This window comes from Zingiber officinale, chromosome 7B (assembly GCF_018446385.1).
Source record: "Zingiber officinale cultivar Zhangliang chromosome 7B, Zo_v1.1, whole genome shotgun sequence".
NCBI classification, from domain to species: domain Eukaryota; kingdom Viridiplantae; phylum Streptophyta; class Magnoliopsida; order Zingiberales; family Zingiberaceae; genus Zingiber; species Zingiber officinale.
In genome coordinates this window covers 35,561,771-35,633,859 of record NC_055999.1, presented here as the reverse complement: position 1 = coordinate 35,633,859, position 72,089 = coordinate 35,561,771, and the positions used below count along the sequence as shown (strand labels likewise).

The 72,089-nt window shown below is 38.4% G+C and overlaps 1 non-coding gene across 1 annotated transcript; it reads left to right on the top strand.

The window, feature by feature from the left end:
- The first annotated feature begins 53,829 nt into the window (after positions 1–53,829).
- LOC122007512 lies at positions 53,830–53,935 on the top strand. Its single transcript, XR_006119002.1, has one exon. It is a non-coding gene; the product is annotated as a small nucleolar RNA R71 (small nucleolar RNA).
- Positions 53,936–72,089: the final 18,154 nt, after the last annotated feature.

Here is a 72,089-nt window from a genome sequence, read left to right as displayed (position 1 = left end):
TTTTAAAAGCATAAATTGCATCGTATGCATGTTTTGTGAGGTAGATGGTTTCTTACTAAGCTCCCAAACTTATAGATACTTCTTTTCCTTATACTCCAGATAAAGGTAAAGGAAAGATGGACTAGTGGAGGCTGGAGTTCAATGCTACGAAGACGTGTGTGAAAAAGGAACTTGGAATAAAGATCTTAGGGATCTAGCGAGTTTTGTTTAAGCATTTAAACTTTTAGCATTTTTATCATTCCGCACTTTAGTATGTTTAATTGCCATGAACTAGTGAACTATGCACTATGCCATGCTTAGAATATTATTTATTTGATGTTAGGATGTGTCTCAGCCATTTAGAACTTATATATGTGAATTGGGCACGAAACAGTGCTGAAATCAGACTTCTGATACGAAATCAGAAACCCCAATCGATCGGCCGATCGATTGGAGGCTCCTCAATTGATCAGCTGATCGATTGGGCAGCTTGTTCCGCGAATAGTGAGCTCTTGGGTCGATCAGTCGATCGATCCGGTAGTGTTCTGTCGTGAATAGAAAGCCCTGGAATCGATCACTGGATCGATTGGCCAGCCTGGATCGATCAGCCGATCGATCCAAACGAGACCTCCGTGCACAGTAGCGTGCTGAATCGATCATTGGATCGATCGACAAATCTAGATCGATCAACTGATCGATCCAAATGAAGCTCCGTATACAGTAGCCACCTGAATCGATCAGTGGATCGATCAGGCCATTCCAATCGATCAGCTGATCGATTGGGAGGCCTGATATCAGCAAGCAACCCCTAGTTCAATTCCTTGACCATAGGGGATGTAATATATGACATGTATAGTTTAGATTACACTCCTTAGCATATGATTGATAATAAAATTCTGAATTTGGTAGCAGTTAGCAAAGATTTTAATTAGTACAGCTTTCCGCACCTAGACTTAGTGATGGTCATGGATATAGCTTAGCACAGCATAATGTGACGGTCCGGCCTCACAGCCTAGTTCAGTAGGAGGCGGGTCATTACAAGTTGACCAAACGGTGGATAAATAGTGAGTTAATTAGATTAGATAAGCTGGGGATCCTCGACAGATCAGTAAACTGAATGACAGGATCAGTCGATCGAACGAAAACTTTATCCAAAGTAGTAGCATTTAAACATGAAGCTAGGTAGATTCAGAAGGTTTAGTCGACTGAATGGCTAGATCGGTAGATTGATCAGCATTGAATCAAACACTAATCCCGAGATTAGTGGATCTGGATTATATCCAACTTAGCTATAAAAAGAGGCCTCGGCCAGTGCTTTGGGACATCAATAGAGAACAACTTTTGATCTTGCACGCTACTCTAGAATAATTCGACAATGCCCAAATGGTGCTATGATAATCGACGAATACCTACTAATTCTATTATTGTCAGTAACTTTATTTTAGTGCAATACCTTATACTTCATCTTTGTACTTGAATTTACAGATTGTTAGTGGATTGGCCAAATTAAACACTCAATGAGTGTGGGCCTTGGAGTAGGAGTAGCCACAGGCTCCGAACCAAGTAAAACCAACTTGTGTCATTGTTTTTGTTTATTTCTTTATTTCCGCTGCACGAACTCTTACGCTTATGTTTTCTGAAAAGTGTAAAAAAGCCATGAGTTCTATTCACCCCCTCTAGCACTTTCAATCCTACATAACATACTTTTTTTATCATGATATGAATAAGTACCATTTACTAATGGTACCTTAGTTTTTCTCTTGGAAGTGTTGATCCCGGTACGACTTGCAAGCGGTGGGTGAATTACCTTGAAATTACAAATATACCCTTTTATGATCTTTCAACTTGAGTTAGACAAAACACTTAATTAATAAATTGCATAAAATAAAAAATAAGGTTACCAGATTTACTTGGTTTGCAATCGGGGAGGTTTCTAATCCAAGATAAGTGAAGCGCACTATCGAAACTCCTTATTCGATCAAGATCGGACGCAAAGAAGCCCCGTACAATGATTAACTGCTAAGAAAATGAAAACAAAAATTAGAAGTTCATATAGAAGTGTTGTATCTGAATAGGAGAACAAGCTCTCTGATGTGCATAGATTATATACATTTACTTAGCATGTTTTGACACACATTCACATATTTTACACATGCTTTGTCTATGCACTTTCATACTTGTCTTACTTTCAACATAATTACTCTTCTTTGTTTGGAGATATGCTCCTGTGTATTTTCTATTTATAAAAGTCGAATTTAGAGAGGAAATGATGTTCATGATTGATCCAGTCAACAAGCAAAGGAAGAAAGCACTGGCCATGTTAGCCACACGACCATGATAAAGAAGCAAGGGGTAAAATGACTTTGGTCATGTGGTGAAGACAACTCGTGTAGCTTCACCAGAGGAGGAGCATGACATAGTTGTGTGGATCCACATGACCGTGTCACCCGAGCAGCATATCCAGAACACGATCGTGAACACTTCCAGAGAGAAAGCAAGTCCAGGCCGTGTGTGCCACATGGCCGTGCAAGATTTCTAGAGGCCAAGATTGGCTAGGCCGTGTGAGCCACACGATCGTGTAAGCCATCCAGAGACAAAGCAGGATACGGTTGTGTGAAGGCCACATGACCGAGTAACCCTGGCCGAGAGTAGAATGGGTGAGGCCGTATGAAGGCCACACGACCGTGGATGGGCCATGTGATGCTCGTGCCCTTCTCTATATAAGGGGGTTTCTTCCTCTTTGAAAAGGGAGGAGGCTCTCCCTTTGGGGGGATCCAATTTGGGGCTATTCTTCACCTTCTCCAGCCTTGATACGACGATCTAAGACCATCTCTATCTCTGAATCAACTCCAGAAGATAAGGATTGGTTCCGAAAATCACTCATTATCTCTAGTAAGCATTTCTATTCTCTCTTTTCATTTGGGATTGAATTGTTTGTAATCTCCTTGTCTTCAGATTTCTATCTTTGCATTATGGAGTAGATTCATTATTCTAGTATTAAGGGAGTATTTGTGGTGTGATTTGATGTAAGATCTCATGGATATGCTAATTCCCTATCTAGATGATTTTGGTATATTTTGTATTTATTTGATCTTGTGTAGATTCTTGTGTTTGGACCAAATTACCATGTTTGATTGAATGTTTGTGATACTTGTGGATCTTGAAGAGGGATACCCTAGATCGTATGACCGAGGGGCGCTAGTGACAGGCTGCCCCGCTAACAGACGTCTAGGGGGTCACCTTGAAAGGTGAAGCTAGTCTCTATAAGGAGGTGGGATAGTTTAGTGAGTTTAGTTCCTACACCTTTATGTGGATTGAGTGGTGATGTGTTTTTATGTTGTATGACCGAGGGACGCTGGTGACAGACTATCCCGCTAATGGACTTCATAGGGATCATAACTATTTAATTGTTTGAGGTGTAGATTAGAGTCCCTTGCCGGTTGCCTTCCGAAGGAGAAAACCGGCAATTTCCTACAAATGCATGTCAATTGAGGATATGAATTAGATAACCATGATACATCAATGAATATCACAATGAAATTGAATTTCTAGAACATTCACAAAGCCAAATACTTCATTTACTTTCCTATTTTTATTTTCTAGTTGCTTACTTAGTATATTCCCTACTTTGTCGATTGTTTAGCTAATTCTACGTGAGATGTCTCATGTGCTTATAACCAGTCCCTGTGGGATCAATAATCTTTTATTATTGATGATGAAACCGTGGACTTGTAGTTGAGTAACAAATTTTTGGCGCCGTTGCCGGGGACTGGGTCTATAACATTAGAGATAATCATTTGAATTAGACTAAACTTTTCTTTTCTATTACATAGTTGTAACTAGTCTTAGAAATTCTATTTTCGCAATCTTACCTTGCATTCCTTATTACTTTTTCTACAATTTTTTTTGTTACAATTCCAATTCTGTATTTTATATTTTTAGTATTTCAGTTTAGTTACTTGTGATCTTGTTCTTTATATGCGAAGATCTAACTTTGCAAGTGATTTATTACCTTTTGATCTGGAAATTAATAGAACCTTTCATAGAATAAAAACCTCGCAAAGACATCTAGAAGAATAAGAAGAATCAAATATAGCAAACAAACCACTGAAAGATTATGCATCACCGTATTTAAGAGCACTTCGTTCTAGCATCACAAGGCCATCTGTTGAAGCCAATAATTTTGAAATTAAGCCTGCGATAATCACTATGGTACAACAGAATCAATTTAGAGGTGGACCACACGAAAATCCTAATCAACATCTTAAAGTTTTCTATGAAATCTGTGGTACAATAAAAATGAATGGTGTTCTAGCAGAAGCAGTGCGACTATTATTATTTTGGTTTTCTTTGAGAGACATAGCTAAATAGTGGCTAAATTCTTTGTCTGCAAATAGTATATCCACTTGGGAATAATGTGAACAATAATTTCTAGACAAATTCTATCCTTCAAGGAAAATTGCTCATATGAGAAATTTGATAGCAAGCTTTAAATAGTCTGACTCTAAATCATTATTTGAAGCATGGAATAGATACAACAATATGCTCAGACAATGCTGACATCATGGACTGGAAAAATGGCTAATTCTATATACGTTTTATAATGACATCAACTATCATACAAATGCGTCTCTAGATTCTATAGCCGGAGGGGCACTTATGAACAAAAGCCTAGATGAAGCCGAGAACATTATTGAAAGTGTAGAACAAAACCATCATCAATGGACAATAGAAAGAAGTGTAGGCTATTCATATACAAACCTAGTTAAAGCATCAGGAAAATTTGATGTAGATGCAATTACTTTGATGTTTGCAAAACTGGATACTCTTACTAAAAAGATGGAAAATATGGGAACAAATTCTAGCACGGTCAATGCCATAGTGTGTGTTTGTGAAACATGTGGAAGCACAGATCATGCTCAAGATTCATGCCCATTGGGTGCCATCTTTGCATAAATTAATTAACTTGAACAGTGTGATGCTATCATGAGTTACAATGAGAGATAGAACAATCCATACTCCAACACATACAACCCTGGTTGGAAGAATCATCCAAACTTCTTTTATCGTAATAATCAAGAATAAGGACCATTCACGGGGGCTAGACCAAGCTACCAGCCTGGGCAACAAAACTTCCAACAACAACAACCTTCTCAAGGCTATCAATTTTCTAAATTGGAGAAAATGCTTGAAGAAGTCATTTCTAGTCAAAATGAATTGAAGCAAGAAATCAAGCTGTTAAATCAAAGAATGAATAATTCAGAGAAACACCAGAAAATGCAAGATAGCCAAATTTCCTAGATAGCTTCTTCATCTTCAAGGGCATCAGGACAATTTCTTAGAAAACCTGATGTCAATCCAATAGAACATTGTAACAGAATTGAGCTTAGGAGCGGACGAACCTTGGGAGATCCTCAAGTGACTACTCCAAAAGGGATAAAAATTCAAGAAGAGCTCTCTCCTCCAACACTTGAACTAGTTCAGATTCAAGATGATGAGAAGAATACCAAGAAGGTTGAAGAGACTCTTCCACTTTACCCTTAAAGCAAAGCAATCCCTTTCCTCAAAGATTAGTTATGTTGAAGAAGGATGAAGAATTTGACAGATTTCTTAACAAGGTTAAATATATTTGTGTTGAGCTCCCTCTAATTGATGCCATTTAACAAATGCCAAAGATTGCCAAATATCTGAAGGATATTATGTCCAACAAAAGAAGAAAAGGAGAGATTGAGACCATAGCTCTAACTGAAGAATGTAGCGCTTTATTTGAAAAGAACACTTTCCCGAAGCTCTAAGACCCAGGAAGCCTTTATATTCCTTGCACTATAGGATCTGAATTTATAGAAATTTTTTTTTATGATTTGGGGGCAAGTGTTAGCCTCATTCCATACTTCATTTGTAATAAGCTAGGTCTTAAAAACTTTAAATTTACTACTATGACACTGTAATTAGTGGATCATACTTGCAAGTACCCTATGAGTATTGCTGAAGATGTGCCAGTAGAAGTGGGTGGGAGCATTATTCCCACAGATTTTGTTGTGCTTGACATGGAAGAAGACCTGAAGATTCCAATAATTCTGGGAAGACCTTTTCTTGCAACAGCTAGAGCTATAATCAACGTGAAAAATCATAACTTTCATTGGTAATCGGTAAGGAAAGGTTGGAGTATAATCTATCTAATTCTTCTAACCATGTCTATTCTTTATTAGTGAGCATTTGTAGTGGGGCGGATGCTTACAAATTGAAGGATTGGAACTTCCATCCTCATGGGAGGCCGCCAGACGAAGTACATGATCTGAAAAGTGTTGGGAGATGGCCCCCAATAAAAAAATGAGAAGTACATCTATCCTCCAAGGGAAAGAATGAGGGAAGAAGAAGCACAGTCAACCCTAGGAGGGAAATCCATGTCTCCTTGGGTATAGCCGTGAAAACGGAGACGGGGTCGAGCTAATGACCTTAAACAAACACTTCTTGGGTGGCAACCCAAGGGTTCCTTTAGTTAGATTCAATTTTAACTTTCTTTTTCATTAGTTAATATTTTTAAATTGTTGTTTTTGTTTTCAGGTTGTACATTGCTTCCATGAGTTGGCCATAATTATTTCATGGGTATGGAGGCATTGGAGAAGTCAGAAAGGAGGAAATTCAACAATACTGTACCTAACAGGGCCCGGCCGTGTACCTTACACGGTCGTGTGACACTTATAGAGGAGGAGGAGCACTTGGCCGTGTGAGCTCACCCGAGAAGAAGAGGGTCAAGGCCGTGTGATTTCACATGAGCGTGTGAAAATACCTGTGAAAAAGAAGAAGGAGGCCGTGTGACACACACGACCGTGTGAGGCCAACAGAGAAGAAAATGAACTCGGCCGTGTGAACCTAGCCAAGAAGGAGACACCATTGCTTATGCCATTTGGCACGACCATGTGGTTCTGACCGAGAGGAGGACTACTTGGGTTGTGTAGATCTACATGGCTGTGTAGAGCATCTTGACCTGACCGTGTCTATAAGACACGGCAGTGCCAAGGCCGTGTCGGCCACACCCCCAAGTCGAATTTCTTCTCCAACCCTTTCTCATCTTCAACCTTTCTTCTTAACCTCTCAGATCTAAATCTCTTATTCATTTTTCTCCATAAACCACATCTAGATTTAGATCTAAACAACAATTCTTCTCTCTTACCTTCAAGATATACAACTTCCTTCCCTAAGATCTTACTTCTCAAGATCTATTTTCTCAAGATCTCACTTCTTCAATTAAACAACACTTTTCCTTCTTTGAACTTGATATCATGTCTAACCTTTTGAAGAAGCTTTGAAAAGGAAGTGGTGGATCAAGTGGAGAAAAGGAACCACCAAAGGAAAAGGGCAAGGAGAAAGTCACAAAGGGCAAAGGCAAATGGAGGAAACGCAACGAAGGTAACGACAATAAATTCAATATCATTTTTAGAATGATGATCATAAAGCTAGATTTGATATTCTTGTCGTAAGAAAGATTGTGTGTACACGATACATGGACCCAACTATTTTGAATGCTTTAGGAATTAGAGAAGATATGAATTGGATGATTAGTTCTCTAGATTAGGATGATATTATGTACACACATCTTCCTACATATCTTGGATTATACTTGAATTCTTGAGCTCATTAGATGTCCACTATTCGAATGAAGATGATTACATTGGCAAAATTACTTTTAGATTAATGAATCAAGAATTTCAATGGATATTTAGTGACTTTAACAATTGTTTTGGTTTGTCTACTGGTGGCTCTCACATGTTTGACCCTAGATTTAGTTGGGATAATTTTTAGAATTCAATTACTAGATTGAACCAACCTTATGAGTCCTCTTGAGCTAAAGCTTTCCATATGAAAAACCCCATCTTTAGGTACTTACACCGAGTTATGAGTTAAACTAGTTTTAGTAGAGGGGAAAGCGATGGAGTTGTTAGGAAAGTGGAACTTTATACTCTTTGGGCCATGTTACATAAGGTTGATTTTGATTCTGATTTCCATTTTTTGCAAAACCTAGTGAGAGCCGAGAAGGCATCCTCGGGATTGATTTTCTTTGGTGGTTTGATTACCCAAATAGCTATAAATCTGGGTTGTGATCTAGATGAGTTACAAATCATCCATGGCAATAACATGATCGATATCGATGTATGTCTTGCCATGAAGATGATTTGTTGAGATGAGAATGACTTTGCCTTTCCTAGGAAGGATGGTTTTCCATTACCCCTTCCTTGTCCCGAGCGGACCTCTGTTCGTAATTCCATTAATTGGGTAATCACTAATTCATATCCCGAGAATGTCCCTTCCTTTTTCAGAGACATCGAGCCCCACCTTGAGCCCTCATCATCTGGATACCCGCAGCCATCTTGACATTCAAAACCTGCTAGGCACTCTTTTGCATATGGTACAAATCACTTTAGATTTGATGTTTTTGATTTTAGTATCTCTCTAGACTCATTTCACAAGAAATAAGAGGCCTAACGAGTAATGTTAGATGGTCGCTTCACTTTGATAGATGACCAGTATAGAGAGGTGTGAGATCATTTTTAGTTCACGAGGAACTTTCAAGGTCAAGTGGCTGAGTTTGTCCAGGATTATGATACGGATCAATCTAGAATGAGAGATTTCATAGAGGGCATGAGCGTTATGTGTCAACAAGTTGGCGCCCTCTACGAATATCATAGGATCCTGAGTGAGACTCTTGGCTTTCCTAGTTTTCCTTCTTGCCGACATGTAGACCTCCATTTCCCCGCCCTCCTCCACCTCCACCACCATATTGATTTCATCGGGATGATGAAAAGTTTAAGTCTGGGGGGAGGGGGTGTTTGCTGTTGGATCATGAAGATCGATAGAGGGGGGGTGAATATCGAAAAACGTTCGAACAAAGTAAATGTAGTGGAAAAGTAAGAATAAGCCAAAGAGAACACAAGGATTTACTTGATTCAGAGTCTTTGGTGACTCCAACTCCAAGGCCCGCACATGAGGGTGCTTTTGATGGGCAATCACTATCAATTCGAAAATAGAATTACAAGATTAAAGTACAGGAATTGATAGAAAGAAAGTACCGACAAATATAAAACAATAGAAATGAATAGAGCTTTGTCAGAGTAGCGTTGCAATGTCGCAAGAGCACAGGAGAGCAGATCGTCAATTCTGAGTTGTGTGTTGAGCTCCACCTTTGACCCTCCTTTGATAGGATGCTCAGGGCGCCTGGATCCCTTCTGGGCGCCCTGGTGTGACGTAGCAGTCCCAACCAGCGAGCTCCACGTGTCTACGCCGCGTCTTGGATAAAACTTGCCTCCGGGCGCTCGGATCCCTTCCGGACGCCCGGACCTCCGGGCGCCCGGATCCCCACCGAGCGATCGGACCCCCTTTCTCTAGAAGTTCCTTTTCCTACAAGACAAGGTTAGTCCAAGGCAATGTATATCCTGCAAAACAAAGTGTTAGCACAGTTTAGAGTATGACTTAGATTCTGTCTTTCTGAGACCGGAATCTAGTCAAGATCTCGACTTAGAGTACCGAAATGGTTCTAAATCGGATCGGCGCCTAAGTTCCCTTCCCGAGAATGCATCCTCATAGTCACTCCCTTCCAGTAACTTACCTTTACTCACCTGCCAGACGTCCGGTCAGCCCTTCGACCCGTCTGGACTTCTCGCCAGCTATCCGGTCAACCCGTCGACCTAGCTGGACTTCGTGCCAAACGTCTGGTCAGCCCATCGACCCGCTTGGACTTCTCGCCAGCTATCCAGTCGTCTCGTTGACCTAGATGGGTTTCGTGCCAGACATCCGGTCAGCCCGTCGACCTGTCTGGACTTGGCCTGCACACTCGATCAGAGTATTTAGACAACAACAAACCTAACTTAACCTAATTTGTCATTCATTAAAACCTGAGTTAAACCATTAGTGCTAACCGCACCAACAATCTCCCCCTTTTTGATAGAATGACAACCTGGTTAAGTTAGTGAAAAAATATGCAAGTAAAAAAAGACAAGCATGTTTTTTTAAGGTTTAAGTTAGTTCTTAAATTTGACATTTTGTTGCTCTAACTTAACCACCTATCCCTGCCCCTTTGGCATTCATCAAATCAGGACATAAGTCAAGTAATCAAATAATACAGAATACAAACAAAGAAAAAGTTGTAAGAAATGATGTTAAGTTAACTTGGGGGAGTTTTAAATTTTAACACATAATAGTTTAACTTTTGTAACACATCTAAGTTTTAAAAATAACTAATTTAGCAACATAACTTAGTATATTTTGAACAATTTTTAAAGATAATTTTTGCAAAATTAAATGAATTTGCAAACTCAAAGAGAAAATTTTAAAAGTTAATTTTCAAGTATAAGTTTAGGGAAGTTAAGTTTAGATAGTCTAATTTTCAAACATAAGTGTTTAAGTTCCAAATTTCAAGAAATTAAATTTTCAAAATAAGTTTCAATTTGGAACACTTTACAAACATGAGTTTTTCAAAATCAAAGTTTCAAGATCAAGGTGTAAATTTTTCAAAACAAGTTTCAACTTTTAAAAGCTTTTCAAACCTAAGTTTTCAAAACCAAAATTTCAAAATCAAGGTTTAAATTTTCAAGATAAGTTTCAACGTTGAAATACTTTTCAAACATGAGTTTTCAAAATCAAAATTTCAAAACTAAGTTTGAAAAATTTACTTTTCAAAACTAATTAAAACTAAGTTTGCAAAAGATTCAATTTTCAACAACTTAGTTTATAAAATCCAATTTTAAAAGCTTAGCTTTATAAAAGCTCATTTTCAAAAATGGATATATTAGGTACTCAAAGAGAAAATAATTTTGGTGCTAAGTGTGAAAATAAGTTGATTTAATCCTCCCCCTAAACCTGGCATTTAAAATAGTTGTCTAACCAATTAGGTACTTACTAACTATCAGAAGATAGCAACTTTAACTTGGTTAGTCAAGTTAAGTGCATTGTAATCAGTTAGTGTTTGACTAAACTGAGTAACTTGACTTGATCAATATATGTTTGATATTTAACGCCCAGACTTATATCGATGCACTGACATAAGCATCTTAAGTCCAGGCAACTGGCCTATGCATCTCATCCCTTTCTATGTTTGTCAATCACAAGTAAGGTAAACCTAGGGTGTTGGTGAGATGCTCAAGTACTAGTCCTAGGGGAATATGATTTCTAAGAGATTTTTTATAATCTAAGGATGAAATTATTTTGAAATTCTAAAAGTAGGAAAGTTTTGAAAAATAAACAATTTTAACCTAGAATTTAAAACACTCATTTTGAAAGCAATTTTGAATTTTGAAAATCCTAGTCTATTAAACACATCCCTAATTTTCTACGTAGATTGCTGAATTCACTTTCAGGGAGTGGTTTTGTGAATATGTCAGCTAAATTAGACTTGGACTCAATATATTTGAGTTCAATGTCACCTTTAGTAACATGATCCCTGATAAAGTGATGCCTAATTTTAATGTGTTTAGTTCTGGAATGATGCACTGGATTTTTTGTTAGGTTAATTGAACTAATATTATCAATTAAGACTTTTACATTTGTAAGGTTCAAGTTAAAATATTTTAGTGTGTGCATCATCCATAAAAGTTGTGCTACGCACTCTCCTATAGCTATATATTCTGACTCAGTTGTGAATAGAGCAACACAGTGTTGCTTTCTACTAAACCAACTGACAAGTGATGGACCTAGTAATTGACATCCACGACTTGTGCTTGTGCGGTCCAATTTGCACCCGACATAATCAAAGTCAGAATACCCTATCAATTCAAAGTTATTGGTTCTGGGATACCAAATTCCTACATTTGTTGTTCCTTTAAAATATCTAAAGATTCTTTTAACTTGAGTCAAATGAGATTCTTTAGTACAGGTTTGGTATCTAGCACACATGCTAACTGTAAATAAAATATCTGGTCGACTTGCAGTTAAGTATAGCAGGCTACCTATGGTACTCCTATAGTATTTTAAATCAACTGGTTTTCCATTGGGGTCATCATCTAAGATTGTGTTCACTGCCATGAGTGTTTTTATTTCTTTAGTATTTTCCATTCCAAATCTCTTGAGTAATTCTTTAGTATATTTTTGTTGATAAATGTAATTTTCCTCATTCGTTTGTTTGATTTGTAGTTCTAAGAAATAGATTAATTTACCTACTAGACTCATTTCAAACTCGTGTTCCATTAGGCTTGTAAATTCATTTAAAAATTCTGAATTTGTTGACCCAAAAATTATGTCATCTACGTAGATTTGGGCTATGAAAATATCTTTTTGTATTGATTTAACAAATCAGATTGGGTCAATTTGACCTTGGTTGAACCCATTAGAAATTAGGTACGACGTAAGTCTTTCATACCATGCCCTAGGTGCTTGCTTAAGTCCATATAAGACCTTTTTTAATTTATAGACATGGTCAGGGTGTTCTAGATTTTCAAATCCAAGTGGTTGTCCTACGTAGACTTCTTCTTTTATTAGGCCATTTAGGAAGGCTGACTTAACGTCCATTTGGTAGAGTCTAAATCTTTTATGGGCTGCATAACTAAGTAGCATTCTAATGGACTCTAGTCTAGCCACTAGGGCATAACTTTTGTCGTAGTCAAGTCTCTCTCTTTGACTGAACCCTTTAGCCACTAATCTAGCTTTATTTCTTGTGATTTCCCTATTTTCACTTAATTTATTTCTAATACCCATTTTGTTTCTATTATCTTTTTATCTTTGGGTGGTGGCACTAAATCCCAAACTTCATTTCTTTCAAATTGAGCTAGCTCTTCTTGCATGGCTATGACCCAGTCTGGGTTAAGTAGGGATTCAGCTATGGTTTTGGGTTCAATTTTTGAAATTAAAGATATTTGGCTTAGATTTCTAAAGGATGACCTAGTTTGAACCCTTAGGTCTGGGTCACCAATTATTTTATCAGTTGGATGATTAGGGTTGACTCTTATAGTTCTAGGATGTTGATTCTCTTGAGATCGATCTTCTTCTTCATGACTTCGGGGTTGGTTGGTTCCTTCAGAATTATTTTCTTGAATAAATTCAATTGGTTGTAGTTGAGTTTGCTCTAGGTTTTGATTGGATTCTTCAAATTTCACATTGGTAGTCTCTTCAATTCTTAAGGTAACCTTATATAAACTCTGTAGCCCCTACTATTTAGGGAGTAGCCAACAAAGATTCCATTTTCTACTTTAGAAGTGAATTTTCCTAAATGTTCTCTTGTGTTTAGGATGAAAACTGGGCACCCAAATACTCTAAAATATTTTATATTGGGTTGTTTGTTATAGTAAATTTCAAAAGGGGTTTTATTGTAAGTTTTATTTAGTGTTGTTCTATTTTGCACATAGCAAGTTGTACTAACAGCTTCTGCCCAAAAATACTTAGGTAGATTATACTCATTTAGCATCATTTTGGAAGCTTCAAGTAGGGTTCTATTTTTTTCTTTCTACAATTCCATTTTGTTGGAGGGTTTTCAGACTCGAAAATTCGTGATGATATCCATTTTCAAGATAAAATTTACTAAAATTGTGGTTTTTAAATTCTCCCCCATTGTTGCTTCTAATTCTTTTAATTTTAATATCTTTTTCATCCTCAATTTGTTTACAAAAATTTGTAAATATTTCAAAGGTTTCGTCTTTATTTTTTAAGAATTTGACCCAAGTGAACCTAGAATAGTCATCTATTATTACTAGACAATATAAGTTTCCATTTATTGATTTGACTCTGTGGGAGTCAAATAGGTCTAAGTGTAAAAGTTCTAATATTGAATTGGTTTGTGATTGATTAGTTGGTTTGTGGGTAGACTTTATTTGTTTACCTTGTTGACAAGCATTACATATCGTTGAATCTATGTTAGGTAATTTTGGTAGTCCTCTAACTGATCCATTTAGTCTGCTTATGTTTCTGAAATTCGTGTGTGACATTCTTCTATGCCATAACCAAGTTTCTTCTTTTTTTGTTAATTAACACTTAATTGAAAAGTGGTTAGGTTGATTGCATAGATGTTGTCTTTTCTAAACCCTTTTAGGCTTATGTTAGGGTTGTCTAGGTGTTTGATTAGCCATTTTGTAGATAAAAACTTAACCTTATATCTAGTATCACACAAATGACTAATGCTTAGGAGATTATACTTGAACTTTTCAACAAGTAAAATATTTGTGATAATAAAGTCAAATTTTAGTTCGATATTACCTATGCCAATTACCTTGAGTTTGCCGTTGTTTCCAAAGGCAACTATTTTAAGGCTTTTGTAGATAAGTTGAGTGAATTTGGTGTGATCTCCAGTTATATATTTGGAGCAACCACTGTCCAAGATCCACTTTGTTTCCTACAATGGGTAGAAACTTTGGGGTTAGTCTAAATTTTGGACTTATAGTTATTCTTTAGATTTGATAAGAGCAAGTTGAATAAGATTAAAAAAATTTAAGTTTATTTTTAAAATAAATTTTTAAGTTAAAAAAATTTTAAGTTTATTTTTTAAAATAAATTTTTAAGTTAAAAAAATTTTAAACTTAATTTTTAAAATAATTTTTAAGTTAAAGAAAGTTTTAAGTTTAATTTTTAAAATAATTTTTAAGTTAAAAAAATTTAACTTTATTTTTTAAAACTTTTTAAGTTAAAAAAATAAATTTTTAAGTTAAAAAGTTTAAGTTTATTTTTAAAATAATTTTTAAGTTAAAAAAAATAAGTTTATTTTTAAAATAAAATTTTAAGTTAAAAAAAAATTAAGTTTATTTTTAAAATAATTTTTAAGTTAAAAAAATTTAAGTTTATTTTTAAAATAATTTTTAAGTTAAAAAAATGTAAGTTTATTTTTAAAATAAATTTTTAAGTTAAACAAATTTTTAAAATAATTTTTAAGATAATTTTTTAAGTTAAAATAAATTTTAAGTTTAATTTTTAAAATAATTTTTTAAGTTAAAATTTTAAGTTTAATTCTTAAAATAATTTTTAAGTTAAAAAAATTAAATTTATTTTTAAAATAAATTTTTAAGTTAAATTTTTTTTTAAGTTTAGTTACTTTAAAATAATTTTTAAGTTAAAAAAATGTAAGTTTATTTTTAAAATAAATTTTTAAGTGAAAAAAATTTTAAAAATAATTTTTAAGATAATTTTTTAAGTTAAACAAAATTTTAAGTTTAATTTTTAAAATAATTTTTTATGTTAAAAAAATTTTGTTTAATTTTTAAAATAATTTTTTAAGTTAAAAATATTTTAAGTTTAGTTTTTTTAAAAAAAATAAATTTTTAAGTTTAAAAAAATTTAAGTTTAATTTTTTTTAAAATAAAATTTTTAAGTTAAAAAAAATTTTAAGTTTAATTTTAAAAATAATTTTTAAGTTTAAATAATTTTTAAGTTAAATTAATTTTAAAGTTAAATTAATTTTAAAGTAAAATTTTTAAGTTAAAAAGAATTTTAATTTTAATTTTAAAATGTTAATTTAATTAATTTAATTTAATTAATTTAATTTAATTTAATTTAATTTAAATTTAATTTAATTTATTTACTTTACTTTAATTTAATTAATTTCATTTAGGTCATTAGTCATCTCACCCGATCTATATTTTCAATCAGGAAATCCTATAATTTTGTAAGATGAATTAGGTTCAATTTTAGGGTTTGTTTTTAACTTGTGTTAGATTCAAGTTTAGCTTTGGGTTCAACAAATAGGCGTTCTCTGAATAAACTTCTGGGCTATGGTGAGTCACTTGGACATCATTAAAGTAACCATACCTTCGGGATTTTTCAAATAGTCCTATCCACTAGACTTAGTACAAAACTTTGGTCTAACTGGTTAGGATCCGTAAAGGGTAGCTTCGGTCAGTTCCACTTAGCCAAATGCACCAAGTCAAAGTCATATCTTCCTAGACATGCATAGACTAAGCTTCCCTAACGTACTATCATCCAAAATTTCACCAGTACCATTTTTCAAGTTAAACTTAAACCCTTTTTAACTAGTCCTAGTTACCCTGTCGGGTAGGTTGGTTAGGGTTATCCTGTCGGGTAGGTTGGTTAGGGTTACCCTGTCGGGTAAGTTAGTTTTGGAGGTGCCAGCTATTCTGGAACCTCCCCCTGAATTATTGGCCATTAATTTAATTTTTAGTTCTAGGTTTATGTCTATTTCTTTTATAGTTATAATTTACTTGGTGATAGTCCAAGTTTTGGTGGGTTTTAAAATATTTATATTTTGAATTTTTTGGTTTAGGTTTTTATTCTGATTTTTTATTTGGTTTATTTGACTTTAGATAATATATTTTATCTTTAGGTATGTAATATTGGTTAAGTCCTACTTACGTGGTCAAACACGCTTTCGGAACCCAGGCTTTACACGTTGGTTTGTGTTGGGTTATTAATGATTTAAAAGTTTTATTTGAGTTTGACTTATATCCGAGTCCGGTTTTAATTATAACATGCTTTTTGATTATTTAAAATTAGATCTAAGTTTTTAGATCTTGTTGTAAATTTTTCTAACATTTCTTTTAAGTTATTAATTTCTAATTTTAGTGATAAATTTTCCTCCTCAAGTGTTAGATCTTGAGTTGGATTATTATTTACAATTTGTTCCTTGAGGATTTGATTTTCCTCAAGGAGTATTTTGTTTTCACTTTCTAATTTAATTAATTTACTATTCAAGCAAGAAATATATTTTAAAAAAATTTCGATTTAAGGTTAGGTATACCTCTTTGGAACATTCGGAAATGAGTACGAACTCGTGGCTTGATTCGGGTTCAGACCCGTCTTCCGATTCATCTTCTGACTCTGCTTCGCGGGCCATCAGCGCGAGGTGGCTCTGGTGCTTTTGATCTTCGACCTCCGATTCATCCGAGGAGGAGTCGTCCCACGTCGCTTTGAGGGCCTTCTTTTTGGTCGGCTTCGTTTTGTCGATCTTCAGTCTTGGACACTCGTTCTTGTAGTGCCCCTTTTTGTTGCATCTGAAGCATGTTACGTTCCTCGAATCGGCTGGAGAACTGATCTTTTGTAGATCCTTCTTGCTGAAGCTTCTCTTCCTCCTGGTGAACATCTTCCTTACCAGGTTCACTAGGCGCTCTTCATCTTCAGAGCTCTGGTCAGAGTCTTCTTCGGGTGTAACGACCCGCCTTCTACTGGCTAAGCTGTAAGACCGATCGTCACATTATGTTGTGCTAACTACTCCTTGACCATCACTAAATCTAGGTGCGGAAGCTGTACTAATTAAAATTTTCGCTAAACTATTACCTTTAAACATTCTACAGGAGCTAAGGGGTGTAATCTGGGCTAATCGTGTCATTATTACCTCCCCTTATGGTCAAGGAACTTAACTAAGGGTTTCTAGTTACTATCAGGCCTCCCAATCGATCCACAGATTGATTGGAATGGTTGAATCGATCCGGTGATCGATTCAGCAGACTACTGTATCCAGGATGTGGGTTGGATCGATCCAGTGATCGATCCAGCACGCTACTGTGCTCGGGACAATATTCTGGATCGATCGGCTGATCGATCCAGACTGGACAATCGAACCAGTGATCGATCCCAGAGCCTTCTGTTCGCGACAGAAATTGCTGGATCGATCGGCTGATCGATCCAGAAGCCTACTGTTCACGGAACAAATTGCCCAATCGATCAATTGATCGATTGGAACCCTCGAATCGATCAGCTGATCGATTCAAGTTTCTGATTTCGTGCCAAAGGTCTGTTTTCAGCACTGTCTCGTGCCAAATCGCATATAATGACTCCAAAAATGACTAAGAACACCCTAACAATAATAACTAACATTCTAACATCATACAAATTGTGTTCTAAGCATAATAGAGTGCATGGTTAACTAATTCATCGCAATTAACATACTAAAGTGCAAAATGATAAAACGCTGAAAAGTGCTAATGCTTAAAACAAGGCTTGCTAAAATTCTCTAAGATCTTTATTCCAAGTTCCATCCACACACATCTCCATCGCATTGCCCTCCAGCCTCCGCTAGTCCATCTTTCCTTTACCTTTATCTGCAGTATAAGGAAAAGTATCTGTAAGCTTTCGCTTAGTAAGAAACCATCTACCTCACAAAAACATTCATTCGATGCAATATGCTTTTAAAACATGTTATTTGAGAAATGCACTGATTAGCCTGAAACATGGCATGCTATCATACATAGAAATCAAAGCTAGTCATGGCATACTATCATCTAAACATGTGTAATAAAAGCTGAACATAGAGCTATCATGTATAATCATAGGAGAAAGCTGAACTGAAGCATGAACTGAGCAAAACTAAACCAAGCCAGTACTGAAGTTAAACTGTATACACAACTGATGGCGAGTTTTGAAAACTAATTATCATAATAGGTGAAGATACATAATCATGCTGTTAATGGGCCCGACAACTGTACGTGCTATGCGCGCATCCCTAACTAGACCCGGGTTTGCAAGTCCCAAATTTAGTAGGGGTACTAGGTTATCTGAACCTAGGGACGACTGTGGGAGCCCAACCCAAAGGATATCTAATCCAGTACAGTGCCACTGAAAGTAAAATACTGAACATAAGCTAACAAATCCTTGTCTTGCTCTTACTAGGTTGTCTAAACCCAGAACTAGGTTATCTAAACCTAGAGGCGACTGTGGGAGCCCACCCATTGGACATCAAGTCCTGTAAAAGCTGAAGCAAGACTAAATAGGCTGTGTAAATGCTTCTAGTGCATTTATCCAAGCTAATAAAATGCCCAGTTTGCATTTTGACTGTACTAAACATTCTATCGAGCACTTGGTGTGCGCTAGTGCACACCCTACGTGTCAAGTTTGCATACGACTAAACTAATGCATAAAAACCACACGATTAGCTACTTATACTGCAGGTGAGGGGTTTCTTACCTCGTGCTCGAAGTTTCTTACCATTCTAATCGCTAGTTTTCTGGTGGAGACGATCCTCTCGACGATCTTCCCGCGTCTTCGCGTTCCTCTCTCGGAGGGGAGCGTCCTCGTGTCGAAGTCATCGCCGGAAAGTGCCCTTGGAGCCCTGGGAGAGGAACCCTAGGCCTTCTTGTGGTTGGCGCCGAGAGAAGGAGAGGAGAAGGGAAGGTTCGGCCGTGAGGGTTTGAGGAGAGGAAAATCACGATCCAAAATAACCCTTCACTCATTTATTTCCTATTTATATTAAGTGGTAATTTCCGCCCAAACCTAACATAAATATTATTGAATCCCTTTCCTTTCAGCACGGCCCTGCTGGGTTCACCTGGTTACTTTGGTTCACTATAAGTCATAGGACCCATAGGTCTCGGGGTCGATTCTCGCGTAAGCTATTTTCGTTTTCCATTTATTTTTGCTACTTCCGCTACTCTAAAAATTTCATAAAAATATTCTAAAATTCCAGAAAAATCATAGAATATTTATAAAATAGTTTTGAGAATTTTCGGGCGTTACAATCGCCCATACCTTATAAAATGTTCGTCCTCGAACTTAGAATAACTCTGGGTACTTCTGTCTCATGCTGGCTTCTGTCTCCCATGTTGCCTCTTCTGCTGTGTGACTGTGCCAAATAACTTTGACTAATGGTACTTCCTTGTTCCGCAATTTCTTAACTGCTCGGTCTATTATCTGAATAGGCCGACTGTCATAGCTGAGGTCTTCGCGGATCTGTACCGACTGGGGCTCAATCACTTGGGTGGCATCAGGGATATACTTCTTCAGCATGGAGACATGAAATACATTGTGGACAGCTGACATCTCCTGGGGTAGCTCTAACTCATATACTACCTTGCCAACTCTTTTACTGACAAGGTATGGTCCGACATATCTGGGACTTAGTTTGCCCTTCTTCCCAAAACGCATTACTCCCTTCATGGGAGATACTCTGAGGAATACTAAATCCCCAACTGAGAACTCTAAAGGTCTGCGCCGTGTATCAGCGTAGCTTTTCTGGCGGCTCTGAGCTGCCTCTATCCTCTGGCGGATCTGCTGTATAGATGCTGTGGTATCTGGTACTAGATCTGTCTGAAGTTCTAGTTCCTTCTGTTCACCACTCTCATACCAGCAGATTGGAGATCTACACCTCCGCCCATAGAGAGCCTCGTAAGGTGACATGCCGATGGTGGCCTGATAGCTATTGTTATATGTAAATTCTGCTAAACTTAGATATTTGCACCAACTTCCTTTGAAATCTAGGGCACATGCTCGGAGCATATCCTCGAGTACCTGATTTACTCGCTCTATTTGACCATCTATCTGAGGATGGAAAGCTGTGCTGAACTTTAACTTCGTGCCCAAAGCTGACTGTACACACTCCCAGAAGTGTGATGTGAATCTACTATCTCTGTCTAAAATAATGGTTCGTGGGACTCCATGTAGTCTAACGATCTCCTTGAGATACAACTGAGGTAGCTGTTCTATGGAGTAGGATATCATGATAGCTAAGAAGTGGGCTGATTTAGTTAACCTGTCAACTACTACCCAGATGGTATCAAAACCGTTCGTAGTTCGGGGTAGTCCCACTATGAAATCCATAGAAATGTCTTCCCACTTCCATTCTGGGATCTGAATGGGCTGCAAAACTCCTCCTGGTCTCTGATGTTCTGCCTTGACCCTCTGACAGGTTAGGCAGGTGCTGACATATCGAGCGATGTCTCTCTTCATCCCGGGCCACCAAAAACGCTTCCTCAAGTCCTGGTCCATCGCATAGGGAGTCTTGTGAGCCTCATCTGAAATCTTCCTTCTGAGTTCCTCCTGATCTGGAACACATAATCTGTCGCCAAAATACAGCACCCTGCTAGCTGACACTCTGAACTCTCCGCTTTCTGTTCCTGCTAATCCTTGCTTGATTTTCTGAATTTCAGGATCCTGTTCCTGAGTTGTCTGGATGCCACCAAGCAAGGTCGACTCTAAGGTTATAGTAGAGAGCTGTCCGACTATGAGTTCGAGACCGAAATCTGTGATCTCTTTTTGTAGGGGTGGTGGCATGGCTGCTAGAGATAATAAGGTAGCACTGTTCTTCCTGCTAAGTGCATCTGCTACCCTATTGGCTTTCCTTGGGTGGTAGAGGATGTCTATATCGTAGTCCTTGACCAGCTCTAGCCATCTGCGCTGTCACATATTCAGATCCTTCTGAGTGAAGAAGTACTTCAGACTCTGATGATCTGTATACACTCTACACTGAGCTCCATACAAGTAATGTCTCTAAATTTTGAGAGCGAACACCACTGCTGCAAGCTCAAGGTCATGAGTAGGGTAATTCTTCTCATATTCCTTGAGTTGTTTGGAGGCATAGGCGATCACCTTGCCACTTTGCATCAGCACTGCTCCTAGTACCAACTTAGAGGCATCACTATATATATCAAAGCTGTCTGTATTTTCTGGTAGAGTCAGAATAGGTGCACTGGTCAATCTCCTCTTCAGCTCGCTGAAATTGTTCTCACAGTCCTCTGTCCACTGAAATTTTCTGTTCTTTCTGGTAAGAGCTGTCAGTGGGGAGGCTATCCTGGAGAAATCCTCTACGAATTTTCTGTAATAGCCTGCTAATCCCAGAAAGCTTCTGATCTCACTGGCGTTCTTGGGTCTTTTCTAGTTACTCACAGCTTCTATCTTACTGGGGTCTACCATGATACCATCCTTCGAGATGATATGACCCAGGAAGGACACCTGATCTAACCAAAATTCACATTTCGTGAACTTGGCGTACAACTGGTTCTGCTGGAGGGTCTGCAACACTATCTTCAGGTGCTCTGCGTGTTCTTCCTGAGTTCTTGAATATATAAGGATGTCATCGATGAATACGATAACGAACTTATCTAAGTATTCTCTAAATACCCTGTTCATGAGGTCCATGAAAGTAGCTGGAGCATTTGTCACGCCAAAGGGCATGAACTCATAATGCCCGTATCTGGTCCTGAATGCTGTCTTGGGTATATCCCCTTCTTTGACCTTCACCTGATGATAACCTGATCTGAGGTCTATCTTAGAGAACACTGCTGCTCCCTTTAGCTGATCAAACAGGTCATCAATTCTGGGAAGAGGATACCTGTTCTTGATGGTGACTTGGTTCAGCGCTCGGTAGTCTATACACAGGCGCATGCTCCCATCCTTCTTCTTCACGAACAACACAGGCGCTCCCCATGGTGAGTGACTAGGACATATGAAGCCTTTGTCAAGCAGCTCCTGTAGTTGTTCATGAAGTTCCTTCAGTTCTGCTGGAGCCATGCGGTAAGGCGCTTTGGAGATAGGATTTGTACCGGGAATGAGCTCTATCTCAAATTCGATCTCCCTGTCTGGTGCTAAGCCTGGTAACTCTTCAGGGAAAACAGCTGGGTAGTCACATACGACTCGGACCTCTGCTAGCTGTTGGTCCTTGTCCTGACTGGTATTGACTACATGTGCTAAAAATCCCGTACATCCTGAATCCATTAACCTCTGTGCCTTCATAGCTGAGAGAAACTTCTTGGCCTTTCTCTTGGGTTCTCCGATGAACTCGAACTGTGCTTCTGCTTCGGGTTGGAATGTGACTTTCTGCTTACGGCACTCGATGGAGGCACCGTATTTGATCAAGAAATCCATCCTGAAGATGACATCGTAGTCAGTCATATTTAGCACTATCAGATCACAAAAGAGTTCTCTGTCTGCTATAATGACTGGCACTACTCTGAGCCAGTGCGTGGATGCCATAATTTCTCCTGAAGGTAGCGTCGTCAGAAACTGACTACTGAGTACCTCTGGAGGTACTGCTAACTTCTCAGTTAATGCCCTGGATATATATGAATGGGTTGCCCCATTATCGAATAAGACAGTTGTACTTTGCTGTAAAATACTAATCTGACCTGTAACAACTGTCGAGGCATTTGCTACATCCTCTCTGGTCATTGAGTAGATCCTCGTATTGGTCGTAGCTCGAGGGGCTTCTAATCTGCCCTGGCTGATGTGGGGACCATCTAAAACGACCTGCATCTGATGCAACTATGCTGGCTTGGCCTCGTACTGGATCGGCTGTGGTGGAGGAAAGCTGGCCTTGTTCGGACACTGCTTGGCCATATGCCCTTCCTGTCTGCATTCAAAGCATCCTCGTGCGCCCTTACGACAAACTCCAGGATGGAATTTCCCACAAGTAGCACACTTTGGATAACTGGGCTGCTTGCTGGCTGGTCCTCCTTTTGGATAACTCCCTGGTTTGCGCTTGTTGCTGGAGTTCCCTTTCCAGTTAGAGCCGTGGGAGCTGTGGCCCTACTGTTTCTGAGTACCTGAGCCTCCTTGACCTTTCGACTCTGAGAGAACTTGCTTCTGCTGCTTGATACTATTCTGGTAGTGCTCAGTGGTCAGAGCACTGCTGACTAGTTCTTCAGTGGTTTGTGGCCTATGAACGCCGCTAGCCACGTTCATTGCTATTTCCGGCCTCAGCATCTTGAGCATCAACCGAACTCTTTCTTTTTCTGTGTTGACTAGTTCAGGGCATAGGCGAGCCAACCTGTTAAATTTCTTCACGGCTTCCTCCACTGAAAGGTTGCCCTGGCGAAATTCAGTGAACTCGTCGTAGTGACGGTTCGTGACCCGCATGTGAAAGAACTCCTCAAAGAATTCTTTCTCGAAGTCAGCCCATGTCATCTGGTTCACTGGGCGCTTCGCTCTGATTCTCTCCCACCACATGCGTGCATCTCCTGTCAGACAGAAGGAGGCGCACTTCACCTTCTCATGTTCTGGCCAGTCCAGAAGCTCCATCGTACTCTCCAGTGTTTTGAACCAGGCCTGAGCATCCCATGGTTCACTGGTGCCTGAGAAATTCTCTGGCTTGACTCTCTGCCACTGGATCAGATAGGTTTCTCTCCTTGCCTCTGTTGCTGAGGCTACTGGTACTGTAGGCTGGACTGGTGGAACCTCCAGGACTACTGGTGTTGCTAAGTTAGGCTCTGGAGTGACCGTGGGAGTGTTCTACTGGTTAGCCTTCAAGGTGGCTATCTCCTACTGCTGCTCAGCTAGCTGCTACTGTAACTAAGCCACTAATGCTGTAAGGTCTGGGGGAGGCACTGAACTGCCTGCCTCATGCTGGGGCTGAGTAGCTGGTGCCCTTCTAGCTGGGCGTCCTCGTGCCATCTCTAGAGACATGGAGGACATACATGACTAACACAATCATAAGGGAATAACTATTGTTATCATGTTAACTACTATCATAAACAAGCATGCTTTAGTTATATCTAAACATGAAAACAAGAAACACGGAGAAACTGAGAGATGTTCTTACTTGGAAGCTGCAGGTTCAATGCTGATGTGTGAGTAAGAAGTATAGAAACTGCTCTGATACCACTCTGTAACGACCCGCCTTCTACTGGCTAAGCTGTAAGGCCGATCGTCACATTATGCTGTGCTAACTACTCCCTGACCATCACTAAATCTAGGTGCAGAAGCTGTACTAATTAAAATTTTCGCTAAACTATTACCTTTAAACATTCTACAGGAGCTAAGGGGTGTAATCTGGGCTAATCGTGTCATTATTACCTCCCCTTATGGTCAAGGAACTTAACTAAGGGTTTCTAGTTACTATCAAGCCTCCCAATCGATCCACAGATCGATTGGAATGGTTGAATCGATCTGGTGATCGATTCAGCAGGCTACTGTATCCGGGATGTGGGTTGGATAGATCCAGTGATCGATCCAGCACGCTACTGTGCTCGGGACAATATTCTGGATCGATTGGCTGATCGATCCAGACTAGACAATCGATCCAGTGATCGATCCCAGAGCCTTCTGTTCGCGACAGAAATTGCTGGATCGATCGACTGATCGATCCAGAAGCCTACTGTTCGCGGAACAAATTGCCCAATCGATCAATCGATCGATTGGAACCCTCGAATCGATCAGCTGATCGATTCAAGTTTCTGATTTCGTGCCAAAGGTCTGTTTTCAGCACTGTCTCATGCCAAATCACATATAATGACTCCAAAAATGACTAAGAATGTAAAATACGGTACCCAAATAATAATTAAATAATAAGGTTATTTAACAAATAAATTTATTGGAATTTTTAGAAATTTTCTGGGATTTAATTGGAGCTCGTATGACGTAATCAAAGGGGATGCATTACTGGGCTCGAGAAAAGCCTGTTTGGAATACCCGTAAGTAGGAGTTAAGTGAGGAATGAATCTAGGGTTTAATTAGGAAATCCCTAAGTTATAAAAAGGGAAAATTCCCTTGCCCTAACTCCCCATACGGCGCCAATTCCTTCTTCCCGAGCCCTCGCCCTAACCGTCCTCTCCCTCTCTAATACCACAGTCTCCGCCCTCCCCATCTGATCTCTCCCTCACGCGAGCACACGCCGGCGATCTCTCCCTCTTGCCACAGCCGACGCCAGCGGACGAGTTTTCTCATCCTTCTTCCCCGAGCTCTCTTCCTCGCACGCGAGCACACAGCAGCCGGCGATCCCTTCTCCTCATCCCCGAGCCTCACCCACAGACACCGTCGACCACCTCTACTCGACGTCGACCCCAGTTGTGCCCTAGCGCCGATTGCCACCACACAGCCGCTGATCCTCATCTCGTCGAGTTGTGACCTAGCTGATCCGGTGAGTATTTCCCTTATTTGGTTATGTGATCAATAAGGTAAGGGCTAGGTACATAGAAGCAGTGGGATGTGCCGACTGTGATGATTATTTTGATTGATTGAGATACGATTCGAGGTGTTCTTGCGGCTCGTTTTGGTTTTCAACCTCAGATTTTGGGAGTTGCTGCTGTTTTGGTTGCTTCTTGCGGATTTTGTTGGATTTGTTGGTGGATTGAGTCTGGATTAGAGTTACCTTTCCCTATTGTTTCTGGAATTTTCGGACAGATTCTGGTGGTTTAAGCTGCAGATGATGGAAATTACTAGTTCGATTTAGAGGGTTAGTTCGATTCAATGTAATTTTGTTCAAACCTAATTGTTGTTCCTCCATGCCCCATAAAGTGGTCGGTTGTGTTTGAATTTGAGGAAATTCTGGGTTCTATTCAATGTTGCTCTGACTTTCAATACAGCTGTGGAGTTTCAAGGTTCATTCAAGAGATTTTGATGTGTTACATGGTAATTTTTTGGATCGTTGTGTGTTGTTGAAGTTCTGGAATGGTGTGGATTTTAATTAAGAATTTATTCATTGGATTTGGGTGAATCAAGGTTTATAGTTGGATTAGGGTTTTTCCCTAATTAAGTTGGGTTTCGGTTTAGCTAGTGTTGTTTATGAAATTAAGTAAATGGTACATCACGTGATTTGCAGGACGTTGATTGAAGATGGTGGACACGATCTACGTATAAAGGCGGGTACTTCTTGCTTTGTTTCTTTTAGTACTTTGACCTTAGTGCATGAATTATTTTGGATAAGGACTGTTTACCTTGACTCCACACTTACTTTCCTGTGCTTGATACTTCCACTCAAAATCTTTGAGTTACTCGTTTTTATATCCATACAGTGTCTTGTTGTTGTCCATGATCAGTAGCAGATACTAGCTACCTTGTTTGTATGCTTGGACTGTTATTTATTTATATATTATGTTGAGCATGCTGGCTTCATGTAGCATACCTGTTTCTGCTTATATATATATTATGACTATTGCATTGGTTGCATCATGTCATTGCATGCATGCCGCATCCTCGACCACTTGTGAGAGTGGTAGCTGGAGTTGATGCCGCTTGTCCTGTCGTGCCGCACTCGGCCACTTGTGTGAGTGGTAGCTGGAGTACGAGCAGCAGGGACCCCATCGCAGACGTAGCTAGTTAGCTACTATGCAACTGTCCCCTCGGCCACTCGTGTGAGTGGTAGCTGGAGTGGTGTACAGTCTGTCACTGACCCGGCCTCTCGACCATACAGGGGTCATGGTGCGGAGAGGTGGGTGGGAGTGACCATCCGTGCATACGCTGTTGTTATTATATTTGCTTGGGCTGCTGTTGTTTATATATGTTGTTATTGCTTATTTACTGCTGTTGTATACATATGCTGTTATTGCTTGTATATACCTTGCTTGTTGTCTCTGTAGTTAGGAGTAGTACTGTAGCAGATTAGTACCAGTTCTGTCCTACTATACCTAGCTTAGGATATGGTTTCAGGTATGAGTGATTATTTTGGTTCTATTGTAGTATCTGCTATTTCTGTATGAGACTGTATACTCTTGTCTCTCTTTCTAGTTGTATTTTATGTTCATGCACTATCCTTCCTTACCCGCTGAGTTCCAATACTCACCACCCCGTAAAAAAAATGGTTTTCTTTCGCCAGGTAGCAGTAGATTATTCATGGATGCTTGGAGAGTCCCAGCTGTCAGTCCCACGACACATTCGAGGATAGCTTCTTTTTCTGGTTTTGATTGCTAACGCAAACTATGTTTTGGTTTTGTGAACTTGGTATTGTATGCTTCGATATGGATTTTGGAGTCTAGTCTGGTGGTTGTAGGTATTTTAGTTAGTGACATGTCGGTCATACATTTGTTTTCTTTTTGTGATTTCCGCTGCGTTTACATCCAGCCGTGTAGGCTGAGTATTTATCGTTCTGTCTTCCGCTGTGTGTGTTTCTATTTTGTCCCATCCGTTTAGGCTGATGGTTATAGATGATGGGTTTGTGTTATTTCATTTTGTCCAGCCGGGTAGGTTGTGTATATTAATTGCATGTTCTGTTATTTATATTTTGTATATATATTCCAGCCGAGTGTGGCTGATGTATATTTTGCATGTAGAAATGTTTCAGATTGTCACTCGTACAGAGGAGATGTTGTCGAAATTTCTTCGGACAGAGACTCCTCTGGGGGCGTGACAAAGAACACCCTAACAATAATAACTAACATTCTAACATCATAAAAATGGTGTTCTAAGCATAATAGAGTGCATGGTTAACTAATTCATCGCAATTAACATACTAAAGTGCAAAATGATAAAATGCTGAAAAGTGCCAATGCTTAAAACAAGGCTTGCTAAAATTCTCTAAGATCTTTATTCCAAGTTCCATCCACACACATCTCCATCGCATTGCCCTCCAGCCTCCACTAGTCCATCTTTCCTTTACCTTTATCTGCAGTATAAGGAAAAGTATCTGTAAGCTTTCGCTTAGTAAGAAACCATCTACCTCACAAAAACATGCATTCGATGCAATATGCTTTTAAAACATGCTATTTGAGAAATGCACTGATTAGACTGAAACATGGCATGCTATCATACATAGAAATCAAAGCTAGTCATGGCATATTATCATCTAAACATGTGTAATAAAAGCTGAACATAGAGCTATCAGGCATAATCATAGGAGAAAGTTGAACTGAAGCATGAACTGAGCAAAACTAAACCAAGCCAGTACTGAAGTTAAACTGTATACACAACTGATGGCGAGTTTTGAAAACTAATTATCATAATAGGTGAAAATACATAATCATGCTGTTAATGGGCCCGGCAACTGTACGTGTTGTGCGCACATCCCTAACTAGATCCGGGTTTGCAAGTCCCGAATTTAGTAGGGGTACTAGGTTATCTGAACCTAGGGACGACTGTGGGAGCCCAACCCAAAGGATATCTAATCCAGTACAGTGCCACTGAAAGTAAAATACTGAACATAAGCTAACAAATCCTTGTCTTGCTCTTACTAGGTTGTCTAAACCCAGAACTAGGTTATCTAAACCTAGAGGCGACTGTGGGAGCCCACCCATTGGACATCAAGTCCTGTAAAAGTTGAAGCAAGACTAAATAGGATGTGTAAATGCTTCTAGTGCATTTATCCAAGCTAATAAAATGCCCAATTTACATTTTGACTGTACTAAACATTCTATCGAGCACTTGGTGTGCGCTAGTTCACACCCTACGTGCCAAGTTTGCATACGACTAAACTAATGCATAAAAACCACACGATTAGCTACTTATACTGCAGGTGAGGGGTTTCTTACCTCGTGCTCGAAGTTTCTTACGATTCTAATCGCTAGTTTTCCGGTGGAGGCAATCCTCTCGACGATCTTCCCGCGTCTTCGCGTTCCTCTCTCGAAGGGGAGCGTCCTCGTGTCGAAGTCGTCGCCGAAAAGTGCCCTTAGAGCCCTGGGAGAGGAACCCTAGGCCTTCTTGTGGTTGGCGCCGAGAGAAGGAGAGGAGAAGGGAAGGTTCGGCCGTGAGGGTTTGAGGAGAGGAAAATCACGATCCAAAATAACCCTTCACTCATTTATTTCCTATTTATATTAAGTGGTAATTTCCGCCCAAACCTAACATAAATATTATTGAATCCCTTTCCTTTTAGCACGGCCCTGCTGGGTTCACCTGGTTACTTTGGTTCACCATAAGTCATAGGACCCATAGGTCTCAGGTTCGATTCCCGCGTAAGCTATTTTCGTTTTCCATTTATTTTTGCTACTTCTGCTACTCTAAAAATTCCATAAAAATATTCTAAAATTCCAGAAAAATCATAGAATATTTCTAAAATAGTTTTGAGAATTTTCGGGCATTACATCGGGTTCAAGCTTTTTCTTCTTAGAGGATCCTGCATATAAAGCAACACCTTTCTCGGCTCCGGCGTTAGTCTACTCATGTAACTCAAATTCACAAAACAATTCATCTAATTTATGTTTAGTTAAATTCTTAGAAATTTTGTAGGCATTCACGATGGATGCCCATAAACTATTACATGGAAACGCGTTTAATGCATACCTGATTAGGTCTCTATTGTCCATCTGGTGGCCTATCGCGTGGAGCCCGTTGAGGATATCCTTGATCCTCGCGTGCAGTTGACTCGCTGTTTCTCCTTCCTACATTTTTATATTAAATATTTTATTTAATAATAAATCCCTTTTTGTTACCTTAGCGTTGCTAGTTCCTTCGTGCAGCTCGATCAATTTATCCCATAGCTCTTTAGCGTTCTGATGCGGTCCGACCCGGTTCAGTTCTTCTCTTGTTAATCCGCATTGTAATGTATTGATCGCCTTGTTCTCCGTTGACGCCTTCTTTTTTATGTCTGCTGTCCATTGTTCTGGATCAAGCAGATTTCTGGAGTTGTCAACTGGCGGTTTGTAGGCTTTTGTGACGCTAAGCCATTGATCAAAGTCTGTCTTTAGATAGACTTCCATCCTTTGCTTCCAGTATGGAAAATCGTCCCCGTTGAATAGGGGAGGACGCACCGTACTAAAACTTTCTATCTGAGACATCCTGCACATAAGTAAACAACTAGACAAAATATCCCAAGACTTGGTCTTGGATTAGTAGTGCTGGAAGAATTAAGATATAATGAAAAAAGAACTAAATCGGTGTTGCACCAATTTAGATTTAATTGCAACGGAAAAATTTCCAAAAAGGTAATAATACCAGTTTGGAATTATACGAAAAACTTAAAACCAAAGATGAAATAAAATGAAATTTTAAAATAGATCCCCCCTTTGTATGATTGGTGGTTGCACCAAATCAGAGCGGTACCTGCTCTAATACCACTTGTTGGATCGTGAAGAATCGATAGAGGGGGGGGTGAACATCGAAAAACGTTCGAACAAAGTAAATGCAGCGGAAGAAAGAATAAGCCAAAGAGAACACAAGGATTTACTTGGTTTGGAGCCTTTGGCGACTCCTACTCCAAGGCCCGCACACAAGGGTGCTTTCGATAGGCAATCACTATCAATTCGAAAATAGAATTACAAGATTAAAGTACAGGAATTGATAGAAAGAAAGTACCGACAAATATAAAACAATAGAAATGAATAGAGCTTTGTCGGAGTAGCGTCGCAATGTCGCAAGAGCACAGGAGAGCATATCGTCAATTCTGAGTTGTGTGTTGAGCTCTACCTTTGACCCTCCTTTGATAGGATGCTCAGGGCGCCTGGATCCCTTCCGGGCGCCCTGGTGTGACGTAGCAGTCCCAACCAGCGAGTTCCACGTATCAACGCCGCGTCTTGGATCAAACTTGCCTCCGGGCGCCCGGATGCCCTCCGAGAGCCCGAACCCCCTTTCTCCAGAAGCTCCTTTTCCTGCAAGACAAGGTTAGTCCAAGGCAATGTATATTCTGCAAAACAAAGTGTTAGCAAAGTTTAGAGTATGACTTAGATTCCGTCTTTCCGAGACCGGAATCTAGTCAAGATCTCGACTTAGAGTTCTGAAATTGTTCTAAGTCGGATCGGCGCCTAAGTTCCCTTCCCGGGAATGCGTCCTCACAGTCACTCCCTTCCAGTGACTTACCTTTACTCTCATGCCAGACGTCCGGTCAGCCCTTCAACCCGTTTGGACTTCTCGCCAGCTATCCGGTCAGCCCGTCGATCTAGCTGGACTTCGTGCCAAGCGTTTGGTCAGCCCGTCGACCCGCTTGGACTTCTCGCCAGCTATCCGGTCAGCCCATTGACCTAGCTAGGTTTCGTGCCTGACATCCGGTCAGCCCGTCGACCTGTTTGGACTTCGCCTGCACACTCGATCAGAGTATTTATACAACAACAAATCTAACTTAACCTAATTTGTCATTCATCAAAACCTGAGTTAGACCGTTAGTGCTAACCGCACAAACATTTGCATCCTGAAATTTCTGCATTTTCAGTTGTTCTGCATTTTGTTTTGCTTTGCTTGCATTTAATTTTTTTCTTATGTCTTGCATTTTTCTTTGCTAGATTTGGTTTGGACTGTCACTTGACTGTCTTTTAAAACATTGTGGCATATTGAGAATATCATTCCTTAGTACTGCTAACTTGTCTACAAGTAAAATTATTTGCATGTTTATATCTTGATTCATGATGTTGTGGATATAATACTAGTATGTTTAGTGTACCTCTTTTCTCTATCATAAGTAGCATGATATGAGCTGAGTGTTGTACAGAAACAAATTTGAGTTTTGGCTTAACCTTAAGAATTCTATTATCACTTTACTTGAGCTTGAATAGTTGATATCATTAGAATAGTCATGATTCATCCTATTTGTTTAGTACTTAGTTTCTATGATGATTTCTCAAACTACATCTTCGTTACTACATGATGCTCGAGTTATGTAAGCTCATTTGGAAAAATAAAAATATCCTAACATTTGTACTTATATGCATTTGTGTTCAAGTGTTGCATCTTGCAAACACTAAAAAAAATAAAAAATAAAAAAAAATGAATAAGGGATATAAAAAAATAGTTGTAGTGAGTGGAAACTAGAAAGTTACCCCTTTGAGACCGAGTTAGGTTACTAGGGAAATGACCACTACAACAAAAACCCTCATAGACATCGGTAGAACAACAACGATTTTAAGCAAAAACCGATGTCTTTGAGTATTTTACACCGGTTTTTCCAAAAACCGGTGTCTATGAGCGCAGATTTTCGCTCATAGATATCGGTTTTTTAGGCGATGTCTATGAGCGCCTTTTTTTTCGTTAATAGACATCGATTTTAACAACAGTTTTTAAAATCCGATGTTAATAAATTAAAATAAAATATTTTAATTTTCTCACTTGCCAAATTTTGCAACACTATGAAGTTCCCTCCAAACCTAAACTTATATCCCGCCCCTTCATCCGACCATCTCTCTCAGTCTAAACCTAAACCTAAACCTCCGACTATCTCTCTCAACCTTATCTCCCTCTTCCCCTTACGCCCCTTCCTCTCCCGATCAGGATCAAGACATCGATGCCCTTGCTTCTCCGTCTAATCACACTGCATCTCCTCCAACTCCTCTTTTGGGTGAGAAGAGGAAGCCTTCTTCACATTTTGGTATGTTTTTTTTCCGCAACACTTGTTTTTTGTCCCAAATCCGTCGGGTTTCCCTGAATGCAGACCGTTTTTGTTCTTGCCTTCCCAAATCCGTCGGGTACCACTAGGGAGCGAGCGGGCTGTCGGGCGACACGCGCGTGGGGATCTCGTGGACGTCGATTCACACGATGCTGACGAAGTCGTCCTTACCGAGGTTCTTGTCCTTGAGCACGACCTCGACGAAGGAGGCCTGCACGCGCTCCTTGGGGAAGGCGAACGCGTGGTTCCACTCCGGGCTCTGGTTCTTTACGAAGTGCTTGGCGGTGCCCTTGTAGTTGCCGACGCGCACCTCCACGTAGGGGTCGAGGCTGCCGGTGATGTCCTTCGCCGGCAGGTCACCGGCCTTCACCACTCTGATGTACAAGTACTCCATCTTCTCCACCAGGTCGTACGCGCCGGCCTTCTTGCTGAGGATCATCCGACCGCCAACGATACGGCCGACGCCGAGATAAGGACTGGTTTCCTTCAGCTGGAAGTCCAACTGCTGCTATGCCGACGAGTAGAACATCCTCACAGACCCGAATTTGAAACCTTTATTCCTCACAAACTCCTCGACTGCCGGAGCAGCGGTGAACTGTTGCTGTGGGTTCGGTGCGGCAATGCGAACCTTGCCGATGTAGGAGCTGGACTTTGAGGCGCGGTAAGGGTTGGAGAGTGCGGAGGGGTCGGAGACGTTTAAGTAGAAGCACTAGCTCATTCCAGACGGTCCTTGTCTTTGATGGTGATTCGGAACTTTTGGTTGGCCGTCCCTGCCAAAGCTTCAGATCGCTGCTAAACATGCTGCTGCTTCTCCGGTTGGTGGAAAGTGGGTGAGAGATTGCGCCACAACAAATGATCGATAACCTAATTGTGAACTGTGCCTCAAGCAATTACCTGAAAAGAGGAAAACTAGTGATTGGCGAACTGTTCTCGGAAAGAATGAGGAAGTCCGACAGAAAGATCGGGAACGATGGGCATGGTGGTTAGTTGTTCAGTAAAGAAAAGGTTTATTTATAGACAGCTCTTTGAACTAGTTGAAACTAAAATATGATAAAAATAAAAATAATACAAATGAATTATCATTGGGAGTAACCCGCCTTAATATTAAGGTAAATAATCTCATAACTCTTTACTCTCCTTTTTCTCCATTTGGACAATGAGGAACTAAACTATAGATGTTTGCCCTTTTTGCATTGTTAGTGTAAAATTTCTCATATCTTCATTCTTTTTGGCAGTTCTGAGGAGCTAACCTTCATGTGTGACACAGAGTGAAGGTGAATTTTCCCTTCCTATTGCTTATAAGAAAGGGCTTATATATGTTTCAGCATTGTCAAGGTAAGAGAATATAGATATACTGAACACTATAGCATAATTAGTTGATTTCCAGAAAATTCAGTGATAACCAGTACATCTATCTTTCCTTGCCTTGAAAACTGGTTTCTGAACTATAGATATATAGAGAGAATATCTGCAGAGTTAATATAGGCATGGGTCATGTTCATTTTAGTTAGCATCATGCAGTGACTTTGCAATCCTGGTTAGGATGTTATGGACAAAGGAATCATAATTAAGAGGAATCATATGAAGCTGTTGGGTTGTTGATGTCATCTTTTCCCTGGGTAGTATTGATGTTATTTTCCTCTCACTTATAAGCATTCAAACTTTGGATCATTATTATTGCTTATACTTTGTAGTCTAGGTTTGGTTTGCAGTCATTGTGTAATTCTTTAAGAGGATTAACAAGGTTATCAAAATTCACATAAAAGATTCAAACCAAAAGACGGGATTTGCATGAAGCAAATAGGTGGTGAACTGGCAATTCACTTAGTCTAGATTCTAGAAGAATGTCTTAGCTGCTTACTTAGTTCTGATTGGTTATGAGATAATTCATGATGACGGTGCTTGATGGCGAACACCACTTGCATTGTCAGTCATTAATTGCATTGCATAGACAGGCTAGTTATATCGTTTACCTCTGTGATATCGAATATGATTCGTGCATGTTAACTAATAGATAAAATAGGAAAAAGTGATGGCAGTCTGCTGTTTGAAATTTCAGTCATTTAGGTGCATGGGATAAATATTGATTATAAGAGAAATATCATAAAAGATTTTAGAAAGAAAAACTAAAAATTATCTGATGATATGTTTTTATTTATTGTTTTAAGTACTAGTTTTTTGCCCTGACATTAAACCATCACAAATAATCATGTTAGTTATTTCTCATCGTGTTTTGTTCTAAGGCTCAAATTTATGTTAATTAATATTATAACTTTATCAAATGAGTTTAATATCTTGTTTTACATGGTTATTCCTACTTAGTATTCATGTAGATTTATATGTACATGTCTATATATGTGATTTCTCTGTGGTTGAGTCCTCTCTCGACTTTGTCATTTTGTTTCATTTGACTTTATAGTAGTGTGGACTATGATAAATAGTCATCTTTTAAATCCTATGATTGTATTTATTGTTCTAACCTTAACATATTTTCTATGATAGAACAAGAAAGAAAGGAAGAAGGTCCATGAGGTTGACATCTTGAAAAAGGATCCTGAGACTATTCGAGAGCAAATTGAGAAGCTGGAAAGAATGAGTAAGTAATTTGGCTAAGATCCCCTTAAAATTCTTTTTTCACTGAATGTGGTCTTTTGATCTCATTGGTCTTCAACGTAACAGTTTTTTTTTACTTTTTCTAGGCATTCTTATAGTCCTCTTCTTTCTAGATTGAAATTTGATGCTTCTAGAATGATACATCAATAGAGGATCATTATGTTATTTTCTTTGTTGCCATCTAGTACAATATATATAAATCCAATCAAATTTAATAAAAAAACCCAAAATTCGAGCCAAGCTGAACTACACAATAAGAAATATTTGTCCAACTCAAACTTAATAAAAAACATCCAAATCATCAAAAGATAAAAAATCATTCAATCATTCTATAATAATTATAATCAGTGACACCTAGGAGAAACCCTCCATGGGAAAATCATTTGCAAGCAACTGCAACCTCTAGTCAGCATAGAAAGAGACAAACTTGCCTAAACAGGTCTTGCTATCAGGAGTTAAAAAAAATTGGCATTTGAAGAAACCTCAAAGAAATTCCTCTAGTGTACCAAAAAGGTACATTTAATTAGATAACTAATAAATTACTTTGTTATGTGATTATTCATTTATTTGCAAATTTCCAATCTAGCATCATCCAACAGAAAAATAAAAAATAAAAAACATCAAGAAGCAATAACAAGACATACTAGCAAGAACGAGAGGTTTCAAAGAGAAGGAAGCCTTGGAACATGAGTTACTTTTGTATGTTGGTCATCAACTATATTTTGTGGGACATTTGATTATTTACATCACTGCTAGTATGTCTTATGAGGTAATGAGATGGTTTTGGAATGGTGATCATCCTTTTGTTATGTTGGTTTGTTACTTTATAAGTATCTTCTGAGTCCAATCTGGTCTGATTTGTGGGAAATTTGATCTTTTACATCACTTCTAGTGGGGCTTCTGAGATAATGGAGTGATTTTTGATTGATCTGCTCATCCTTTTATTGTGTTTAGTATGGTTTTGATCTAGGTTGACTTTGTTGCATCTTTTGTTGCATCTTTTAGTGCCAAGTTGTTCAGTATTCAACTTGTGTACTGGTGTTTAATACTAAGGTTATAAATTGCATATATTTCAACAAATAACCTTTTTTTTTATAGTGTTTTAGATATTCAGACTTGGTGAAATTTGTTTTTGTTTGTATCTTTTGCTTGTACATACTGTAAGTTGTAGATAAGTACTGATTAATTAAATTGCAACTATGAGAAAATTTCGTTGCAATAATTTTTTATTTGGATTATATTAAGTTCCCAGGAATGATAGATCTATCACTATATGATGTGGTTGAGATAATTGATGAACGTTTCTCTTTTTAAGCATTCCAATTAGTCATCTTGTTACCTGGTGCTCTTACTGCTTTTTCAACTATGATTCTTGATCTTGGTTTACTAATATATTATTTATGTGTTTTTATAGTTTACAAATCTCAAGTACTCCAGAGTTGAAATTGATGAAGTGCGGTTCGAGTGGGCTGAATGCATGCTAGATTACATTTGAAGTGCGGTTCTACCTTGATGTGTTAAAAGAATGTTCTACCTTGATTTTGATATCTATTAGCTAGCTTTTGATGTAAAAAGAATGTTTGGGTATTTTATGGATATTGTTGTAAGAAGATTATTTATATAATTTGTGAATATTTGTGTATTTTATGGATATTATTGAATGAAAAATATTTGTATAATTTATGAATATTTGTGTATTTTTTTTGTTATTGTCGGTTTTTCATTGTTTCGGAAATCAAATTGGTGCTGTTAAAAATATACATATTACATCGGTTTTCCACCGTTGCAAAACCGGTGTTATTAACTAATATTACATCGGTCATTTACCGCTGCCAAAACTGGTGTTATTAACATACAATATTACATCGGTTTTACACCGTTGATGAAACGGTGTCGTTAAGTGATACTACACCAGTTAATAACCGATTCGAAGACCGGTGTCGTTAAGAGATACTACACCGGTTTTAACCCGATGTCTAAAATGGCAGACTTTTAACATCGCCTTCATAGACATCGGTCGAAAATGAAATAGACACCGGTGGAAAACCGATGTCTATGAAGGTTTTTGTTGTAGTGGACTTCTATGTTTCTCTTGATATTGAGCATGCCTTTGAGACCTTGGGTGGATTGAGTAATATGAACAAAGTGTGTGGCAGGTAAGTGTCTATCACTAGGAACATTAGGAACTCAATTAGATGATGACTTGACTAGGACAAATATTAAAACTTGAAGAGTTTGGGTCATTTATTGCACTATGCACAAGAAACTTATGCTTAGGCCATCTTTGAGTTATTTCCATGATCATACTTATCAATGAAACTTGTAGATAGAGTTAGGAAAGTGCAATAGGGATTATGATGCATTATAGAGCACATGAGCTTTGATTGCAACATTTTGCTTGAGGACAAGCAAAGGTTTAAGTCTGGGGGTGTGATGTGTGTAGATTATATACATTTACTTAGCATGTTTTGAAACACATTCACATATTTTACGCATGCTTTTTCTATGCATTTTCATACTCTTTGTCTTACTTTCAGCATAATTACTCTTCTTTGTTCGGAGATCTGCTCTTGTCTATTTTCTATTTATAGGAGTCGAATTTGGAGAGGAAATGATGTTCATGATCGATCCAGTCAACATGCGAAGGAAGACAACATTGGCCATGTGAGCCACATGACCATGCCAAAGAAGCAAGGAGGAAAATGACTTTGGTCATGTGGTGCAGACAACCCGTGTAGCTTCACCATAGGATGAGCATGACATGGCCGTGTGGATCCACATGGCAGTGCCACCCCAGCAACGTATCCAGAACATAGTCATGTAGATCTACACGGTAGTGCAACACTTCTAGAGAGAAAGCAAGTCCAGGCCATGTGTGCCACACGGTCATGCAAGATTTCTAGAGGCCAAGATTGGCTAGGCCATGTGAGCCACAAGGTCATGTAAGCCATCCAGAGACAAAGCAGGACACGGCCGTATGAAGGTCACACGACAGAGTAACCCTGGCTGAGAGCAAAATGGGTGAGGCCGTGTGAAGGCCACACGACCGTGATATGGGTCGTGTGGTGCCTGTGCCCTACTCTATATAAGGGGATTTCTTCCTCTTTCAAAAGGGAGGAGGCTCTCCTTTTGGGAGGATCCAATTTGGGGTTGTTCTTCACCTTCTTCGGCCTTGATCTGGCAATGCAAGACCATCTCCATCTCCGAATCGACTCCAGAAGCTAAGGATTGGTTCTGAACATCAGTCATCGTCTCTAGATAAGCATTTTTATTCTCTTTTCTCAATTGGGATTCAAATGTTTGTAATCTCCTTGTCTTTGGATCTCTATCTTTGTACTATGCAGTAAATTCATTGTTCTAGGATTAAGAGAGTATTTGTGGTGTGAGTTGATGTAAGATCTCATGGATATGCCAATTTCCTATCTAGATAATGTTGGTATGTTTTACATTTATTTGATCTTGTGTGGATTCTTATGTTTGGACCTAATTATCATGTTTGATTGAATGTTTGTGATGCTTGTAGATCTCGTAGAGGGATACCCTAGATCGTATGATTGAGGGGCGTTAGTGACAAGCTACCCCGCTAACGGACGTTTAGGGGGTCACCTTGAAAGGTGAAGCCAGTCTCTACAAGGTGGCGGGATAGTTTAATGAGTTTAGTTCCTACACCTTTATTTGGATTGAGTGGTGATGTGTTTCTGTATTGTATAACCGAGGGGCGTTGGTGACTGGCTGTCTTGCTAACGGACTTCATAGGGATCATAACTATTTAATCGCTAGAGGTGTAGATCAAAGTCCCTTGCCAGTTGTCTTCTGAAGGAGAAAACCAGCAACTTCCTACAAATGCATGACAATTAAGGATATGAATTGGAGAACCATGATACATCAATGAATAACACAATGAAACTGAATTCCTAGAACACTCACAAAACCAAATACTTCATTTACTTTCCTATTTCTATTTTCTAGTTGCTTACTTAGTGTAACAACCACCCTTCTTACTACTACTCTCTAAGGATGACCATTACTTAACTACTAACTCTACTTACTAGTGTTACTTATGCTATTATTAGCAACACTTAGATTTATCACGGCCCCAGAGAAGTTCCTACCGAAAAATTTTGGCAGAATCTCCCCTGTACCGGTGACCATATACTGAGATACAAAAAATATATACTTCAGCCACAGGCGGCTGGAACATGTATCAAACACTCATGCAGTTTAATAAGTGTCAAACACTAAAAATAACTACTTATTACACAGAGACTCATCACAGCATGCAATCTAAGACACAAATAAACTCAATAAAAACGAGGAATAAAAATACAAACTCAAATGACACAAACCATAAAGTACAACTCATCTATTTCTCAACCACTAAACATGAAACTCATAGCTTCCCAGATCTCTCCATAGTCCTGGCATCACACACACCCATCACGCATCCTCCTTGTCGCCTTCCTCTTTACACTTTAACTTTTCCTTTATCTGCAGTAGGAGGAAAATAAATCTATAAGCGAAACGCTTAGTAAGTACTAATCTATCTCACAAAAACTCGAAAGTGCATAAGATGCAAAGGATACTGAAACTGAAATGCTAAAAAGAAAAGGCTAAACATGCTCATCTAATAGCAAAGCACTAAAATAAACTGCATACTCATGATATACAAGAATAAATCTACATGTTGGAAATAAAGCTAATCAAGATCAATAAACTCATAAGAAAAGTAAATGAAAACTAATACTGTATGCTTAGCATTATAAGAGCTGAACTTTACTGGTTCTAAACATAGGTGATACTTGTTTCATTTACTTATAGCCTTATATTTGAAATTAAGATTTAACTTTCTTCTTCTCTTTCTTGGGCCCAGGCTTAGTACCAAAAATGCGCGCTCTCTAATAGAGACTGAGGTAGCGAGCCTTCAATCCTATGAGGGTAAAGACCTCGGTTTTACCAGGGCCAAGACCTTGGAATTGGTCACCTGGATTTGTTTAACGACAACCTCGGAAGTCGGGTACTAGCCTCTTACTTTAAATTACTTGTTATCTTTTCTAACTAGGCCTTGGTCTTTTCTCTACTCATAACTTCTCATAATCCCCTAAGAGAGCTTACTAGAACATTGTAAATATATCTAACAAGTAGGGAATTGTAACTAATTGAGCATGCTATAAAAATAAAGCAAAGCCAATCAAACTACAAAATAAACTTAATAGTTGTTCATGATCAAGAAAACCAAGAAACTAACACTACATAATTTCCTCTCACAGTAGATCTAACTCAAACAATGAATTAGCTTGTTTGTAATGGTCATATGCTGAATTAAAGAAAGATAGAAGCATGTTGCGGTTTAGCTATATAGGTATGCTATTTACAGCAACTGAATTTATCACTACAGCAGAAAGAGTCAAAATGAACATGCGACAGATTCTCATTGAAACAAAGCTCACTACACAGTACTCGTATAAAAATTTCCAATAAAAATGAAAAGAAACAAGTTCCCAGCATGCTATTAAATCCAATGACAGTATCATGTTATAACTTCAGAACAGTCCATTTCCGCAATAAAGAAATACTTAATTCATCAACTAATTCCCTAGTATCAAGGAATAGAAATAAACATCATAGTACCAACGTTCTAACTGGCGCAAGGAACGATAAGTAACATCCAGCACTAATGACTTTACTGCACATATTTTAGCATGCAATTTAAACAATTCCAGAAATCACTAGAGGAAACCAAGTTCTGATGAGGGTATTTCCAGCAAAACAGAAAGCAATACCAGCAGTGCTATAAACAAAAATCTCTATGATCCATTAACACTTTAAATAAGAAACTTAACTAAATTCTTAACAAATTCTCATGCAAATAGGTATGACTGTTCGGCTTGACAACTAGATCAAGGAAAGAACCCAAAACCAATTAAATCCGTAGCAATGTAATCTCTATTCGACAGGTTCTGTAAGCAAGGAAAGAAAAACCCAAATACTCAAAGACAACCAAAACTTCCTGCTTAAATAGAAGTTGTCTCTGCCACTTGGGAAATTAGCTACAAAGTCCAACCGAAAACTTAGAATACATGGCAAAATATCTAAGCAGCAACTGAAGGAAGAATGAACAGCAAACCCTAGCATCCTCTATTCGGCACTGCAAATTCCGTGAGCAAGGAAATGAAAACCTAAAACTCGGAGCTACTCCTACCACAGGTGAGTAGTACTTACAACCGACGGAAAGAGATCTAGGGTTTGCGAAGAAAACTTGAGTTTTCCCGGCCTCTTCCTCGTGCCTACGGGCCCTCCTGCCGAGGTGGTCTCAATTTGGTGAAGATTTGCCGAAAGGAGACCTTCGCCAGCCGCCGGAGGGAGGAATCCTAGCTGCGACTGCGATTTCGCCCGAGAACAGCTGCGCCGTCGGGAGAGAAAAGGAGAGGAAGAGAATAGGTTTCGGGAAAAAGAAAACCTAAACCTTTTCTTATAACTAGGGTTTTTATTAATTACTATACCTTAAATATTTGTCGCTCTTTCCTTATTCAGCAACAGCCGCGTGAACACTTGGTTGGCTGCGTTCTGCTTAAAGCTCGGCTCGTGGGTTCAAATCTCGGCTGCAACCCTTTTCTTCCTATTATTTCTTGTTATTAACTTCTACTACTTATATAAATTTTTTTCTCTATATGATAACAAAAAGGTCGCGGAACAGTTGGCTGGCTGGATTCGGTTAAGGTCGGGTTCGGTCCGAGGTCCACGGTTCAAATCTCGGCTCGGACATTTTTTTGTCAGAACTTCTTTCGTTTAGTAAAAATACCAAACAACCTCCAAAAATTGCATAAAAATACTCTAAAAATCTCTAGAATATTTTAAAAGCATTTCTAAATATTTTTAAGGACATTTAGAACTCGAAATAGGGAAAATTGGGTTGTTACACTTAGTACATTCCCTACTTTGTTGATTGTTTAGCTAATTCTACGTGAGACGTCTCTTGTGCTTATAACCAGTCCCTGAGGGATCGATAATCTTTTATTACTGATGACGAAACTGTGCACTTGCGGTTGAGTAACACTCTCCTGTTATAGCCCTTTGGTTAAATTTGACCGTTGGCTGATGTGGCAGCTCTAGGTAACTGGAGTGGGTTCGGGCGCCCCCAGCGATGCACTTTATCTCCTTCCCAACGATTCTTGGATAAAATTTTATCCACGCCCGGGCGCCTGGACCATTCTGGGTGCCTGCAATGTTGTTGAAGTGGTCTTCAACTCCATCCTCCTAGTAATGGCTTGCCGAGGCGCCCTTTCTGCAACAGGGTGGTCCACGTGCTTAGACCCTGTATGGGCACCTATAGTCTGGGTGCTTGGATAAGTCAACTTCATGTTGACTTGTTCGACTTTTGCTCAGGTCGCTTGAGTGATTCTTCGGCCATCCAGAGTTGAACTCACCCGAACCCAACTCCGACCTTCTCTCCTAGAGCAGTCTTCCGCTACGGTTTCTCATCCCTTGAAAGCGCCACACCTGTCCTTGTCACTCCATTGACGCATTCTTCCGCATGAGCTTCTCATCCCTCGGATGCATTGAGCCCGTCATCTCGCTTCCCGTGTCATCCATCTCGTTTGCTACATCTTCCGCTCAACTTCTTGTGTTCCTAAATCCCTTTACACTTAGATAGAAGACATCAAAAACGTAGAGTTAAATTAAAACTGGTTGATCACATCAAAACTTACCCGGAATACTTACAATCTCTTCCTTTTTGATGTCCATCTACCCAAGTTAAATTAGGATAATAACAAATTATAAATTAAGTAAAAGTAAAATATTGTAATTAAATACTATTAAAATATTGTAATTAATTAATTCCCCCATAACCTCTTAAATTTTTCTTCCCCTTTGAAAAATTTTCTAATGGTTATTGAAATTGTGATAAAGGTAAAAAAAAATTTACAAGAATTATTTTTTGAATATCTAAATTTCTAAAAATTAAAAACTAAATTTATCAAAATATAATTTAAAAATGATTTATAGTGTCAAATAGTCTTGAAAATTTTTGTAACTTATAACGATAATAATCTAAGATCATGATAAAAAATTTCAAGTATAAAACCTTTTGTATTTTAACCTAGAACATACTTTAACCGATAAGGTTACTTTTAAAACAAAATATTTAAAAATAATTTTTGAATTCTAAAAATCTGGCTAGATATTCAAACTACAAGGGAAATTAGCCAAAAAAAAAAAATCAGGTTTTATAAAAATTCATCTTCGAAAAATTTTAAACTTTAAATTATATTTTTTAATAAAAAATTCATAAAAAATTATATAATCGTCAAAAATCCGGAAATGTTTATACTAATAGATTTTTCATTTTTAAAACATAGGAAATTCGAATAAAAATATAAATATATCTGCACAGATATAACTCGATTAATATAGAAATATATATTTTTAGAAAATAAATATTTAAAAATCAATTTTGACCTATAATTTTTTTTAAAAAATTTTCTGGGTGTGTAAAATAAAATATTTATCCACATAAAAATTAATTTTTGAAAATGAAAATTTTGATAATTTTTAATATTTAAAATTAGTTTTTAGTAATTAATTTATAAAAAATTATTCAGCAATCAGAAAATACTAAAAATATTTATGCTAACATAAAACCAATGGTTTAATGATAGTTATAATTTTGTGAATAAAATTCGAATACTAAGTTTGTACAAAAAATAACATATCGAGTAAGTCAAATAAAAATCTTATCTAGAAAATTTATTATTAATTTGAAGTAGATTTATCAGTCTTGCTTTTGGAACCCAATATAGGATCCTACTTACTGAATTAATTAGAAATTTTCTTGAAATTACATTTCTTGTTACTTTTGTGATTTGACCCCTATGGCTTTGTAAATACCAGTTAAGCCTATCATGATTTCTAAAATTTGAATTTTAAAAAGAACTTGAATTTAAGTATGCATCATTCTTTTTCGTTAATTCTATTTGTTCTTTTAATTTTTCATTTTTATTTTTGAGTTTATCAAATTCTTCTAATGGACACGCCTTAGTTAAAATTATTTTCAAATTCACATTTTCCTTTTTTAAATTTATATTCTTAGATTTAAGCTTACATTAAGATTTAGACATTGATTTTATATCAGAATATAACTGATCAGGAGATAGGAGGTATGACTCACTTATCAGATCTAATCTGAAGCTGGATTCTTTCTCTTCATTTATGTAGCTCCCCTTTTATCGATGCTCTCCTCTTAGTGAATTGCCATTAGAGCCAGTCGAGCATACTCCTTCACTTGAGACTCTAATGACTCGTCTCACATTACCTTCAGATTCTTGTGCTTCGATATGCTTGGCCCTTTATTTTTTCCTTCTTTTTCATCTTTGGATAGTCATCCTTGATGCACCCTTTTTCATCACAGTTGTAGCATCTAATCTTTCTTTTTCCTCTTGGATTTTTCTTGGCCTACAACTTATTAAATTTGTTAGATCTAAAAAACTCTTTGAATTTCCTTACCATATATGCTTCTTGATCCATATCGAGTGAGGAGTCTAATTCTTGCATGATCTTCTTAGCTTTGAAAGCTAAGTTCTAAGTTGGTTCCTTTTTATTTCTTAGACCTCCACATCAAGTTTTGTGTAATTCTAAAGTTGAAAATAGTTTTATAAGGTACTTACCTCAAGATCCTTAGAAATGTTGAATGAATCCACTATGGATGTCAAATCAGGGGTTCCTGGGAAAGCATTGAGAGTGTATCAGAGAGAATCCCGATTTGTTATCGTCTCTCCAAGGTTGGTGATTCTGGTGATCATTTCTTTGAGTCTAGCATGTAGCTGAGCAACTATTTCCCCTTCTTCAAGTTGGAGGTTACTGAGTTGGTTATGAAGCAGATCTCTTCTTTCTAGCTTAGCGTCCGAGGTTCATTTGTGCAATTCCAAGAAATTATCCCAGAGTTCTTTGGTTGACTTGTAAGTTCTGATCCAGTTGGCTTCTTGTGGGCAACAAAACGCTGAGCAAATGGAACTCTGCTTTGTAGTTGGCTACAAAGTATGCTTTCTCCTTCTTGGTCCAGTAGTGTTCCTTCTTTTCAGCTCCATGCTGATCTATGGGTGTTGCAAAATCATACTTTATAGTTAGTAAAAATATCAAAGTCAGTTTTAAAAAATATCTTTATTTTTCTTTTCCAATTTGCGAAATCTCCCTCAAACTTTGGGGGATGAATGCTTGCTTTGACCATTGATGCTTTAGATGACGATTAGTCTTTCTGAAGAGTCCCAACTTTGATACCAATTGTTAATCCCAGTGCAACTGGAAAGAGGGGGGGTGAATTGCTCTGAAATTATAAATATACCCTTTCTCAATCTATCAACTTGAGCTAGACAAAACACTTAATTAATAAATTGCATAAAATAATAAACAAGGCTACCAGATTTACTTGTTTTGCAATCAGGGAGGTTACTAGTCCAAGACAAGTGAAGCGCACTTTCAAAATTCCTTCTTTAATCAAGATTAGAGACAGAGAAGGCCCATCCAATGATTAACATATTAGAAAATAAAAATAGAAACTATAAGTTTGTATACAAGTGTTGTGTCTGAACAGGAGAACAATCTCTCCTTTTATAACCCTCTGGTCAAATTTAACCATTGGCTGACATGTTAGCTCTAGGTGCACCAAGCGGTGCACTTTATCTCCTTCACAATGTTTCTTAATGACACTTGGATAAAATTTTATCCATGACAGGGCATCTAGATTGGTCTGGGCGCCTGAAGTATTGCTAATGTGGATTTCAACATTATCCTCGCATCGCCCTTTCTGCACCAAGGTGGTCCGGACGCTCGGACCCTGTCTGTGTGCTTAGAGTCTGGGCGCCTAGACTTGGTTCAAGCGCTTGGATAAGTCATTTTCACGTTGAATTGTCTGGCTTCTACTCTAGTCGTTTGGGTGATTCTCTGGCCATCCAGAGTTGAACACACCCAAACCCAACTCCGGCCTTCTCTCCTCGAGTAGTCTTTTACTTCGGCTTCTCATCCCTCAAAAGTGCCACGCACATCCTTCTCACTCCATCAATGTACTCTTCTATAGATTCTCGTCTCTAGGATGCACCGAGCCCACCGACTTACTTCTTGTGCTATCTTTCTCGTCTGCTGCGTCTTTCACTCAACTTCTTGTGTTTATAAGTCCCTACACACTTAGACACAAGGCCGGAGTTGAGCTCACACAAATTCAACTCTAACCTTCTCTCCTTGAGTAGTCTTTTGCTTTGGCTTCTCGTCCCTTGGAAGAGCTACATGCGTCCTTCTCACTCCACCAGCATAACCTTCCGTATCTTCTCGTCTCTTGAATGCACCAAGCCCGTCGACTCACTTCCTATGCCATCCTTTTTATCCGCTATGTCTTCTCACACTTAGACACAAGGCTGGAGTTGAGCTCACCTAAACTCAAATCCGACCTTCTCTCCTTGAGCAATTTTTGGCTTCGGTTTCTCATCCCTTAGGAGTGCCACACGGGTCCTTCTCGCTCCACTGACGCACTCTTCTAAAACTTCTCATTTCTTGGATGCACCAAGCATGTTGACTTGCTTCCTGTGCCATCATTCTCGTTCGCTGCATTTTCCACTCGACTTCTTATGTTTCTAAGTCCCTACACACTTAGATACAAGACATCAAAAATGCAGAGTCTAACTTAACACGGTTGATCATATAAAAACTTACCCAGGGTACTTATAGGAAGCTCCCCTTGATTTGAGCTTTCTACTTTGTTCTTGGTTAGATTACTTCCCTTGGGCATTGATTCTGATAATGCCCCTTTTAATTGTAAGAGAAGTACACAATACGCTCCTTTCCCTTTTATATCACAGGTCCCGACCTCTTTTGATTTCTCCTTCACTCTGGGTGCCACTTTAGTCATCTTCTTGACTAATCTTGGGCACTTTCTCTTATAGTGTCTATTATACCTATACTCAAAGTATATGATATGATTTTTATTTTTGATAAATTAAAATTGTTATACCTTTTTTACTTATAGGGGTGGAATATGATTTTTCATTTGATCTAGATGTCGAGGCTTATTCTCATTTTTGTGTCAATGAATTACGCTCCCCCTCAATCCTTGAGGTGGATGTCTTTTCAACTTCATCCTCGGATGTTGAGCATCTCATTTTTGTTCTTTATCTAATGAGCCTCCCTCTTTGGGTTTGGCTTCACATTGCATTGAGGTTGGATGTTCATGAAGCTTTGCCCATTTGTTCCATAGCTCCTTGACATTTCGATATTCTCTAATTTTGCACAACATGGTGCTTGGTAATAAATTAACTAACAATTTGGTTACCTTGTCATTAGTCTCACATCTCTTGATTTGCTTCTTGGTCCATTTCTTCTTCTTGAGGAGCTTCCCTTTGCTACCTGTTGGAGCTTGAAATCCCTCCATTAGCACAAATCATTGTTCTATGTCCATCATGAAGAAATTTTTGACCCTTGATTTCTAAAGATCTAAGATTCCCATTTTGAATAGTGGAGGTGCTCAAATGTCATATCTAAATCCATCTCAAAAATCTATTTTAAAGTTGAGCTCCTTGATTATAGTCTTTGACTAGTTGAAATTTAAGGCTTCAACTTTCAACTTCTTCTTCTTTCTTTAGCTCTTGCTTCTTCAGACAGTTAGTCTAATAAACAGCGGCCTTGCTTTGATACCATTTATTAAGACATGTAGAGAGCTAGGGGGGATAAATAGCTTTGTTCATTTCTTTGATGATGATTTACAATGGAAAACTTAAAGTAATGCTAACACCTTCATTTTACTTGGTATTCACCACCTTAAGGTGACTAATTCAAGGATCCTCTCCTTATCTCATAGATGCACTATGAAAAACCTCTTTCCCAGGGGCAAAGAAGCCTCATAGAAGCTCAAGCTTAAAAATACAAAAAGAAAGAATGAGAATACAACAAGAATAAAGAAGTAAATACAAATACAATGAACACCTTGCTCTTGATCTCTTGTCACTTGGAAATGTCTCTTGTTAACTCGAAAATACAATAGCATTTCATTCCAGAATCACCAAGAGCCGGTGGCTCAAATACCTCATCAAACCCTCTTTTTAAGGGTTTCTCTAGGGATGGAAAATGTATCATAACTGATTTGACTTTCCTCTAATCGATTGTCACATCAGCTGGCCGTTCAAAACTTATAAAATGACTCTTTTTTACCCATCTAATGATTAGTGAGTCATATCAATTGTTTTAGCAACTTCTAATCGATTGAGCTAATAGATTTTGAAGCTTTTGTTCTTGTGAGAAAACACTCCTAATTGATTATCCCAATCAATTAATACATGTTGAATCAATTAGCACAGTCAATTCAACAACCTTCTTATCTACTCACAAAGCCTCCCTAATCAATTACCTTAATCGATCGATATATTGAATAGATTAGACAATCAATTCTAGCACTTTTTGTGATCTCACAAAAAACACTACCTAATCGATTGACCTTAGGATAATCTATTACCTAATCAATTCCGAACCCTACTATGAGTTGTGAAGACTGCTCAATCAATTGCCCCAATCAATTGGCCATTATCCTAATCGATTTCCCAACCCTAACACCTAAAATCAAAGTTTAGGATTTTTTTTTGCCCAACATCCAGTCAATCGTGACTCGTTGGGACTTCCTGTTGCCCAGCATCCGGTCAACCTTGACCTATCAAGGCTTCTTCACCAAGTGTCCGATCAACCTTTGACCCACTTGGACTTTCCACCTCATGCCAACTTTTTATTAGACTTTCAATCATCAAGTCTGATCAACCTTTAACCCATTTGGACTTTTCCCTTGCCTAGCTCCACTATGACTTTCCATTATCAACCTCTAGTTAGGTCTTCCATTGTTGTTATGCAACCGCAAGTGCACGGTTTCATCGTTAGTAATAAAAAGATATTGAATCCACAGGGACTATTGATTAAGCACTAGTTAACTTTGCACGGTGAATTATCTAGACAAATATAAGATTGTTTGGAAAAGAGAGTAAGAGAAAGAGAAGAGAGAAGATATGGTGGATCTTAAGAGGGATTGAGCTAAGAGGATGTGAGAGATGGTTTGAGGTGTAATTCTAGGATTTTGGTTTCCTTGTGATGCTAGGCGATGTTACATAGATTGTTTAGTTCCTATCCTCTATGTTCATGCTCTTGTAAGAAGTTAGATATATTACCGACTCTCCCCTGCAGTGGATAAGCTGACATGATCTCCTATTCCATGTCCTATGCTACTAAATGGAAGTGATTCCTATGAAGTCCGTTAGCGGGGTAGCCTATCACTAATGCCCCTCGGTCATACAACACAGAAACACACTAAAACACAATAACATAGAAATAGAAATAGTGATTATGCCTGATCCCCTACTTCCTTGTGGAGATTTACTTCTCCTTTCAAGGTTACCCTAGACGTCCGTTAGCGGGGCAACCTGTCACTAGCGGGCCTCGGTCATACGATCTAGGGTATCCTTCCTACAGGATTAACAATTCTATACAACCATTTGAAAAACATGCAAAAGATATATATAAGCTTTACACACACATTTTATCAAACATGAACACGACATTAACAAGTCATTGAATAGAAACATGGCAAATCTAGATAGTTTTACATCTCTATCACATCACAAATACTCCCTAATCCTAGAAAGGAGATATACTCCATTACAAAAGAAGAACAACCCAAAATATAAAGTAAAGCATACTTATAACACTAGATGTGAGAAGAAGGGGAAGAAGAGATGCTTGCCGATATTTCTGATATCTTGGGGATGCCTCCTTGCTTCGGAGATGGATGGATCGTCAAGGGATAGAGGTGAATGAAGCTCTAGGGTTTCCCCTTAAGGGGAGAGCCCTTCCCCAAGGAGAGGGACGAAGTCCCAAACCCAAGATGAGTCAAATAATGAGGTTCTTGACCCTTTTATACCTCCTCTAAACTGCCTAGAAAAACCAAGATTACAAGGGTCCGGTAAACCGGATTTTATTATCTATAATCTAATATTTGGATAGAGTCTTGGCTCCAACTGAGTCAAAAGTTATGGCAGTTCAAAGTTTGGTCTGTAGTCTGGGCGGAGGTCCAGATGAACCTGCGGTTGGGAGGCACGACCGTGCCATTTAGCACGGGTAGATAATGCTATCTCTCTGTTGGATCTGAATAAAAGTTGTAGACCTTGAAGTTATCTACGTTTCAGTATAAAGAACATCCCAAAACTTCAACTGAGAGCAAAGTATGGCCATTTTACGATTGGTCTGCAATCTGCCCAGAATTCAGCACAGCTCTATTTTGGCGTGTCACGGCCCCGTGACACGACCGTGTGGATCCACATGGCCGGATTCTTCTTTGCCTCTGCTCTGGTCACATGGCCGTGTGGGTCACATGGTCGTGGCCTTCTTCTTCTCTGCCAAAGTCACACGACCGTGTGGATTCACATGGACGTGGCTTTCTTCACTTATGGAAAGTTGGAACAACCGTGTGCTGCCTGGACACAGGGAATTGACACAGCCATGTGGCTCACACAACCGTGGCTTGATTTACCTCTGGTGGGGGAGCACCACCGTGTGGGTCACATGACCTTGGCTTGATTTATTTGAAAGTTGTTCTCGTGTGCGTTCTTGCTCCATTTTCGCTCCAATATGCGTCCTGCCAATCAAAATATGTAAAGAGCAGATCTCCGAATACAATATAATGAAAGTGTGATATTATAATGAAATAGGGCGTAATAAACATAGATTATGCTCATGAAATATAAGTAGATGTGCGTCAAAATATGTATAAAAGTGTATATAATCTACGCACATCACACCCCCAGACTTAAACCTTTGCTTGTCCTCAATTAAAAACTGTATATAAACTCATGTGGTTAAATAGTGCATCATAATATCTTGCAAATAAATCTAATCCTATCAAATAATTTCATTGGTGAGCAAGATACAAGAGTAGTTTGAGTATGACCTAAGTAGTAGTCCTTTGTGCTCAGTGCGATAGTGACCTATGTTTTTCAAGTATCAATCCCTAAGCCTAGTCAAATCATCATAAAACTGTGTTCCTTATGCTTCTGGCAATAGGCACTTACCTGCCATACGCTTGGTTCATCCTCAACAATCTACCCATGGTCTCAAAGGCGTGTTCGATATCAAGAGAAACATAGCAGTTATTTCCCCAGTAACCTAATTCGGTCTCAAAGGGGTAACTTGCTAGTTTCAACTCACGACAACTATTTTTTATACCCCTTATTTATTCTTTTTTTTTCATCAACATTTTTTTTCTAAGTGATTGTAAGATGCAATACTTGAACACAAATGCAAATAAATGTAAATGTTGGGATATTTTGATTTTTCCAAATGAGTTAACATGATTCGAGCCTCATCCAGTAACCAAATTGCAGTTTGAGAAGTCACCATAGAAACACTAGTACTAATCAAGTTCTATAAATCATCACTATTTTCAGAGTTATCTACCATCAAAACTAGGTAAGGTATAAGAGATCCTAAACAAGGTTAATACTTAAACTCTTACAGTAAAAACATTGCTCACTTCATGCTGTCATAGATAGAAAAAGATAGATTACTAAATATACTAGCACCATAAGTAACCCATAAAGCACATAAATCTAGAACAAGCGTGCTAGTATTTTGTATTAAGGAACAAACAATCATGATATGATGAATGATGCAACTAGCAAAAAAATTTTATTATGCAAGAAGAAATAAGCAAAAACTAAACTAAACCAAATGCATCTAATGCATCCCCCCAGACTTAAACTTTTCATTGTCCCAATGGAAACTAAAAATAATATGGAGGAGATTTAAAGTAAGAGAAGTTACCAAATGATGCGTGACAAATACCCATGTCATGAACTTCTCTATCATGTAGTTGCCCTCCTCCTAATCTTTGAGTCCTAATAAAAGAAGATAGACAGAAAAAATTAAGTAGAGGATACAAGTTTATTATATAAAGAAAAAAATGAAACTAGAAAGAACTAAAGACATAAATAAAAACAAGGAAAATGAACTAGGATAGCCTCCCAAGATGCGCTTGTTTAAGGTCATTAGCTCGACCACCTCATTAGATTCATCTAAATCTCGCTCTTAGAGGGGTAAGATATTTCAACACCCTCCTACCAAGGACTCTTATTATGGAGGGAGCTTTCAATATAGAAGTTAAAAGGTGAAGTATCACTCTCTCCATCCTCGTTTTCTTTGAAGTTCTTTCAGGTGGTCGAAGACGGTTCAGATTGAGCTTCCAATATTCGACCCAAGTGAAATTTGCACACACAAAAGAAATTCAAATCTCCCACAAGCATGTTAAATAAGATAGAACCATAACCATATCAAAATAAGCTGAATGGGTAGTAAAAATTGAATCACATCCAACAAAGTCAACGATAGGTACCTCTATAATATTGTCCAAAAGATCACAAGAAATACTAACTTTGCCTTGCTGAGAGATACCTAAAATTTCTAAACATGTGGATGTGACTTCCTCTGAATCAAATGATGGTTCTGACTCTAGCTCAGGTATTAGTGCTACCAAAGGTGGTGATTCTTGAGACTCTGCTAATTCTGCATAAGTTCCTACACATTGATCCATAGCATGTTCAATCCTTGCAACTCTTACAACCTCTAAGGGTTGTGTGGATAAAGGAGATGATCCTTGAGATGCTGCTTCCACAACACAGCTCCCTACACATCCTTTCATATTATTATCATCAACACAAACATAAAAAAAATAAACCAATATTAATATCCTCAATAGGAGAATCAATTACAAGAGGATCAATAACTTCACTTGCAGTTTTAAGTTGATCTACCACATCACATTCATCATCTGAAATTCAATTTCATCATAACACCCTGTAAACCCAGAAGGTAGATATGAAAACTTGTTATCCACTGCATTATCATCATAATCCTCATATGAAGTGTCTTCATCTTTATATACATCCAGAAATCTATACTCAACCATATTAGAATCACAGAATTTTTTAAAGTCTTTGTTTTCATTGGCCTTCACTAGCCTTTGTGGAAAAGGAACCCTTAGTGAAGGTCTTGGGAAAGATTGAACTTCATTTTTCCCATATTCCCTTTGATCTAGCGGAGGAGCTCCAACTTATTTATCTAGTGTTGGTGTGATCAATCATTGAGGGAAATGTACTTGTGGAGAACTACGTTTTTGTGGTCTTCTATCATTTTTCTCCTCAATTCTGTACAAGTCCTTTTTTAGAAGTTCTTCATGATTCTTGCCACCTCTCAACTTAGCATCATTACCATTTTCACTAGATCTTGTCTGTGTAGGAGGGGGATCTTGTTTGAACTATTTTGAAACAATACTATCAATCTTTGCCTTCAATTGTTTGGACCCCTCATTCTGTGACTTGTGAATTTCAAAATTCTTGGATGGTTGAATTGCATTTTGTTTGATAGACTCTCTTGCATTTATGGCTTGCACTTCTTGAATTTTTGAAGGAGATTCCATCCAACTTTTGTTTAACCATTCATGGAGGTTCAATGCCACTTGATCAATTAATGTATATGCTTCATCCACACTATTATTCATAAAAGAACCTCCAGCTGATGAATCCAATAAATATTTGTCTGAGAAAGAAATTTTCTTATAAAATATGTGCAAGGTTAGCCATTTTTTCAAACCATGATGAGGGCACTATCTTTGTAGAATCTTAAATTTATCCCATGCTTCAAATAATGACTCTCCATTTGCCTGAGCAAAATTTGTAATGCAATTCCTTATATGCAATGTTCTTCTTGGAGGGAAAAATGATTGAGAAATTTCTGCTCCAATTGTTCCCAACTTATAATGCTTTGAGGATAGAGAGAATATAACCAAGTCCTTGCTTTATCCTTAATACTGAAAGGAAATGCCATCAATCGAACTGTATCTGCTGATACTCCTTCACAGTTCACCAAATCACAAAGCTCTAGAAATGTCTCAAGGTGTAGATAAGGGATTTCTGATACTTCTCCTCCAAATTTATGACCTTGTATCATAACAATTAACTTGGGGCCTAGTTGGAAACTTTTTGCTTCATTATGAGGTTGCACGATTGGAGATAAAAATCTTACAGAAATAGGTGCAAAAAATTCTCTCAAAGACTTGCTTGACATGTTAGTGATCATAGATATCTAAGAAAAAATTATGAGAAAAAATAAAAATGAAGAATTAAAGACAAGAAATAAAATGCTATATGAAGAAAGAAAATGCAGAATTTAAATTGCAAGAAAGAAAGTGCATAATGAAAACAAGAAAGAAAAGGAAAAAGGAAAAAGTCTAGAGTAACTAATATGCTAATCAACTAATGTTAATTGAAAACAGTCTCCGGCAACGGCGCCAAAAACTTGTTACGCAACCACAAGTGCACAGTTTCATCGTCAGTAATAAAAATATATCGAATCCACAGGGACTATTGATTAAGCACTAGTTAACTTTGCACGATGAATTATCTAGACAAATGTAAGCTTGTCTGGAAAAGAGAGTAAGAGAAAGGGAAGAGAGAATAGATGGTGGATCTTAAGAGGGGTTGAGCTAAGAGGATGTGAGAGATGGTTTGAGGTGTGATTCTAGGATTTTCATTTCCTTAAGATGCTAGGCGATGTTACATAGATTGCTTAGTTCCTATCCTCTATGTTCATGCTCTTGTAGGAAGTTAGATGCATTACTGACTCTCCCCTACAGTGGATAAGCTGGCATGATCTCCTATTCCATGTCCTATGCTACTAAATGGAAGTAATTCCTATGAAGTCCGTTAGTGGGGTAGCCTGTCACTAATGCCCCTCGGTCATACAACACAGAAGCACACTAACATACAATAACATAGAAATAGAAATAGTGATTATGCCTGATCCCCTCCTTCCTTGTGGAGATTTACTTCTCCTTTCAAGGTGATACCCTAGACGTCGGTTAGCGGGGCAGCCTATCACTAGCGCCCCTCGGTCATATGATCTAGGGTATCCCCCCTACGGGATTAACAATTCTACACAACCATTTGATAAAACATGCAAAAGATATATATAAGCTTCACACGCACATTTCATCAAACATGAATAAGACATTGAATAGAAACATGACAAATCCACATAGTTTTACATCTCCATCACATCACAAATACTCCCTAATCCTAGAAAGGAGTTCTACTCCATTACAAAGGAAGAACATACCCAAAACATATAGTAAAGCATACTTACAACCCTAGATGTGAGAAGAAGGGGAAGAAGAGATGCTTGCTGATATTTTCAATATCTTGGGGATGCCTCCTTGCTCCGGAGATGGACGGATCATCAAGGGATGGAGGTGAATGAAGCTCTAGGGTTTCCCTTAAGGGGAGAGCCCTTCCCCAAGGAGAGGGACGAAGTTCCAAACCCAAGATGAGTCAAATAATGAGGTTCTTGACCCTTTTATACCTCCTCTAAACTGCCCAGAAAAACCAAGATTATAGGGGTCCGGTAAACTAGATTTTTCACCCATTAAACCGAGTTTTCAAGTGCTTCCCCATGAACCAAAGTTGTAGCGCTTGAAATTATCTACAATCTTATATTTGGATTGAGTCCTAGCTCCAACTGAGCTGAAAGTTATGACAGTTCAAAGTTTAGTTTGCAGTCTGGGAGGAGGTCCAGATGAACCCACGGTTGGGAGGCATGGGCGTGCCATTTAGCACGGGTAGACAATGCTATCTCTTTGTTGGATCTGAAGAAAATTGTAGACCTTGAAGTTTTCTATGTTTCAGTATAAAGAACAGCCAAAAACTTCAACCGAGCGCAAAGTTATGGTCATTTTATGATTGGTCTGCAATCTGCCCAGAATTCAGCACAGTTCTGTTTTGGCGTGGCACGACCGTGTCGATCCACACGGCCAGCTTCTTCTTGGCCTTGCCTCTGGTCACACGGTCGTGTGGGTCACATGGCCATGTTGGTGACACGACCGTGTGGGTCACACGACCGTCGCCTTTTTCTTCTCTACCAAAGTCACACGGCCGTGGCTTTCTTCGCCTCTAGAAAGTTGGCACGACCGTGTGCTGCCTGGCCACAGGATATTGACATGGCCATGTGGTTCACACGTTCATGGATTAATTTGCCTCTAGTGGGGGAGCACGACCGTGTGGGTCACACGACCTTGGCTTGATTTCTGTCAAAGTTGTTCTCGTGTGCGTTCTTGCTCTATTTTTGCTCCAATATGCGTCCTATCAATCAAAATAAGCAAAGAGCAGATCTCTGAATAGAATATAATAGAAGTATGATATTATAATGAAATAGGGTGTAATAAACATAGATTATGCTCATGAAATATAAATAGACGTGCATCCAAACATGCATAAAAGTGTATATAATCTAGGCACATCCATTGCTTAGCTTCTATAGGACTTCCATTGTCTAGTTCCCAATTAGGTCTTCCATTGCCTAGCCCCACTAGGACTTCTATTACCTAGTTTCCAACTAGGTCTTCATTGCCTACTCACTAGGGCTTTTCCATTGCCTAGTTCCCAACTAGGTCTTCACTATGTAGCCCCACTAGCACTTCCATTGCCTAGTTTCATTCACAAGGACTTTTTCGTTGCCTAGTTCCAAACTATGTCTTCACTGCCTAACCCTGCTAGAACTTTTACTATCTAACTTTACTGACTAGGGCTTTTTCATTGCCTAACTTATAGTCAGAACTTTCTATAGTCTAACCTCCAGTTAGGACTTTCCATTGCCTAATCTCTGGTTAGGACTTCTCTAGACAAGTATCCAATCCTCCCTTGACTTACTTATCTTCTCTCTCACATATTGCCAAATATCAAAACTCAAGTTCAAGCCAACTCCAGCTTAGTCAAACTCATCAACTTTGACCTGAGTACGATTGCATAAACAATGAGGCTGTGGGTTTAAGACTTAGTGAGACTCAATAGAAAGGTAGAAATCAAATGAACTTGGATTGTGGACAATCATAAATGCCTAGGGCCATAAATAAATTTTGGGTAAAACTCATTAATGACCCTATGAGTTTAGAATTTCTAAAATTTAAGTATGGAGAGGAAGAGGGAGAGCTAGGAAGCTAGTGATCATGTGCAAGAGTAGCTTTGAATCTTCTAGCTCAAGATATGACAATATATCTGTTAGAATCATGTGAGTTGTAGGGGCAGGGGTGAATAGCTTTGATTGCTTCTCGTCTTGATCTCGTACTCGTTGTTTAAATGCATAGTGGAAACCATGATTCAAACTTGACTTCACATGCACAACTACGAGATTTTACTTGGTATCCATCTCTTAAGTGACAAATCCAAGGCCCTATTCCTAGCAATCTCCCTCCACTATGAAATTATCCTTTTCAAATACCTTCTAGAGGTGGGGAAGCCTCTTATAAGTTGTTCTTATACTAAGCAAAAGAAAATACAAAGATACAAATGAAATCAAAAGATATCAAAACAAACATGTTTACACAATTAAGCTTTTCTTTGGATGTTTGTTGTTGCTTGAGAATGCTTCTTGTTAGTTCAGAAATGTAGCAACTTAAGGGATCTAGTGTGCCAAACATGTGAAAAGTGCGACGAAAATTTTAACTAGATTCTCTTTAGAAGATCCATGTAAAGGAAAAACTATCATATACGAAGTTTGATTAGAGGGTTATACCTTTGATGCGTGCAAACGAACTCCCGATAGCTAGGGTCTTAGCATGATCAAGCATCCGTTCCTCTTTTAGTATCCACATGAACAAGCTTCTTGTCCGTCTCATGAACTCAAGAGTGGAGAAGAAAACCACATAAGGTTGTGCGAGCAACCAAGAAAGGAGGTTTCGACAATGGAGAGGAGAAGAGAAGAAGAGAAGATCAACACAATGAATACCCATATTCAATGGCTGAAAATCACCCTCTTTGTACTCTCATGGAATACCAAAGGCCCTTTGATCTTTCATCTTCCTTCATGAATTGACTCTTAGTCATCTTTCATGAAGAAGTTTTTCATCTTCCATGAAGAGCCTTTTAGTCTTCTTCTTTTACATGATCAAATCATTTAAATGATCTTTCCTCTTCCTTGGTGAATTCAAGTTCACCCACTCATTGATTTTCATGTAATTTCAAATTCAATGAATTATCATTTCATTAATATGAATTGACTCAATGAGTCTAGTTTGAATTAGACTCAATCCAATAATTAGATCCAATTGAGTCTAACTTAATAAGTCTAATTCGGATTAGACTTAATCCAATGATCCATCATATGAATACATCTCCAAATCTACTTGTTCTTTGTGTATGACCCAATAGGTTCTCGTAACATTGGCAATGTATCCAAATCAATATTTAGATACATAAGCAATGAGTTACATCTAGCAAGACATCATTGCTACCCAAGTGGTGAAAATGTGAGATCCGACATAACCTTTACGTGTCTATTATCTTGTATAACTTTGTCCTTCTATCCTTGATATCTAGATTAATCAATGAGGCACTGACCATGTCATCCTCTTATCAATCTTTGTATTTCTTGATCTCTAAGTAGACATACTCAATCAAATAAGCTCAATATCTCATATTGACTCATTTGAGCATGATCATGCTTTCTTATATCCTACTAATTAAAGGGTCTGCAGATATCACTTTCATCATAAGGAAGGGATAGATCCCATCTACATCACTCATATCCTGCCATAATAGTTATTATATATCCAGTGATCGACTTTATAGGCCACCATATTACAGGTGATGTTTACCGATACCAAAGTATACAATGCCTTATGTAGGGAACCGTAGTGACTTCAAGTTTAAGGACTATTCATACCGTAATAATGTTTATGACACTTATATAACGATCCATAAAATATTCTCATGGTGAGTCATTCAGTATATATTCTCTAATATATACCCATGTGTCAACTTGATATCTCATATCCATGACTTGTGAGATTAAGCTATCCATTGACCTACATGCTAGTCTCAGCATATTAATATTGTCCTTGTATATTAATGCTTGACTAGGAATAGTTAAGAGTAGTATTCTATGTATATCTACAATATCTCACTATCAATTTAACTAATTGATATATTGCAGATTATAACCTACTACCTTAGGATATTATTATACTTATTCATTAAGCATTGAACTAAAATAAGTATAATAACCAACTTTATCTTTTATTAATAATGAAATATGATACAAAAGGAGCCCTTTACAATCATCTCATAATTGGTACTAGAGCTAATACTAACAGTAACATTTTATGTTGGTGCCACAGAAATAATTTGGATTACTAAAGGGGAAAGGTAAATACTAACCTGTAATTAAAAATGATCTATTTGTCTTGCTAACTAACTAATAAGGACACATACACATTAAAAACAAAAATCAATCATAAAAGGAAAGAGGACATGAGAGATTACTTAGTTACAAGCCTCGAGTTGTTACTCCAAGAATGATGAAAGCTCCACTATCTTCTCCTTCTTCAGAAATGACCCGGAGGTAAAGAAGCCTCTTATAATGGTTAAGCACAAAAGTAATAAAACAAAACTAAATGAAAATGAATACGAGTGTGTTGTTTGTTCTTCGAGCTTCGGTCCTATTTATAACCTTCATCTTGATCTGACGATTGTTGTGATAATGTGGTACCTTCAGTTGACAGAATCCTCTACAGTCATTTGGACAATGCTGACGTATACTCAATCTTTTATCCACTTAAACAATGATATGATAAAGACTCTAGATAATTTATCCACCTTGATGTGTACAATTTACAAGTGCACGGTTGTCGTTAAGTAATAAAATATCGATCCCACGAGAATTGTTGATTAAGCACTAGTTAACTTCACACGGTAAATTATCTAGATGTTCATATTATTGGTTGAAAGGTTTAGAAACTAAAGGTTGATAGAAAAGAGAGAGAGAAGAGAGAAGAAAGTGAATTTGGATTTGGGGATGGATAGATGTTAGGATTTCGGTTTCACCATGATCCTAGTTATGCCCCAATGCATTATTCATATCCTTAACTCCATGTTTATATTCTTATAGGGATTCCAACCAAACTTCGGCATGACCTCGCAAAGATAACACTGAAGAGTCTACTCCAAGTCCTAATGCCATTAAGTAAATAAGTAACTCTTGAAAGTCTGATTAAAAGGATTTCCCTTGTCACTAGTGCTCCTCGGTCATACAATCACTAGAATTATCTAATATACTTTATAATGGTAGCATTGGAGTATCAAATCTAATTAGAATGCCCTAACAATAATTAGTTCCTATGTTAAAATCTTTTGACTCTAAAAGTGGGAAAGTATCGTGCTCTTTGTCACTAAGGGCATATTATGTCCAGTTTAATGGGCATCCTCTGTCACTAAGGATCCCTCAGTTATCTAGTTTAATAACAACCTCAATATAGAGATAAATCCCTCACATCTACATGTTTATACCATTCACATATTTCATTAAATAATTACAAGGCATAAGACACATAAAACATGACATAAACACTTCATTGAATAAGAAAATATCCAAATACAAAGTTCATACATCACATCATATCATAGTTACTTCCTACATCCCAGATCTAGAAATCTACTCTATTGCAAGGAAGATACAACCAAGAGACAATAAAAATAGCATCTACAACTCAAAATAAAGATTGAGAGAGAAGAAAATATTTATCAGCATGTCGCCGGTCTTCTTGGATGCAATCCTTGCTCCGGAGGTGGATGGATCATCGGAGATGATGGAGATGGAAGCTTTAGGGTTTTATCCTAAGGTAAGAACCCTTTCCCAAGGAGAGGGATGAAGTTCTAAACCCAAGATGAGTCAAAGAATGAGGTTCTTGACCCTGTTATACCTCCTCCAAACTGCCCAGGTTAGCTAGGATTATAGGGGTCCGATAAAATAGCTTGTTCACCCCTTAAACTAGGTTTTCTCATGATTCACCCTAAACTATAGTTGTAGCCCTTGATATTGTCTAAATTTTTATATTTGGATTGAATCATGATTCCAACCGAGCTGAAAGTTATGGTAGTTCAAAGTTTGGTCTGCAGTCTGAGTGGAGGGTGTGACGCGACCAAGAATGGGAGGCACAACCGTGCCTTTTAACATGGCTAGACCATGATTTCTCTCTGTTGAATCTGAAGTAAAGTTATAGATCTTGAAGTTAGATACATATTGGTTTAAAGAATAGCTCATAATTCTAAATAAACGCAAAGTTATAGATGTTTCAAAATCAGCCTGCAGTCTGCCTAGATTCAACACAACCCTATTTTCACGCCACATGACCCCCTCATGTTCTCCACCACATGACCGTGCCTTGAGGCACGACCATGGCATGAATGACCTCTGGTGGAGAGGCATGGCTGTTGCTTGAATGACCACGGACGAGGGGGCACGACTGTGCCATTTGGCACGACCAAGCCTTGAATCAACTCTAGAAAATTGGCATGGTCGTATGAAATCACACGACCTACCCTTGCTTTACCTCTATGGGAGAGCATGGTCATGCCTCAAGGCATGGATAGCCCTAGTTTTTCCACAAGAGAGGGCATACGACCATGCCTTTTGGCATGACCAGGTTGTTGGTCTTCTCTATATTCGCTGCAATATGCATTTTTGCTCTCTTTTCACTTCAATTTGCATCCTATCAATCAAAATAAGAAAAGATCATATCTTTGAATAAATATAATGAAAGTATAACATAATAATAAAATAGAGTACAATAAATATAGATTATATACATAAAATACAAGTAGATATGCGTTAAAGTATGCCTAAAAACCTATATAATCTATGCACATCACACCTCTGGTTGATCAAAGGATCTCTGGTCACCTAGAGATTTACTGACATAGCCGCTTAGATCCATTGCAACAATGGTTCTAGATGAGTTTGCATTTTGTTACCAATCACCCACAGGCTCTCCAGTTGCCTGGACATTATCAACCTTAGACTTGACCATTTGCTGACTTCACCTTCTCCGGTCGCTAGGATGATCCCTGGTTGCTCGAACATGCAATTGTTTGACTCGTCTCTGTCAACTTGTGCAGTCTTCCTTCCAGTTTCTTGTCTCTCAGATGCACTGATTCCTCCTAGTTCGCTCCCATGAGTCCTTCTTGCTCTGCCGAAGTACTCTTTCATAGCTTCTCGTACCTTAAATGCACCGAGCTCATCGGCTCCTTTCTTGTGCCATCCCTTTAACTCACTTGCATCTTTTGCTAAGGTTTGTTGTCTTTGATGCTCCTTATCCATCAAGTACATGTGTGTTCTCTTAAGTCCATGTAGACGCACACATTAAGTCCATGTTCTCTTAAGGACCTAACTTAAACTTATTTGACAACACATCAAAATACCACTAGGGGTTCTAACATTTTCTCCTTTTTTGATGTCCATCAAATTAAGTTTAAATTAGGGTAAATTACAATAAAATAAATAATGCAAATGAATCAAACTCCCCCTACATTTATGCCTACTTTCCAATCCACCATAATTCGAATAATGAAACTCAATCCCAATTAGGGTTAGGAAACTGTAATTAAATTAACCAAATCATTTCACATACTCACCTAGATCTAAATGTACCCCGCTGTTGGCTCACGGCTGGAACACACCCACTATCAAGAACTCACCCACTACCCGAACTATAGATGGAAGAAGATGATGTTGCTGTCCAATAGGTATTGCTACCCAAAGTCAGCAATCCAATATTCAATCACAAAAATTAGTTGCTAGGGTTGGTGATTACCTCAGATTTAGATGCAAGGAGGATGAGGGAAGAAGCTCCCGTGAGTGTGAGAGAAGACAAGGGATGTTACTGGCCGAGAGTCTATGGTCAAATTAGGAGAAAAGTCCAGCACCAATCCTAGAATAGACAAGTGGACGGAGGTGCGACGCCTAGGTGCTGCGACAAGGAGGCTCGGATCCCACCTCTTGGCTAACGGTCAGCCCGAGAAAGGCAGCTACTCAGGGTGGAGATTGCTCGATAATCTTAGGCAATATGAGGAGAAGATGAAGTGCTCGGCCAGTGGTGGAGTGGACGAAGCTGGCGGGCTCAGCTTGTGGAATCGAGCACGATCAGGCTTAGGAGGAGATCACGTCAAGAGAAATCTCCAAGTGTCTACAGCCAGGAGGGAAAAGATAGCGGCAGGATCGAACCTCAGGTGATCCACGTCGGTGATATGAAGATTGTCGGCATTGATCAGGTGGAAGAGAGGGAGAAGGAGGAGTCAGCACGAGAGGAAGTGGAGGAGGGGATCGGGCAAAGTATTAGAGGAGGAGAAGGAAACCTAAGTTTCCTATTTATAACTTAGTTTAATTAATATTAACTATAGCTTAATGAAATCAATCAACTCCCACTTAATTATATTTCAAACAGGCTTTCTTCTAGCCTAATTGATTCATCCCCTTAAATGTGTCATACGAGGTCAGATTGAATCCTAGAAAATTTATAAAAATTTCTAAAAATTTTAATAAGGTTATTTCTCCAATGACACCTATTATTTTATTATAATTTAATTGTCATATCTAACATTCTCCTCCACTAATAAAAGTTTGATCCCTAAATTTACTATCCAAACTTCGAGATCCTCAACAATCAATATTATCAATAACAAATATTGGTGGTCGCCATGTGACTACTCTCCCTCTGCAGTTGACTGTGGGATGATACATAGCCAACCAAACCATGCCTAAGATGATGGCAAATTCCATCATTTTCAACACTTGCGGATCTATATTAAGTGTCTGACTTTTGAAGTCCAAAGGACATCCTTTGACTTCCTACTTGCTGCTCAGTACCTCTCCTAATAGTAGAGATATATCTAGCTAGGGTGATAATTGTACAGATAATTTACTGAACTTACCCCATAATACCTTGAATATGAATGAATAATAACTACTAGTATCTATCAATAAATCTGCATAAATGAAATAAACTAAAATAATACCCGAAGAATCGCTCCCTTGCCCCACTGTGTCTCCTCTCATGTAACAGCATAATCACGTTCGATCTTAGGGTTCAATGGTGGCACTCTCAGAATACACTATAGGTAGATTGGAGGAACAGTAGTCAACTACTGTAACTGGGGTTGATGAGTCGGACAAGGCTGAGATGGGGGAGGCAAGTCCTACTGTGCCAGATATGTCTGCTAATAAGAAACAATCGTAGGTAATACAAGGTGCTCTTGACCATGAATGAAGTATATCTACGCGGTGCAAGTATTGTTGATGAGAAGAGAGCTGAGTCCACTATGGTCCTCTCTGTGGTTGAGACTAAGGGGGTCTACCCCTTTGAAGGATAACATCAGTGCTCTCCACTCATGCCTTCAAGGCACAATCTCGGCTCATATGCCCTGAGTGTTTACAATAGAAACAAACTGCCTGTTCAAGTGGGCACTCTGTCCTATTGTGTCCTTCAGTTTCGCATTGCAAACATTTCACTTTACTAGAGTTATTCTTCTGGTGCAGCTGAATGAAACAAGAAGATCCTATTGTCGAACACCCCTTCTTCTGGGGTTGAGAAGATACTCCAGACGTAAATCATGATCCATAGCCCCTATCTCCTCTTTTTTTGTCCCGAAATATGCTATTTTTTACTAGCAGACTTATCTTGAGGAAATTGCATACTATTCCCCTTTTCCTGGGATACCTGTTGCTGCATCATTTCTATAAATAGAGCTCGATCTAAAGCCTCTCAATAAGTACTGGTGGATGACCCTGACATCCAAATCCAAATATAGGCCGCAAGGCCCTGAATGAACTGGAACATTCAATCACTATCCTGAGCTATCAGATGTGGAAAAAACTCTGCAAGTCGACTAAACTCTGCATTATACTCCATGACCAAATGATCGCCTTACTTTAAATTCAGAAACTCCTAGTGGTGTACCATGCAAAAACTAGCAGGAAAATATTACCTCTCAAAGGCATCATGAAACAAAGTCCATGAAATGACTTGCTCTCCGAAAATTGTCTTATGTATTTTCCACCCAGTAATTGCCTGATCACGTAGCTGGTCAGCAGCTAATTTAGCTTTTTCTTCCTTAGTTCATGTCATATACTCGAACATGCCCTCTAGGTTTTCCAACCAAGCATGAGCAACCCATGAATCAGAATCACCATGAAATAGTGTAAGTCGATCTTTCACTGATCGAGCTAATAATGGTATATGTGTCATATCCCTCACATAGCCAGTGGTAGCAAGAGCTAGTACCACCGGTGGTATAGTAGGAGTAGGTGCTAGTATGGTTGAAGGAATTCTTTGAGACTATAATCTCTGATCTCCCATAAGGTTTTGATGATCCTATCCTCTGCCAACTATCTCGGCATCAGTTGGATTCATCTCACTAGCGTCGAGCTCATGTCCCATTAACTCAGCAGCTTATTTTTGAGGCTGTCTCGGATGGCGAGTGTGAATAGTGGTTGAACCACAATGTGTCATACCTGCTACAAGCAACTAAATAAGTACTACAAGAGTATAGAGAAAAATAGGTATGTCTCACTAAGTGTCATCATGCTAATAATAAGTCAGTGGGTATCTACCAGACAGGTCTAGGAATAAGTATACAATCCAGCATAACTAAACAATATAATGAACTTGAAAAGTATGGTCAAGACTAGAACATATCTTATATTCCTATAGCTTGGAGATATCCTGTCACTGCCTGGTCCCAAAATCTAAAAAGTCACATCAAGAAAATAAATCATGAAATCCAAAATATGAAAAATAGGCCTTGTAAACCTGACTCTGATACTAATAAATTGTCATGCCCTGGGGATAAGGTTGTCAAACAAAAATCGGACAACACCTCTCCTATAGTATTGATAAATGAAACATGTATACAATGCCACAAGGCTACTAACAAGATATAAACAACCCACACGATTGGAACATATACAACCACACAGTTATATACACAGCTCACATGGCTAGAATAAAAAGAACATAACCACACAGTTGTATAATAAATAGGCCACATAGATGAAACAAAACACAGCGAAAAACATAAGCAAAAAATAAAAATAACACAACATAATAAACTGACTACATGTCGGTATGCCTTACACCACAATAAAACCCAAAAATGACTTAAAGTGGCCACAAGGCTCAAAACCATAGACAAGACAACATAACTCGATACCAAGTCCAAATACAAAATACAAATAGTGCAAAATGAAATAGCAGTGGAAAACTGATATCAGATGTGACATGGGACTAGCAACAAGATCCCCCAAGCAACTCCTTCATGATCTACCTATTACTTGGCGAAAGAAAAACCAGTATAAGGGGTGGTGAGTGTAGATCACTCAGCAAGTAATAAGAACATGGTAGTGCATGGACAAAAGTGTAAGATGATCTAAGATATACAGTCTCAGTAGGAAAATAAGAATATGATCATATATATATGACATAACAAATATACATACCATATCGGTCTAACACAAACAGTATAATAATCAGTAACTTACTAGGGATCAGTAATAAACTTGTTCATAATACCTGAGCCATATATATGATAGTATAATCATGTATGATAAACAGTAATAGATCATCAAATGTGAGAACATCACTCCATCATAAGAATACGTCATATGTGGGAGCAACGCTCCACCACAAGCAATCCATCGTATGTGGGAACAACACTCCACCACAAACAATTCAGAGTATGTGGGAGCAATGCTCCACTACAAACAATCCACAAGTGGCTAAGACATCTAGCTATTTTTCTAGGGACTGCGAGATCACTCTACCACAGATCACTATGGGCAGTCCAAAATGTAAGGGTACCTATCTACGCGAGATCACTCTACCATAGATCACTGTGGGTAGACAGGAAGTAGCTATCTAGTTATGGGTTGCGGAGATCACTTTACCACAGATCACTATGGGCAGCCTAGGGTATAATAACTCGAGGATAAAACTAAGCCAACTATCACATATGGGAGCGACGCTCAACCACAAGAAAATATAAGTGACCAAGACATCTAACTATTTAGCTAGGGACTACGTGAGATCACTCTACCACAGATCACTGTAGGTAGTCCAAAATGTCGGGGTCCCTATTTGAACGAGATCACTCTACCATAGATCACTATGGGCAGATAGGAAGTAGCTATTTAGTTACGGGATACTCGAGATCACTCTACCACAGATCACTGTGGGCAACCTAGGATATAACACTCACCGTTGACTAGCTCTGACCTCATCCTACAACGTGAGGGAGCCCTGGTCGATAGAAGGTATGCAAATCTTGATGTATAATAATTGTTAGTTAGAGCCCTAGAGCCAATCATATGATGATTGTTGTATGGACTCGTTGTATTATATTCCTATGTATATAAAGACATTTCTTTTGGTTATTATAATTACTTGTATTGGTGCCAAATAACAAAGTATAATAATGTCCTTGAGTAGAAGGTTCTTATCTATATCAATCGATTGGTTAAATCGATAGTGAGATGATATAGAGAACACTACTCTTAATCATTCCTATTCAAGTATTAATATTTAGGGACAATGTTAATGCGACGAGACTAGCATGTAGGTCAACTCGATGAGTTGATCTCACAAGTCATGGATATAGAGATATCAAGTTACGCATGGGTATATATTGGAGAATGTATACTGAATGGCCCGCCATGACCGCCATGAGAAAGTATCATGGATCGTTATATGAGTGTCATATACTTTCTCATGTGGCTATTAGTATGACTATTAGTCCTTGGACCTGAAGTCATCATGGTTCCCTACATAAGGAGTTGCATACTTTGGCTTCGTCAAACGTCACCCGTAACTGGGTGGACTATAAAGACGATTACTGGGTATGTAACAAATTAGGCGGAGGGATATGAGTGATGTAGATGGGATCTATCCCTCCTATATAATGGGAGTGACATCGTTATTCTTGATAGAGTGAGACCACTAAGTGCATGGTCATGCCCAAGTGAGTCAATATGAGATATTGAGCTCATTTGATTAGAGTGAGTCTACTTGGAGTTCAAGAATTAGATTGATTAGAGGATGACACGGTCTATGCCTCAAATTGATCAATCTAGATGTTAAGGATAGAAGGACATTTGTCATATATTGTGAAGAGTCACAATTAGTAGTCACAAGGTGATGTTGGATCTCAACATTCTTGTAACTTGGGTAGTAATGATGTGTTTCTAGATACCGCTCATTACTTATGCTTCTAAATGGGTTTAGGGGCATTGCCAACGTTACAAGAACCTATAGGGTCACACACAAAGGGCAATTAGATGGAGATTAGGTTCATTTGATGTACCTAGAGGATTAGGTTCATATGATGAACCAAATTGGATTAAGAGTAATCCAAATTAAACTAATTGAGTTGGACTCGATTTGATTCATTTGTTCAATGGATCTAATTTAGATTATGTTTCATTGAATCAATTTAATCAATGAATAGAGATTCATTATATTAAATTGATTTGAATCAAATGATTAGATTTGATCAACCATGGGAGAGAAGTGGTCAATATTGACTTGACTTGAGAGGGAAGATGAAAGGTCAAGTTTGACTTGACCATTGCCACCTCATTTGTGAGTTGGCATTAAGTGGGCCAATGATGATGTTCCACATCATCAAGGATAGTACATATGTGTGCCACCTCATGAGGGAGATCAAGAGTTGTGACTCTTGGCATTCCATGGAGTTTAAAAACCCCTCTTGAAGTGGCCGGCCACTTTAGTGTGGTGTTGATTGCTTTTGTGTGCTATTCAAGGCTTCATCTTCTTCCTCCTTGTTTCTTCTTGCTCTCCCTCTCCTCCTCCTTGGCCGAACACCATTAGAGTGCTAGCACACTCTAATTATTTTTCTCCATCTCTATTGTTCGTGTGGATACATATAGAGGTGTGTCCACTTGAACACACTCGAGATCCGGCAACTTTTGGACGAGCGGGATTCGCGAAAGGCTTCGCTTCAAGGGTAATCTCTTAACCATGTAGATCTAATGTAGATCTAGGGTTAGAAAAATTGTACATGTAAAATTTTAATATTCGCACGGATCCAGTGGCATGGGATTTCGGGGTTTCCGCAACGCAAAAGCGATTTTTGCGGCTCGAAAATCCCAACAGTGGTATCAGAGCCACGTGCGAACATGTACTTGTTTTTATTTTAATTTTTATGAAAAATTAAAGTTCTGTAAGTTTCTGTGATTTTATGATTTTTATGGTTTTTATGAGTATTTGTCTCGTAGAAGCGAAGCAACGAGTGCTAGGACACTTGTAGCCTTCGACTACCGAGAAAAATTTTTCGAAACGGCAAGTTCGCGCCCAAAATGTTTTGGGACAACAGCTTAGGGTGCTGTAAGATCGTCGTGGGACACTCGTGAGACTCATTTCACAAGAAAGGGTACTGCCCCTAACCCCGCAATGGGCATTATCCCGCGATCGTGCCCGAAAATCGCTAAACGGGATCGACGGGAAATTGTTACTCATAAAATTGTAAAAATAGCAGTAAAATCACAGAAATATATATAAAATACATAATTTAGAATTATGTATGATATTGTGATGGTCATGGCCCAAAGAACCCAATTTGATTGGAAATATGTGTTGTAATTCATAATATGGCCTGCGTGCCATTTTTGTGTGATTGTGCGTGTTGTATATGACCGCGACCTGCGCATCGTGCCTTCCTTTATTTTATATTCCTGTTGTAAAAAGTTTAGACTCGAATGTAACTCGAGTTTCAAATTTGTAATGTACAAAATTGGAGTGGTGGAGGTCCACTCGAGGAGGAGTTACGAGGAGGGTGTGAGCAACATATGGCGGTCAAAGGGAGGAGCTTGGAGAAGTTGTTGACCTTAGGTTGACCGTCTGATCTTCTCATTGGCTTGAGAAGATCCTAGTAGGGCCATGAATAATCACAATTTAATTAATTGCTTGTGTGTGTATATGTGATGCATGCTAGAGTAGAGTAATTAATTAGTGCTTTAACTATTAGATTAGATCTAAATCGAGTATATGATGCACCATGATTAGATTAGATCTAAATCGAGTATATGATACACATCAATGATTAGATTAGATCTAAATCACGTCAACTCGAAATGCCTACCATGCCGTGATACCCATCACTACCTCGATCACATGTTGTTGTTGAATCTGCCAAAGAAGAGCAACGCATATTATCTTGGTAGGGTGCGGAGAGACAATCTTGGTCCCGCCTATAAACGCATGGGTGAGTACAAACTCAATCAGATTGAGTAAAACTAGTTAAACTCAATTAGATCGGGTTTAACTATAGGCATTTTCCAATGGTTGGTAGATATGTCACATTTATATTAATTCTTGGGCGATTTAGCCAAAGCTAACTCAAGTTTTAATATATATATGCGGATCTTGATCCTATAAACAAAAGTTGCATAGATATGTAATTGGTAATTAGTTACCTATCGATCATACTAAGTCTTGGGCGATTTAGCCAAAGCTAACTCAGGGCTTAGTATGATGTGGATCTTGTCCCGCAAGAATTATAGCTAGTTGGTTAGAATCTAGTAGGTGTGGTTTGACCACATCCATGACTTGATTCTACAAAAGTTCTATAATTCAGTGGGAGCATCATTTAGTTAAAGACCTAATTAAATGATTAGTGGAATATGATATTTATTTTCTGTATTTTTCTGTTGTAGATTGCCATGACGTCAAACACGAATACCTTCTCCCTACATTCTATCCTTGATAAGGACAAGCTCAATGGAGCTAACTTCCTGGACTAGTACAGGAACCTGAGAATTGTTCTCACACAGGAACGAAAACTGTACGTCCTGGAGCAGCCCATTCCTGAGGCACCTCCTGCCACTACCACACGAGCTGACCGTGATGCTTATAAGAAGAATCAAGATGACGCATTAGATGTTTCCTGTCTCATGCTCGCGACCATGAACTCTGAGCTTTAGAAGTGACATGAGTTGATGGGAGCTTATGATATGGTTGAACATCTTCGTCAACTATTTCAAAGACAAGCTAGGCACGAGAGATTCAAGATCTCTAAGGCACTGTTTCAGTGCAAGATGCAAGACGGGACTCCCATAGGTCCATATGTACTCAAGATGATTGGATACATAGAAAACCTACAGAGGTTGGGATTCTCCCTTGGCCAAGAGCTGGCCACATATTTGGTCTTGTAATCCTTGCCAGAGAGCTATAGTCAATTCGTCATGAACTACAACATGAATGAAATTGACAAGCCACTGCCTGAGCTTCTGAGTATGTTGAGAACTACTGAGATCAACCTTAATAAGGTTAAACCCAACTCCATTTTGATGGTGCAAAGGCACAAAGGCAAGGGCAAGCCTAAAGGTAAGGGAAAGTCCCAAGGCAAGGGCAAAGGCAAGGCACTAAAACCCAAAGGAGGGGTCGCCAAGGATGTTACCTGCTTCCACTGTGGTCAGACCGGGCACTGGAAGAGGAACTGCAAAGTCTACCTAGAAGATCTTAAGAAGAAGAGAAGTGAGACTTCTATTTCAGGCATATATGTTATAGAAGTTAATCTATCTATTGCTTCATCATGGGTATTAGATACCAGATGTGCTTCTCACATTTGTACTAATGTGCAAGCATTGAGAAATAATAGGGCATTGACGAAGGGCGAGGTGGACCTACGAGTAGGCAATGGAGCACGGGTTGCTACTGTTGCTATAGGGACTTACTATCTATCTCTACCATTTGGGCTTGTACTAAAATTAGATGAATGTTGTTATGTGCCTACTCTTACTAAGAACATAATTTTAGTTTCTTATTTGGACAAGAAAGGTTTTTCATTTATAATAAAGAACAAATGTTGTTCAGTTTATTTAAATGATATGTTCTATTGTAGTGCACCTTTGATGAACAGACTCTATATTCTATACTTAGAGAACCCCATCTATAACATAAATACCAAGAGGTTCAAATCAACTGAAATGAACCAAACCTATCTCTGGCACTGTC